This window comes from Manihot esculenta, chromosome 5 (assembly GCF_001659605.2).
Source record: "Manihot esculenta cultivar AM560-2 chromosome 5, M.esculenta_v8, whole genome shotgun sequence".
Taxonomy (NCBI): Eukaryota; Viridiplantae; Streptophyta; class Magnoliopsida; order Malpighiales; family Euphorbiaceae; genus Manihot; species Manihot esculenta.
Window position 1 is genome coordinate 26343369 of NC_035165.2, and position 69987 is coordinate 26413355.

The window sequence follows — 69987 nt, forward strand, 5'->3', positions numbered from 1 at the left end:
TTATCTGCGTCCAGCGATGCCCGGGGCAATCTCGCCGCGGTCCAAGAGGACTATAGGTCCCTCCAGTTCGATTTACACGCAGCCAAGGAGGCCCATAAGAAGGCAGAGGAGGAGACATCTGAGGTGCGAAAGCATGCCCAGTCTCTAGAAGCAGAATTGTCTCACATCCGGAAGGTTCTCCAAGAGTTTGACAAGAGGGCAGCTGCGACAGAGGTTCGTTGTGGAGAAGTTCTGAAGCAGCTGTCCTCCATCGTGGATGCTCTGCGCGAAAGGGACGAGGCCGTGAGCTAGAAGGAGGAAGTTCAGCACCAGTACGAGCAGCTGAAAGTAAAATTAGATGCTGTGCTGGCTCAAAAGAGTGAGGCTGTAGCTCGGTAGCTGAGTAAGCAGGCCGATAGCATTAAGGGCTTGACTTTGGCAGCAGAGGAATCTAAACTTCAGAAGCAGTAACTCTGCCAACAAGTCAAGACCCTAGAGACGAGATGCTCAGCCCTGTCTGAAGAGGCCAAATTAGCCGAGGATAAGGTCCAGCTGGAGGTTGAGAAGCATTTGAAGGAGTATAAGGAGTCCTCCGAGCTGAAGAAGGAGATCCAGCAGGCCAATGAAGCTTACCTCCAAGATTATAAGAATTCTTCTGAGCTAAAAGCCGAGATAGCTGAGGCCTGCGAGAGACGACTTAAGGAATATAAAGCTTCGAATGAGATGAAAGAGGCCATATGGTATAAAGGTCTCCGCATGTTCGTCTCTGGCTTCAACCGAGGTTTAAGGGAGGCCAGACATAATCCATCCTCCGATGGTGAGGATGTGATCTATGGGGAGGATGATATGCCTTTGCCCAAAGGGACTTCTCTTACTGCAGCTGGGTCTTCTGAGGCAGAGTCCGAGCTGAATACGGAGGGTGTGGGAGTCCTCGAACTTGAGGGGGGTGACGTCGAGCCTCAAAAGGAAGGTGTAGAACTAGGAGAGGGAGGTGTAGAACTAGGAGAGGGAGGTGCTGGACCTCCAGGGCTGGAGATTATTCCTTTTGTAGGTGCTGGGGAGTCTGAGCGAGAGGAGGCCAGACCTCCCGTGGGCAGCAATGTAGACAATGTAAACACATATAGTGTAGACAGTGTAAGGGATAATATAGACGCCAGTGTAGCTGAGGGTGATGCCGCTAAGCATGTGAGTCCTCTGAGGACTGTCTTTCCTCCACCAATCTTAGATGATTAGATTGTAAATTTCTCTATACTTTTTAATGAAATTTTACTTTTGTTCACTGTTCACACTTAAACTGTTCTGCCTATTTTTCAACTTCATAAAGCTACTTATACTGTTACAAGCAATCTGACTTGTCAAGAGTGAAATGTTTAAGCCATGTACTTGATAATTTTTCTAAGGAATCCGCTGTATTGTTTTTCCTTTTTACCTTTAAGACCATCAGAACCAAAACTCTATCAATTGTCTGAACTTTTGACTTATGCACCTATCCCTTTTACTAAGATATTCTTATTCATAAGCTTTTTCCGAGCTGAACTAGTCTTTAACCATGAGCTCGGTTCTTAGCTATATGTCCGATCTTATAAGAAGTCAAGTCACGTACCTTTTAATGGTGACGAGCAGGGCTGACTTTTTGCTTTTAGTACTGACCTGTCAGGGGATGAAGTTGAGGTCTCTTCTGCTCATACCATTGGGTTTCTCCCCGAGTTGCCCCTTTACCTCCTCAACATTTCACTACATGAGTGGTGAGGGGGTAAATCCCTAAACTTTGTTTGTAATCGCGTGGGCTTATTTTAGCCGTCTTTACCTTTCTTCTTGGTTATGAGCTCGGATGTTTGTTCATGGCAAACTAACTCGAGCTGTGAGCACTATTCTTTGCCTTCGTTTATCCTCCTATGTGTTCCTGTGTAACGACTCGGAAATCCGACCCGTTACCGGCGCTAGGATCCAGATCGGCTTAAGGCCGCCGGGACCCGTAGCAAGCCTACATACCTCCTGTAAACCTGTGGAATCCCATACATAACAACATATACATGATCTGTAAAAAATTTTTCTTTTTTTCTTATCCAAGCAATACCTGTGCATGCACAAAATCATACATAAACCCCACACTGGAGTCCTCATCAAATACTCCAATGGGGTATCATCATCATACATATCAGCTTGGATAATCATGGTCATTAACATCATTACTCATTAAACACTCTGTACATAATGGGGATTCACACACCTCTAGGTCAAGCACTACTATAATCCTCAATACATCATCAAATTATTCATTACATTACATGGTCATAAATACTCATTACATCATGTTCATGTCCACTACTATCTATTACAACATACATGACTTAACTTCACTCTAGCCGACTTCCTGATCTATCCTGTACCTGCAACTCTGGGGATAAAGGGAGTGGGGTGAGCTACTAGAGCCCAGTGAGCAGAATAATAAAACATCAATTTAAATCATGCTTTCATGTATGCGCCATAACACAAACATTTCACAACAAGGATGAACTTGTCACCATTTAGCCCCTATCTTTCTTACTTATACATGCCGGGGGCGTAGAGCCGTAGCAGGCACACCCGGACTTCCATAATCTGTCATAGTGCCAGGGGCGTAGAGCCGTAGCAGGCACACCTGGACTCACATAGGCTATCATGACATACAAGGGCTAATGGATCATTCAACATTCATCCACATCAACAACAAAGTATGCAATGCGACATATTCGTGAATTCTAATGCAAGCAACCTAATATATCTCATGGCATTCATGATGCGTGAATCATGCTAAAACATTTCATTAATTTGCTTTAAAACTTAAAGTTTATTCCACTCACCTCTGGCTAGCTCTGAAGAGACTCTGAAGCAGCTGGCTCACTGCTGGGGGTCTCGGTTCCTCGGGTCCGAACCTACACAGGTGGACTCAAATGAGGGACCAAACATACCTGAATATGACTCTAAAATACTCCCCAAAAACCCCCTAAAACATCCTGAAAACATCACATGAAAACATGCAAGAAATGGCTGAACAGGGCACTTTCGGCGGCAGGTTCGGCAGCCGAAAGTCCCTCTGCAGCCGAAAGTCATGCAGGTTCGGCGGCACTTTCGGCGGCCGAACCTCCCAGACAGAGACGAAACTTGAGTTTCGGGGGCAGGCTTCGGCAGCCGAAACTGCCTCCACAAGGGGGTTCGGCGGCCGAAAGTCACTTCGGCGGCCGAACCTGAGTTTCTGCCGAAGGGCAGAAACTTGGCTCCCTTGTGTCCACAGCCTCCAAAACGCCTCAAAACATGCATAAACTTGTTTCTACACATGCATACACATCATACATCACACCTAGGGGTCTCAAACTATAATATGCCCCAACTACAACACTTCAAACAACACATTTCCAACATACATTGTTCAAATCACAACATAAACCCATAAACCTAACAACAAGCCTAAACATGCATTCTACCCCATCAACTTGCATAAAACTTTCATAAAACATAAAAGAAGCATAGATCGAAGCTTACCTCTTGAAGATCGAGAGGAAGAACGACCCTAGCTCGGAAAATGGAGGGATTTAGCTCCAAGACTTCCAAGCTCCAAACTTGCTTAAAAACACTCAAAAACTTTTGTGGAACCTTAAAACTCAAAGAAAATGGTGGGGATTGAAGGAAAAACACAAGATTTGGGAGAGGGAGGTCGGAAGCTTGCTGTGGCTGAAAATGGGAGAAAACTCTCCCATTTCGGCTAAGTGCCCCTTTTATAGGTGGCTGGCCAGGCCACGTTCGGGGGCCGAAAGTGCCTCCGCATGATTGCAAGGTTCGGCGGCCGAACTTGGAGTTCGGCGGCCGAACCTGCATTTCCCTCACTCAAAATTTTCGGGCACCTAAAGTCCCTCCGAAAGCATGCATGTTCGGCGGCCGAACTTCGGAGTTCGGCGGCCGAACCTGGGTTTTCCTCCAAAGATTTTTCATGCAAAAACTCATTTAATTTCTTACTTAAAAACATGAAATACATGAAAACATTTCATAAAATCATAGTTTTACCCTTCTAGAGGTTTCCGACATCCGAGGTCCCACCGGACGGTAGGGATTCCGATACCGGAGTCTAGCCGGGTATTACATTCTCCCCCCCTTAAGAACATTCGTCCCCGAATGTTCCTCAACTAACATACAAAGCATGGCATCAATCATAACATACAACATAGCATACAATATATCATACATGCAACACATAGAACAACTAACACTCACCTCAAAACAGATGGGGGTATTGCTGGAGCATGGACTCCCGTGTCTCCCAGGTGCATTCTTCAATATTGTGGTGGTTCCAAAGGACTTCCACCATCGGGATTTCCTTGTTCCTCAGCTTTCTGATCTGAGTGTCTAAGATCCGCACTGGCTGTTCTACATAGGTGAGATCCTCATGGATCTCCATATCAGGCTCACTAAGAACCTTTCCAGGATCCGACACGAACTTCCGTAACAGAGAAACATGGAAAACCGGATGGATTCTCTCCATCGAAGCAGGCAAGTCTAGCTTGTATGACACATTACCGACCCTCTGAAGCACCTCGAAAGGACCGATGTACCGTGGAGCTAACTTACCCTTCTTCCCGAACCGAACCACTCCTTTCATAGGAGACACCTTGAGCAAAACCAAATCCCCCTCCTGAAACTCTAGCTGTCTTCTGCGGATATCTGCATAACTCTTCTGCCGACTAGCAGCAGTCTTGATCCTCTCTCTGATTATGGGTACCACCCTGCTGGTAAGCTCTACTAACTCCGGACCCGCAAGAGTCCTCTCTCCTACCTCCTCCCAGCAGATAGGTGATCTGCACCTCCTCCCATACAAAGCTTCATATGGAGCCATCCCTATGCTAGCATGATAGCTGTTATTGTAGGCAAACTCCACCAAAGGTAGATGCTGCCTCCAAGAACCGCCAAAATCTAGCACACACATTCTGAGCATATCCTCTATTGTCTGGATGGTCCTCTCTGACTGTCCGTCTGTCTGTGGGTGGAAGGCAGTACTGAAGTCTAATCTGGTACCCATAGCGTTCTGCAGACTCCGCCAAAACCTGGAGGTGAACTGGGGCCCTCTATCTGACACTATAGATACCGGGACCCCATGCAGTCTGACAATCTCATCTACGTACACCTGCGCCAACTTGTCCACAGAGTAACCACTCCTGACAGGGATGAAGTGAGCAGATTTGGTGAGTCTGTCCACAATCACCCATATGGAGTCCAATCTGTTGGACGTCGCCGGTAACCCCACTACGAAGTCCATAGCTATATTCTCTCATTTCCACTCTGGAATCGGTAGTGGATTCAACATTCCAGCCGGCTTCTGATGCTCTAGTTTCACCCTCTGACACACATCGCAGGCTGACACGAACAGTGCCACGTCCTTCTTCATAGCTGGCCACCAATACACTCTCTTCAGATCTTGATACATCTTGGTGGCTCCAGGGTGAACACTATACCTGGTATTATGGGCTTCCCCCATAATATCTCCCTTCAGACCAATGTCATCTGGCACACATAATCTGTTCCCGTAGCGGAGGATCCCCTTATCATCAAACTTGAACTCATTACTCTGGCCTGACTGAACCGTTCTAGCTATCCTGACCAACTCTGGGTCCTCATGCTGTTTCTGAGCTACCTGCTCCAGAAACACGGGTGTCACTCTCATCTGAGCCACTAAGGCACCTGTGCCAGACAACTCCAACTGTAATCCCTCACTCATAAGTCTGTGGAACTCCTTCACCACCGGCCTCCTCTCTGCTGAAATGTGGGATAGACTGCCGAGTGATTTCCGGCTTAGGGCGTCTGCCACAACATTCGCCTTACCCGGATGGTACTGAATCTTGCAATCATAGTCACTCAACAGCTCTACCCATCTCCTCTGCCTCAAGTTCAGTTCTCTCTGACTCAGGATGTACTGCAGGCTCTTATGATCTGTGAAGATCTCACACTTTACCCCATAAAGGTAATGCCTCCACATCTTGAGTGCAAAGATCACTGCTGCCATCTCTAGGTCATGTGTGGGGTAATTCAGCTCATGCTTCTTCAGCTGCCTAGAAGCATAAGCGATCACCCTCTCATTTTGCATTAGCACACAACCCAGTCCCACACGGGACGCATCACAATATACTGAGAAGTCATCATCACTTTTTGGCAGAGCTAACACCGGTGCTGAAGTCAACCTCCTCTTAAGCTCCTCAAAGCTTTCCTCACACTGATCGGTCCATATGAACTTCTGATTCTTCTTTGTCAATTTGGTCATAGGAGCAGCAATCTTTGAGAAGTCCTGAACGAACCTCCTGTAGTAACCTGCTAAACCCAGAAAACTCTTGATCTCGGTCACTGTGGTGGGTCTAGGCCAGTTAGCTACAGCCTCTACCTTCTTGGGGTCTACTTCAATACCCTGTTCTGACACAATGTGCCCCAAGAATGAAATGCTCCTAAGCCAAAACTCACACTTGGAGAACTTGGCATACAAGCCATGCTCTCTCAAGGTCTGCAAAACTGTCCTCAGGTGATGGGCATGCTCCTCTGCATTTCTGGAATACACTAAGATATCATCTATGAAGACAATAACGAAGTGATCCAGATACTGACTGAATACTCTGTTCATGAGGTCCATGAATGCTGCAGGGGCGTTGGTCAACCCAAACGGCATCACAAGGAACTCATAGTGCCCATACCTGGTCCTGAAAGCTGTCTTCGGTACATCTTCATTCCTTATCCTCAACTGATGGTACCCTGATCTCAGATCTATTTTGGAGAAACAACCTGCTCCTGCTAGCTGGTCGAATAGATCGTCGATCCTCGGCAAAGGGTACTTGTTCTTGGTAGTGACCTTGTTCAACTGTCTGTAGTCGATACAAAGTCTGAGGGATCCATCCTTCTTCCTCACAAACAAAACCGGAGCACCCCAAGGTGAAGTACTCGGTCGGATGAAACCCTTATCTACCAGCTCTTGCAACTGTTCCTTCAGTTCTTTCAATTCAGCTGGTGCCATCCTGTAGGGAGGGATAGAGATCGGTCTGGTACCAGGCATTAACTCAATCTCGAACTCTATCTCCCTAGCAGGTGGTAACCCTGGCAGCTCGTCTGGGAAAACATCTAAGAACTCACTCACCACAGGCACTGAGGCGGGCTCTCTGACATGACTATCTAACTCCCTCACATGAGCTAGAAACCCCTGACATCCCCTCCTAAGCAACCTACGAGCCTGAAGAGCTGAGATCAGAACTCTAGGTGTACCCCTCTTGTCTCCTCTGAAGACGACCTCTGACCCATCCTGATCTCTGAATCTGACTACCTTGTCTCTACAGTCCAAGGTAGCACCATGGGTCGATAACCAATCCATCCCTAGAATGACGTCAAAATCTGTCAAATCTAGAACCACGAGGTCGGCGGAAAGACATCTTCCCTCTATGAAAACTGGACTACATTGGCAGACTGCCTCTGCCACTGACGGGTCACACTTGGGTCCACTGACCCATAGGGGACACTCTAACCCAGAGACCATCAATCCTACCCTCTCCACGACTCTCGGAGCAATAAAAGAATGAGATGCACCCGGGTCCATTAAGGCATACACATCAGAACAACCAATGATGAGATTACCTGCCACCACAGTGTTGGATGTGTTGGCCTCCTGCTGAGTCATAGTGAAGATCCGTGCCGGAGCTGATGGACCTTCACCTCTGTATCCTGCTGATGAAGAGGCTGACCCTCTCCCTCTGCCTCTGCCACTGGCCTGTGTTGCGGCTGGAGCTACTGGCTGCACCACACTGCCGGAGGCTGTCTGCTGAGACGGTGCTGCAAAGGCTACTCTAGGACAATCTCGAGCCAAATGACCCGCCTGTCCGCATCTGAAACATGTGTTTGTCCCTGCCAGACATACTCCCTTGTGTGGTCTCCCACATCTCATACATGCTGTAACCTCTGCGCCAGAGCTTGAGCCACTGCCTAAACCCAGACCTGACTTGATCTTGTTCCAGAACTTATTCTTCTTAGATTTTCTGTGGCCTCTGTCCCACTTCTTACTGCCTGCAACTGCTGCACTCAGAGAAGAAGAGTCTAACCTTTCCCCACCTGGGGTCTTGGAACCAGAAGACTGTGCCACTGACTGTTTTACCTTCCCCTCAACGATAGCACTAGCCTCCATTCTCCTAGCCATATCCACTATGGCATGGAAACTCTCCCTCTCTGCTGACTGTATCAAAGAGGAATACCTGGAGTGCAGCCTCATAATATATCTCCTTGACTTCTTTTGATCTGTGTCCAAATTCTGCCCAGCATATGGCAACAACTCCAGGAACCTGTCTGTGTACTCCTCCACACTCATCTGTTCAGTCTGCCTCAACTGTTCGAATTCTATCATCTTCTGCTCTCTAGAGCTCTCAGGGAAAGCCCATCCTGCAAACTCATTTGCGAACTCCTCCCAGGACATACTGTCCGCTCTCGGGTCCACATAGTTCTTAAACCAACCACGTGCCTTCTTGCACTCCAGTGTGAACCCAGCCATCTGAATGGCTCTACTGTCATCAGCCCCTATCTCATCTGTAATAGTCTTGACCCTGCTCAGATACTCAAATGGGTCATCGCCTGCTCTGTACTGAGGAGCACCCAACTTCATGTAATCGGTCATCATGACCTTGCTCCCTCCAGATGAGGTAGGTTTGGGTACTTGTGTTTCCGGGACAGTAGGTACTGGTGGTGGTGGAGGTGCAACATCCCCTGGGGTAGGGTTTGCTGTACTGGTATAGGGAGGTGGAGGTGGGTACATGGGGTACTGAGAGTATGGTGGGTAGTAAAGTGGGTATGGCATATGTGGAGGGTAAGGGCTAAAACTGGGGTAATCCGATGTACCTCCCATCGAATACCCTGGATGGTGTGAATAGGGTGGGTAGTGATGTGGCTGGACATAACTCGAGGCCTGAGTGCCTCCTTCTGATTCTCCCATGCCCTCTTCCGGCATGCTCACACCGAGACTGCCATCCCTCCTCTGGTCTACTTCCATATCCTCAGACATTCCTCCCTGCACTGTTCCCCTTGCTGATCTGCTTCTACCCAGATCCAAAGACCTTCTAGGGTCTCTAGCTACTCTGTCTCTGTTGGACCTACTGGACATTGCCCTAGGCAATGCTGGAGGACGGGCATCAGCGCCCTCGTCCTGAGGTGGCACTCCAGTCAATCGTGCAGATCGACGAGTTCCTCTCATTCTATCTTCTGAAAAACAGCACATAGTATAAGCAATCATTAGCATCATATGGTTCATGTGGAAACACATGAACCCTCATCACATACATAGCATCACATCATAGCATTTATGCACATGCATATCATCATGGCATATCATATCATCATATAGACAGGACAATACATCCTATCCTAGTGGACATGATTTTCCTAGTGTGCTTTACCTTCTAGAACATCTATGAGCCCGACACACTAGGTCCGACCATATGAACCTAGGGCTTTGATACCACTCTGTAATGACCCGAAAATCCGACCCGTTACCGGCGCTAGGATCCAGATCGGCTTAAGGCCGCCGGGACCCGTAGCAAGCCTACATACCTCCTGTAAACCTGTGGAATCCCATACATAACAACATATACATGATCTGTAAAAAATTTTTCTTTTTTTCTTATCCAAGCAATACCTGTGCATGCACAAAATCATACATAAACCCCACACTGGAGTCCTCATCAAATACTCCAATGGGGTATCATCATCATACATATCAGCTTGGATAATCATGGTCATTAACATCATTACTCATTAAACACTCTGTACATAATGGGGATTCACACACATCTAGGTCAAGCACTACTATAATCCTCAATACATCATCAAATCATTCATTACATTACATGGTCATAAATACTCATTACATCATGTTCATGTCCACTACTATCTATTACAACATACATGACTTAACTTCACTCTAGCCGACTTCCTGATCTATCCTGTACCTGCAACTCTGGGGATAAAGGGAGTGGGGTGAGCTACTAGAGCCCAGTGAGCAGAATAATAAAACATCAATTTAAATCATGCTTTCATGTATGCGCCATAACACAAACATTTCACAACAAGGATGAACTTGTCACCATTTAGCCCCTATCTTTCTTACTTATACATGCCGGGGGCGTAGAGCCGTAGCAGGCACACCCGGACTTCCATAATCTGTCATAGTGCCAGGGGCGTAGAGCCGTAGCAGGCACACCTGGACTCACATAGGCTATCATGACATACAAGGGCTAATGGATCATTCAACATTCATCCACATCAACAACAAAGTATGCAATGCGACATATTCGTGAATTCTAATGCAAGCAACCTAATATATCTCATGGCATTCATGATGCGTGAATCATGCTAAAACATTTCATTAATTTGCTTTAAAACTTAAAGTTTATTCCACTCACCTCTGGCTAGCTCTGAAGAGACTCTGAAGCAGCTGGCTCACTGCTGGGGGTCTCGGTTCCTCGGGTCCGAACCTACACAGGTAGACTCAAATGAGGGACCAAACATACCTGAATATGACTCTAAAATACTCCCCAAAAACCCCCTAAAACATCCTGAAAACATCACATGAAAACATGCAAGAAATGGCTGAACAGGGCACTTTCGGCGGCAGGTTCGGCAGCCGAAAGTCCCTCTGCAGCCGAAAGTCATGCAGGTTCGGCGGCACTTTCGGCGGCCGAACCTCCCAGACAGAGACGAAACTTGAGTTTCGGGGGCAGGCTTCGGCAGCCGAAACTGCCTCCACAAGGGGGTTCGGCGGCCGAAAGTCACTTCGGCGGCCGAACCTGAGTTTCTGCCGAAGGGCAGAAACTTGGCTCCCTTGTGTCCACAGCCTCCAAAACGCCTCAAAAGATGCATAAACTTGTTTCTACACATGCATACACATCATACATCACACCTAGGGGTCTCAAACTATAATATACCCCAACTACAACACTTCAAACAACACATTTCCAACATACATTGTTCAAATCACAACATAAACCCATAAACCTAACAACAAGCCTAAACATGCATTCTACCCCATCAACTTGCATAAAACTTTCATAAAACATAAAAGAAGCATAGATCGAAGCTTACCTCTTGAAGATCGAGAGGAAGAACGACCCTAGCTCGGAAAATGGAGGGATTTAGCTCCAAGACTTCCAAGCTCCAAACTTGCTTAAAAACACTCAAAAACTTTTGTGGAACCTTAAAACTCAAAGAAAATGGTGGGGATTGAAGGAAAAACACAAGATTTGGGAGAGGGAGGTCGGAAGCTTGCTGTGGCTGAAAATGGGAGAAAACTCTCCCATTTCGGCTAAGTGCCCCTTTTATAGGTGGCTGGCCAGGCCACGTTCGGGGGCCGAAAGTGCCTCCGCATGCATGCAAGGTTCGGCGGCCGAACTTGGAGTTCGGCGGCCGAACCTGCATTTCCCTCACTCAAAATTTTCGGGCACCTAAAGTCCCTCCGAAAGCATGCATGTTCGGCGGCCGAACCTGGGTTTTCCTCCAAAGATTTTTCATGCAAAAACTCATTTAATTTCTTACTTAAAAACATGAAATACATGAAAACATTTCATAAAATCATAGTTTTACCCTTCTAGAGGTTTCCGACATCCGAGGTCCCACCGGACGGTAGGGATTCCGATACCGGAGTCTAGCCGGGTATTACATCCTGCATTTATGGGCCTTTTCATAGAGGGAGCTTGGTTCTCTGTTATTTCCTCTATACTTAGCTTCATTCTACCTGAGTGTTTCACGTTGCGAGTCTATCCGAGCTGGGAGCTCGGTTCTTTGCTCTTTGCTTAGGTTTTTATGCCTATAGTCTGTGACGCTGCTTATTTCGCGAGCTCAGGGGTTCGGAATTTTGCTTTTTTCGCTTTGGTGCCCCGAGCTCGTTTGTGAGGTCGGACTTAACCTTTCTTTTTCCGAGCTTCCTACCCTTGAGCATTTTGTGGGTTCTTTGCTGTTTAGACCTCTCTCTGGGCTAGTTGAGCTGGTTTAGGACTAGCGGTCACTTTTCGAGGTCGGTGCCTCTTATGATTGCCCCAATCTTTTGTGGGAGGTCAGAACTATGTCCTTTTACCTCCCTGGGATCTGTGAGGTCTTCTACTTCTCTGAGATCTCTGTATCTCAGTGAGGTCTTCTGGTGCCAGGAGATCTTGGGGATCCTGGTCTTCTACTTCCCTGAGATCTCTATATCTCAGTGAAGTCTTCTGCCTCTCTAAGATCTCTATATCTCAGTGAGGTCTTCTATCTCTCTGAGATCTCTATATCTCAGTGAGATCTTCTGGTGTCAGGAGATCTTGGGGATCCTGGTCTTCTACCTCCCTGAGATCTCTATATCTCAGTGAGGTCTTCTGCCTCTCTGAGATCTCTATATCTCAGTGAGGTCTTCTATCTCTCTGAGATCTCTATATCTCAGTGAGATCTTTTGGTGCCAGGAGATCTTGGGGATCCTGGTCTTCTACTTCCCTGAGATCTCTATATCTCAGTGAAGTCTTCTGCCTTTCTGAGATCTCTATATCTCAGTGAGGTCTTCTATCTCTCTGAGATCTCTATATCTCAGTGAGATCTTCTGGTGTCAGGAGATCTTGGGGATCCTGGTCTTCTACCTCTCTGAGATCTCTATATCTCAGTGAGGTCTTCTGCCTCTCTGAGATCTCTATATCTCAGTGAGGTCTTCTATCTTTCTGAGATCTCTATATCTCAGTGAGATCTTTTGGTGCCAGGAGATCTTGGGGATCCTGGTCTTCTACTTCCTTGAGATCTCTATATCTCAGTGAAGTCTTCTACCTGTCTGAGATCTCTATATCTCAGTGAGGTCTTCTATCTCTCTGAGATCTCTATATCTCAGTGAGATCTTCTGGTGCCAGGAGATCTTGGGGATCCTGGTCTCCTACCTCCCTGAGATCTCTATATCTCAGTGAGGTCTTCTGCCTCTCTGAGATCTCTATATCTCAGTGAGGTCTTCTATCTCTCTGAGATCTCTATATCTCAGTGAGATCTTCTGGTGCTAGGAGGTCTTGGTGATCCTGGCCTTCTACCTCTCTGAGATCTCTATATCTTCAGTGAGGTCTTCTACCTTTCTGAGATCTTTATATCTCAGAAAGGTCTTCGGAGCTTTGTTCTTTGTTTTCTACAGAGAATCATTCACAATAATAAAGATAATCTCATTTTGGAAGGAATGATGTTATTTTATTCATTCATGTTTTTCAGAGTACAATGCCTTTTTTTACAAATATTTCAGGGGAAATATCTCTTCAGGTGTTGGATATTCCAGGCGTGGGGCTCAGGATTTCCTTGCATATCTTCGAGTCGGTATACTCCTGGCTTAACCACTTTTGCTATCCTGAATGGGCCCTCCCAGGTCGGTGCCAACTTGCCCACTGCTGCTCTTTTTCCCATAGCTTCTAAGTTTCTTAGGGCCAGGTCCCCTACCTTTAGACTTCTTTCCCTGACCCTTTGGTTGTAATAATGGGTTGTCCGTTGTTGGTAAGCAGCAGTTCGGACTTGAGCTTCTTCCCTAACTTCTTCAAGAGCGTCCAAGTTGTTCCTTAACTTGTCGTCGTTGCTGTTCTCGTTAGCAAATTGGACTCGATGAGTGGGGATTTGCAGCTCGACTGGGACTACGGCCTCTGTGCCGTAAGCAAGTGCAAAGGGCATTTCTTTAGTGGATGTTTTGGGGGTAGTTCGGAGTGCCCACAGGATACTATTGAGCTCTTCTGCCCAGTTCGCCTTTGCCCCATCCAGCCGTTTCTTTAATCCCTGGAGGATAGCTCTGTTGGTAACCTCTGTTTGACCATTGGTCTGAGGATGGGCCATTGAAGAAAACTTGTGCCATATGCCCATGTTTGCCGTAAATGCTCTGAAGGTGCTGCAGTCAAATTGTCTGCCATTGTCAGATATGAGTACTCTTGGTATGCCAAACCTGCAGATGATGTTTCCCTATACGAAGTCTATCATCTTGCGAGCTGTGATCGTGGCTATTGCTTCCGCCTCTGGCCATTTGGAGAAGTATTCTACAGCCACTACTACGAATTTCCTCTGTTCTGTGGTCTTGGGGAAGGGTCCCAGGATGTCTATTCCCCATTGTGAGAATGGCCATGGACTGGATATGTTGGCTTGAGGAGTGGCTGGGACTTTGATGGCGTTAGCAAATCTTTGGCATACATCGCACCTTCAGACAAACTCTTCTGCCTCCTTTTTAACAGTGGGCCAGTAGTACCCTTGCCTGAATATTTTATTGGCTAAGGTCCCTGCTCCTTCGTGAGCTCCGCACATTCCCTTGTATATCTCTTCCATCACCTTTGTAGCCTCATCTGGGCTCACACACCGGAGCCACGGGCTGGATTTCCCTTTTTTGTATAAGGTCCCCCTTATTGCTTGATAGTTGGCAGCACGAGCTGTTATCTTTCTAGCTTCATCTTTATCCTCAGGGAGCTTTCCCTTCTCCAGATATTCTAGGTATGGGGTCATCCAAGTCGGGCTTTGTTCCACTTGCAATACCGTGTTTGTTTTATTAAAAGCAGGCGTGTGGACGTGCTGTATGTACACTTCATCGGGGAGCTGTTCTAATTCTTCTTTGGACAACCGACTAAGCAGGTCGGCTTCCTCATTTTCTTCTCGAGGTATTCTTTGAAATTTGATGGGAACTCCCCGATCTATGAGTTCAGCCTCTATAGCTTTTACTTTTGCCAGGTAGCTCTGCATGGTTGGGTCTCTGGCTTGATATGCCCCAGTTATCTGGTTGACCACCAGCTATGAGTCACTATTTACTTCGAGGTCAGTTGCCCCTACTTCCATTGCCACCAGCATCCCGTTTATTAAGGCTTCATACTCCGCTATGTTATTGGAGGCTTTGAATTCTAAGCGTAGGGCGTAGCAAACCTTAAATCCTCCAGGCCCCTTAAGCATTATTCCAGCACCGCTGCCTTCGGCGCTTGAAGCCCCGTCTACATATAACTTCCAGCTGAACTTTTGGAAAAGTTCTTCCTTTCTTTGCTTCCCCAACACTTCTGAAGATGATTCTCCTTGTTCCTCACTGAATGTGCACTCTGCTATGAAATCAGCAAGGGCCTGAGATTTTATGGCTGTTCGAGGTCGATACTCTAAGCAATAAGGACTAATCTCAATGGACCAAGCTAGCATCCGACCTGAGGTCTCCGGTCTATGCAAAATCTTCTTCAAGGGTTGATCGGTCATTACTACTCCCCGGTGGCTTTCCAGATAAACCCTGAACTTTCGGACTGCCAGTAGTAAAGCGTAGGCTATCTTCTCAATATTTAAATATCTGACCTCGGCGTCTTTAAGCACCTTGCTGACATAGAAAATAGGCTTCTGCTCTCCTTCTTCCACCCTTACCAATACGGCTCTGACTGCTTGTTCAGAGGCCGCCAGGTATATCAGAAGTTCCTCCCCTTCCCTGGGACTACTAAGCACGTGAGGTGAGCTGAGATAGCTTTTGAGTTCTTTGAAGGCTTCCCGACAGTCTTCTGTCCATTCGAAGTTTGGCACTTTCCTCAACTTCTTGAAGAATGGTAAATAATTTTCTGCCGACCTCGACATGAATCGATTAAGCGCCACTACTCTCCCGGTCAGTCTCTAGACGTCCCTTACACAGGTCGGTTCTGGCATATTCAATATGGCTTCTACCTTCTCTGGGTTGGGCTCGATGCCTTTCCCACTCACCATGTACCCCAGGAATTTTCCTCCTCTGATGAAGAAGGCACATTTCGCTGGGTTCAACTTCATTCTGTACTGGTCTAATACTCCGAATACCTCCCTCAAATCTGCTATGTGCTGCTGGAAAGTTAGGCTTTTGACTACCATATCGTCTACATAAACCTCTACGTTTCTGCCGATCTGGCTTTTGAAGATTTTGTTCATCAGTCTTTGGTATGTTGCCCCGGCATTTTTTAGTCCGAAGGGCATGGCTTTGTAGCAGTATGTCCCATCTTCTGTTATGAACGAGGTCTTTTCTTCATCTAACCTGTCCATTGGGATTTGATGATAGCCAGACATAGCATCCAAAGAAGACATGTAATCGAAACCGGCCGTAGAGTCAACCATTTTATTAATATCAGGGAGGGGATAACAATCTTTAGGACAGGCCTGATTTAGGTCAGTGAAATCTATGCACATCCTATATTTGCCATTGGCTTTTTTGACTAGTACAGGATTAGCTAACCACTGTGGGTACATGACTTCCCTAATAATGTAACAGCCCGGACGTGATCCCCGGCACTGTTACCGCTCACGGCCCAGGGCTATCCCTCGCCTGGCCTCTTGCCACCTCGGGCTTTCCACTGGCGTCGTGAGCAGCTCTTAACATCCATTCACCCTCACGGGTTCCTGGCAGGATTTGTCCCTCGGGGGAGCCATTACGGCCCGCCCTAGCCCGAGTGGATTTGGCCCAATTCCTTCCTTTGGAAATTAGGTCGCCTCCCCCACTACTCGAACCCTTGACCTCCCACTTTAAGGGAATAGTCTGGTGAGAGTGAGTACCAATTGTGCCATTAGAACAATTGGTACTCACTCTCACCAGACTATTCCCTTAAAGTGGGAGGTCAAGGGTTCGAGTAGTGGGGGAGGCGACCTAATTTCCAAAGGAAGGAATTGGGCCAAATCCACTCGGGCTAGGGCGGGCCGTAATGGCTCCCCCGAGGGACAAATCCTGCCAGGAACCCGTGAGGGTGAATGGATGTTAAGAGCTGCTCACGACGCCAGTGGAAAGCCCGAGGTGGCAAGAGGCCAGGCGAGGGATAGCCCTGGGCCGTGAGCGGTAACAGTGCCGGGGATCACGTCCGGGCTGTTACATAAAAAGGTGCCTTTTTATGTAACAGCCCGGCCCCTTTCGACCGGCCCTGTTACCGCTCACAGCCCGTGACCTTCCTCTGGGCCCAGCCACTGTGAGCAGCTCTTAACATCCCTTCACCCTCACGGGTTCCGGGCAGGATTTGTCCCCTTGGGTTCTCGTCAAACGCATCCTTCCCCAAGTGGATTTGGCCCAAATTTCCCTTAGGAAATTAGGTCGCCTCCCCCACTGCTCGAACCCTTGACCTCCCACTTTAAGGGAATAGTCTGGTGAGAGTGAGTACCAATTGTTCCATATCCGCAGAAGACAGCTAGAGTTTCAGGAGGGGGATTTGGTTTTGCTCAAGGTGTCTCCTATGAAAGGAGTGGTTCGGTTCGGGAAGAAAGGCCTTTGAAATCTTGCAAAAGATTGGGAATGTGTCGTACAAGCTGGATTTACCTGCTTCGATGGAAAGAATCCATCCGGTTTTCCATGTTTCAATGTTGAGGAAATTTGTGTCGGATCCTGGAAAGGTTCTTAGTGAGCCTGATATGGAGATCCATGAGGATCTCACCTATGTAGAACAGCCAGTGCGGATCCTAGACTCTCAGATCAGAAAGCTGAGGAACAAGGAAATCCCGATGATGAAAGTCCTTTGGAACCACCACAATATTGAAGAATGCACCTGGGAGACACGGGAGTCCATGCTCCAGCAATACCCCCATCTGTTTTGAGGTGAGTGTTAGTTGTTCTATGTGTTGCATGTATGATATATTGTATGCTATGTTGTATGTTATGATTGATGCCATGCTTTGTATGTTAGTTGAGGAACATTCGGGGACGAATGTTCTTAAGGGGGGGAGAATGTAATACCCGGCTAGACTCCGGTATCGGAATCCCTACCGTCCGGTGGGACCTCGGATGTCGGAAACCTCTAGAAGGATAAAACTATGATTTTATGAAATGTTTTCATGTATTTCATGTTTTTAAGTAAGAAATTAAATGAGTTTTTGCATGAAAAATCTTTGGAGGAAAACCCAGGTTCGGCCGCCGAACTTCGAAGTTCGGCCGCCGAACATGCATGCTTTCGGAGGGACTTTAGGCGCCCGAAAAATTTTGAGTGAGGGAAATGCAGGTTCGGCCGCCGAACTCCAAGTTCGGCCGCCGAACCTTGCATGCATGCGGAGGCACTTTCGGCCCCCGAACGTGGCCTGGCCAGCCACCTATAAAAGGGGCACTTAGCCGAAATGAGAGAGTTTTCTCCCATTTTCAGCCGCAGCAAGCTTCCGACCTCCCTCTCCCAAATCTTGTGTTTTTCCTTCAATCCCCACCATTTTCTTTGAGTTTTAAGGTTCCACAAAGGTTTTTGAGTGTTTTTAAGCAAGTTTGAAGCTTGGAAGTCTTGGAGCTAAATCCCTCCATTTTCCGAGCTAGGGTCGTTCTTCCTCTCGATCTTCAAGAGGTAAGCTTCGATCTATGCTTCTTTTATGTTTTATGAAAGTTTTATACAAGTTGATGGGGTAGAATGCATGTTTAGGCTTGTTGTTAGGTTTATGGGTTTATGTTGTGATTTGAACAATGTATGTTAGAAATGTGTTGTTTGAAGTGTTGTAGTTGGGGTATATTATAGTTTGAGACCCCTAGGTGTGATGTATGATGTGTATGCATGTGTAGAAACAAGTTTATGCATGTTTTGAGATGTTTTGGAGGCTGTGGACACAAGGGAGCCAAGTTTCTGCCCTTCGGCAGAAACTCAGGTTCGGCCGCCGAAGTGACTTTCGGCCGTCGAACCCCCTTGTGGAGGCAGTTTCGGCTGCCGAAGCCTGCCCCCGAAACTCAAGTTTCGTCTCTGTCTGGGAGGTTCGGCCGCCGAAAGTGCCGCCGAACCTACATGACTTTCGGCTGCAGAGGGACTTTCGGCTGCCGAACCTGCCGCCGAAAGTGCCCTGTTCAGCCATTTCTTGCATGTTTTCATGTGATGTTTTCAGGATGTTTTAGGGGGTTTTTGGGGAGTATTTTAGAGTCATATTCAGGTATGTTTGGTCCCTCATTTGAGTCCACCTGTGTAGGTTCAGACCCGAGGAACCGAGACCCCCAGCAGTGAGCCAGCTGCTTCAGAGTCTTTTCAGAGCTAGCCAGAGGTGAGTGGAATAAACTTTAAGTTTTAAAGCAAATTAATGAAATGTTTTAGCATGATTCACGCATCATGAATGCCATGAGATATATTAGGTTGTTTGCATTAGAATTCACGAATATGTCGCATTGCATACTTTGTTGTTGATGTGGATGAATGTTGAATGATCCATTAGCCCTTGTATGTCATGATAGCCTATGTGAGTCCAGGTGTGCCTGCTACGGCTCTACGCCCCTGGCACTATGACAGATTATGGAAGTCCGGGTGTGCCTGCTACGGCTCTACGCCCCCGGCATGTATAAGTAAGAAAGATAGGGGCTAAATGGTGACAAGTTCATCCTTGTTGTGAAATGTTTGTGTTATGGCGCATACATGAAAGCATGATTTAAATTGATGTTTTATTATTCTGCTCACTGGGCTCTAGTAGCTCACCCCACTCCCTTTATCCCCAGAGTTGCAGGTACAGGATAGATCGGGAAGTCGGCTAGAGTGAAGTTAAGTCATGTATGTTGTAATAGATAGTAGTGGACATGAATATGATGTAATGAGTAATTATGACCATGTAATGTAATGAATAATTTGATGATGTATTGAGGATTATAGTAGTGCTTGACCTAGAGGTGTGTGAATCCCCATTGTGTACAGAGTGTTTAATGAGTAATGGTGTTAATGACCATGATTATCCAAGCTGATATGTATGATGATGATACCCCATTGGAGTATTTGATGAGGACTCCAGTGTGGGGTTTATGTATGATTTTGTGCATGCACAGGTTTTGCTTGGATAAGAGAAAAGAAAAATTTTTACAGATCATGTATATGTTGTTATGTATGGGATTCCACAGGTTTACAGGAGGTATGTAGGCTTGCTACGGGTCCCGGCGGCCTTAAGCCGATCTGGATCCTAGCGCCGGTAACGGGTCGGATTTCCGGGTCGTTACAAATAAAGCCTGCCTCTTCTAGCTTCAGTACCTCCTCCTTGGTAGCCTGTTGCTTCTCCCTTCCTACTACCCTCTTCTTCTGCTTTACCGATCTAGCTTTAGGGAGGACATTCAACTTGTGCGTCATCACTTTTGGGTCAATCCCGGGCATGTCAGAAGGCTTCTAGGCGAAGCTTGATGCGTGACTTCGGATCAGGGCCATGACCTCAATTTTCTGCTCTTTGGTGAGGCCGGCGTTGAGACTGAAGTCTTTATCTGTTTCTACTTCTGATAAGGGAAAAATCTCCAGTTCCCCTACCGGTTCTGTCCTGGCCTCTGTTTTCTCGTCTCGGACCTCCAGGACTTCTGAATCCAGCCTCTCCTCTGTTGAGCTCGGCTCTGCTATCGTGGCTAGGTACACTGCCCTTGCTTCCTCCTGGCTTCCCCAAACTATTCCCACCCCTGCTTCTATTGGGAACTTCATCGCTAGGTATCTGATACTAGTGACAGTCTCAAAGTCAAACAGCGCAGGTGTAACGACCCGAAAATCGGACCGCTACCGGCGCTAGGATCCAGGTCGGCTTAAGGCCGCTGGGACCCGTAGCAAGCCTGACATGCACCCTGAAAACCTGTTTAATCCCATACATGATCAACAACATACATAAAAATTAAAAACTTTTCTTTCATTCATACACCAAACTCAACCTGTGCATGCACTGAACATAAACATAATCATAAACATCGACCCCTCTGTGGGATCTCATCAATGCCCCAATGGGCGATTACAACATATGTTGAGTTGGTTTACATAAACATCCTGAAAGATCTAGGATCATGCATTAAAAGGGATACCTTACACATAGGTCAAGCACAACCTCTAATCCTCAATATCATTTCATTACATAACTATTCATAACTTTACAATTTCATCATGTCCACATTCTATCTATTACATACAAATGACTTCAATACTCTTGCTGACCTCCTGGTCTACCCTGTACCTGCAAACCTGGGGAATTTGGGAGAGGGGTGAGCTACTAGAGCCCAGTGAGCAGAATAATAAAACATTTAAACATATGATAACATGAAATGCATCACATCACAACTAATCATATCAAGGATGAATTCGTCACCATTTAGCCCTCTACATATTCCAATCATGCCAGGGGCGTAGTGCAGGCCACACCTGGTCTTTCTCTTATACATAACATAACATACATAATCCATGGTGCCGGGGGCGTAGTGCAGGCCACGTCCGGTCTTTCTCTTACATAGTGTCAGGGGCGTAGTGCAGGCCACACCTGGACTTCCATATCATATCATCATGTCATAACATATGAGGGCTAATGGATCATTCAACATTCATCCACATCAACAACATATTATGCAATGCAATATATTCGTGATTTCTAATGCAAGCAACCTAAAATATCCCATGGCATCCGTGATGCATGAACATGCTCAAAACTGATTTATTTATTTAAAAGCATAAGAGTTATTCTACTCACCTCTGGCTAGCTCTGACACTGACTGAAGCAGCTGACTCACTGCTGAGGTCCTCGGTTCCTCGGGTCCGAACCTACACAGGTGGACCCAAATGAGGGACCAAACAACTAGAACATAACTCTTAAAACATCCCCCAAAAACCCTCTAAAACACCTCAAAACATCCATGCAAAAACATGCAAAGGAAGGCTGGACAGGGCAGGTTCGGCGGCACCTTCGGTGGCCGAAAGTCCCTCCAGAGCCGAAACCCAGGCAGGTTCGGCGGCACCTTCGGCGGCCGAAAGTCCTAGACAGAGACGAAAGTCTCTTTTCGGGGGCAACTTCGGCAGCCGAAAGGCCTGCCTCCCAGGCAGGTTCGGCGGCCGAAAGTCCTTCGGCTGCCGAACCTGGTTTCTGCCAGAGGACAGAAACTTGGTTCCCTTTGCACAACAACCTCTCCTTCTCATTCCAACATGCATATAACTCAATCAAATCATGCAAATAAACATACATTGGCTCCTAGGGGCTTCAAACTATCTTAAACCCCAACTACAACACACAACAACAACACATTGCTCAAAATCACCATATAAGCTCATAAATCTAACCATAAGCTAAACATGCATTCTACCTCATAGATCTTACATAAAACTTACTTAAAACATGCAATGAGCTTAAGATCGGCTCTTACCTCTTGAAGATCGAGAGAGAGACGACCTAAACTCGGAGATGGGAGAGATTTGAGTTCTTGGACCTCAAAGCTCCAAAACTTGCTCAAAACTTGAAAATCTTCAAAACAAGATGAAAACTTGTGAAAATCGTGAAAGATTTGAAGGAAAAGACTCAAGATTGGTGAGGAACGGCGAAGAACTCACCTTGGCCGACAATGGGGAGAAAAGCTCGCCCGTTTTCGGCTAAGGGACCCTTTTATAGTGGCTGGCCAGGCCACGTTCGGGGGCCGAACGTGCCTCCGCATGCAAGCCATGTTCGGCGGCCGAACTTGAGGTTCGACGGCCGAACCTGGACTTCCCTCACTTATGCCTTCGGGGGCCTAAGGCATACCCGAAATGCCTGCATGTTCGGCGGCCGAACCTGTGTTTTCCTCCAAGGTTGTTTTCATTCAAAAACTCATTTCCTTTTCACTTAAAACCATGAAAAACATTAAAACATTTTAAGAAAACATGTTTCTACCCTTCTAGAGGTCTCCGACATCCGAGATTCCACCGGACGGTAGGAATTTCGATACCGGAGTCTAGCCGGGTATTACAGCAGGTCTTCCCAGGATCGCGTTGTAGCTCAGAGGAAGTTTGACTACCAGGAACACCGCATAATGAGTGCGAGTCCTCGGTGCTTCTCCTACGGTAAGAGCCAGCTTCACCTTCCCTTCTACAGGTACTGGGACTCCTCCGACTCCTTTGACCGGTGCCTGATCCCGGACCAACTGTTCTTTAGGGATTCCCATCTGCTGGAAGACCCGGTAGGGTAGCAGGTTGACCTTACTCCCATCATCCACTAGGATTTTCTTCACCCGATAGTTGTGGATGACAGCTTCAATGACAAGGGCGTCGTCATGGGGCATTTGAACACCTTGACCATCCTCCGGAGAGAAAGTGATGGCCACTGGAGAGTGTTCGACGACCTGCATGACCTCGGCGCCACTGCTTTCTCCCTCTCGACTCCTCTTCTTTCCTCTACGACTCATCCGACCTCCTGTGCCCCCCACAATCATGTTAATGGTCCCACTAGACCCATCATTCACTGCACCCGCTCTCCTCGGCGCTTGGGTTGCCGAATTGGGCTGAGGTCTTTGTCCTTCCGGTTTCTTCACGAAGTTCTTCAGGTGCCCTCTTTTTATCAGCCTCTCGATTTCTGCAATCAACTGGAAGCAGTTATTGGTATCATGGCCATGAGTGCGATGGAACTGACAGTATTTGTCAGGATTTCGCTGGTCGGCTTCTGTTCTCAGGGGTCTGGGCCACTCTATGAATTCTTTGTCTTGGACGGCCATGAGTACTTCGGCTCTAGAAGCGTTAAGTGGGGTCGGCTTCTCTGGGACCCACGGAGGGAGTGGCCTTTGTTCTGCGACTCGAGGAGGGAGAGGTCTTTGGTCCCTTCGTTCCCAGGACTGTCTGTAAGGCTCAGGCCTTTTGCCATGTTTCCTCTCATGCTTCTCCGGCCTCCTTTCCTCCGGGGCTTTCTCCTTACCTACCGCTCCCTTGGCGAATCGGCTTGTCACTAAGGCATCATCCTGCCTTATATACTTTTCAGCCCTCTGCATCAGCTCGGCTAGTGAGGTCGGAGGCTTCCTGCTTAGTGAGCCGAAGAACTCAGCAGAGATCGTTCCCTTCTGCATGGCCTCCACCGCCCTTCCCTCATCGAGCTCGGGAATTTGCAGAGCCTCCGTATTGAAATGAGCGACGTACTCCCTGAGCGATTCATCTCTTCTCTGCTTGATTGTTTCCAAGTAGCTCGTCTTTCTATCCACAGGCACCCCGGCAATAAACCGGCTGATGAAGCGAGTGGCCAGATCTCTAAAACTGCTGATACTTCTAGCCTCAAGGTTATTAAACCACGCCCTCGCTGGCCCCGAGAGCGTCATTGGGAATGCCTTGCACATCAAGGCATCTGACAGAGTCTGCAGCTCCATGAAAGTCTTGTAGTTGAGGACATGCTCTCGTGGGTTTTCAGCTCCGTCATAAACCGTAATTGATGGCATCGTAAACTTCTTTGGAACAGTCTCCTGCTGTACCCGCTTCGAGAAAGGTGAAGAAGTGGGCAGGAAGGTTTGGCTCTGATCCTTCTTTCCCAGCTCGGCCAAGAGCTGCTCTCTCAACTTCTGTAGCTTTTGGTCTACATTCTCATCTTCCAGCCTGGGTTTCTTCTCTAGGTGGTATTCCTCCTCCTCTGCTTCACTTCTCGTCCACTTGGTTGTCCCGACGGAATAGTTGTCAGCCTCATCATTCTCTATCATCTCCCTCACCCTCCTTCCATGGACTCGGGCCTCCAGTTTTTCTTCTTCCCCGGCTCTTCTCCCTCTTTCTCCGGTACCACGGCTGTTGGTTTGAAGACGGTCAAGGGCAGGTTGGGGCTCGTTGGTTTGGGGTTCTTCTACCACTGGGAGTGTATTTATCGGGGTGTTGAGGCCCCTTTGTTGCATTATCTGCCTCAACCAGTGGGCGATGTTCTGTAGTTGGAGGGCCATGGTTTGAAGGTCCTGGTTGGATAAGGTAGCGGTGGGAGCATTCCCTGCCAAGCTTGGCGAGGGATTGAGAGGAATGGGTGTTTGGTTGTTTAGTGTTGTAGGGCTAGAAAAGGAGAACTGCTGCCCCTCTTGGGCAGAGCTCAGGTCATTTGGGATGGTAAGGTTGCTTTCATTGTGATTAGTCATCATGGATCTCAGTGGGTTTTGTTAAGAGTGGAACTCCGGTGATGAAAAGATCTCCTTCGTTTCCCACAGACGGCGCCAATTGATGATCTGAGATCCAGAAAATAGGATTTACAATGGGTTTTGTGAAACTGAAAAAGCCTAGACCTAGAGGAGAGTATTTCTCCTTTTATATGTTTCCTTTTGTCTGCTAGTGACGTACTAATAGAACGTATATCATTGGTCCACCTGTCCCTGCTACGTTGATATGGACGTACGAGGGAATCAGATCTCTGCTCCATGCGTAACGGCCTCTGATTCTTTCAGGACGCGTATGCGGGTGGATCCACACGAGGGACATGCGGATCTACTTCCTGGTTCCGGGTTGGGCCAGAGGATGAGGTACGGGCCGAGCCCAACGAGGATCGGCTGGTCCAGTCGGAAGGATCGGGCTGGCCTTGGAGAGGGGGAGCTAGACTTAGTGCGAGTCGTGAGGTTCGAGGGTTTCAGGATGATGGGCCTGCATTGTGGGCTGGACCCCAAACCGGGAAGGAAGAGCCCAGCGGTCATCAAATTTTAATCATTATACTTTTTAATGCCTTTCAATTAATTAAATTAAAATTATTTATATTAATAAAAAAATATCAATTTTATGAAAATATTATTTCTTTGGAATTTCACCTCTCGATGAATATTATTAGTAATATTTGTCGGCAAGTTTTATTAAATCAACATAATAAATATAAATTGTTAAATAACTTAATAAGTTTTAATTCGTGATAGGAAATCATTTTGAAATCATCATGTCTTAAATAATTTAAAAATGATCAATCGTCAAAGAAAAACAATACTATAAAAAAATAATAATAGTAAGAAAGTGAATTGTCAAATCTTGAGTAGACTAGAATCCATTAAGTAATGAATTAGAATTAAATTTAATTAATTTAAAATGAAAATTTAAATGAGCTATACAATACACTTTTTTTCATTGTAATCATTTTTTAAACTGAAAAATTCTAAGTTTAAAACTATAATTGAAATTAATTATTAAAAAAATTTAATAAAATATATTAAAATTGATTTTAAATTGAGTTCTATGTTATCCTTTAATAAAAATTTAATTAAAATAAAAATATTCTTGAAACAATTTGCTGGGCCAGCTATTTGACAACGAATGAAAGGATGTGATGGTAATGGTCCTCTAGGGTCAAGCACACCCAAAGTGGAAAAGCTAAGCCAATAAAGATAATATATTTATATTCATCTAACCAATAGTAACATTAATGATATAACTTAAAGTGGATGGTCCAAATGATTAACAAATTAGTATAAAATAAAATAATAGCAAAGTGGTATACACCTCTAAAGCTACATAATAATATTATTTTGGAGATGCCCATCTTCTCCATGGATTTTTTTTTTTTTCTAAGGCATGGGAGATATTAAATAGTAAGAGATTAGAGGATTGGGGATGGTGGTGGGGTTGCATATGCTTCACACATTTAAAAGCAATATTATGGGAGTGAGTGAGAAGAAGTATGGAGGAGAGGAACAAGCATTCACTTCCTCCCACAAACTTTCCTCATTCTTCAATAATACTGAACATTGGATAAAGTTTTCTCCAAGGACCACTTCCGAAAAAATAAATATTTAGTTGAATTTCAACTTTCTGATAGAGAGTAAGCTGTTGTTTCTGATTTCTGTCAGCTGGGTATGTTAATAAGGATCATGAGTTGGGCAAAGCAATGAGTTGCATTAATAGGGCTAATTTGGAGTGATGGACCAGCTTAGGACAAGGTCCGAGCCACCACTTAAAAACCAAACCCAAGATATTAGCGGGCTGGGCTGTCCCATCAAGAGAGGTGCTCAAAGATAAGGGCCCAGTTATGGCCTCTGGAAAAGGGACCCGGAGAGATCTAAATAGGCCCATTCTTTGAGCCCAAATTTATATCGTCTCAATCTAAAGTTCAATTCTCCTAAATAAAATAAATATTTTATATTTAGTGAATTTATTTTAAATTTGTCTATGAATATTGGAGAGCTGATTTAATTTAATTTATTTATTTTTTAAATGAAATAAATATAAATTTATTAATAATTTGTCATACATTCAAATTAAATAAACTCGAAAAAACTCATGAGCTTAAAATTTGGGTTGATTTTCGTGGACACCCCTAAACTCGGGGCTGAGAACATGTTGCTGAAGCTAATTAAAGCAGTGCACATGGAAAGTGGAGATGCTGCAATTTTTTAGTAATTGCATTAAGAACTGCCTTTTCTCAAGCTTTGCAAATTAGAATTTTCAATTATGGATGACATGTGACATCACATAAAATAAGATCACCTAATCCCAAGATATTTCCTTCGGCAAAAAAAAAAAAAAAAAAAAAAAAAAAAAAACCCAAGATATTTTCATGTCTAACACATTATTTTATTATTATTATGCATGCAACTCCGTACTGAGAACAACCCATGATCAGTTTTAGTTTATACTCCCACCATCTGAGGGGGATAGATTTATTTATATATTTAATATATTAGAAATTTTCTGTTTAAAATAATTAAAACACTAAATGAAATTTACTTTCTTTTAAAATGTGTTCTCATTTATATTCATTTATTAAAATTAAATAACTTTACTTCTTTATAAAATTAATAAATTTTACTTTTTTATTAAATATGAGCATATTAAGATTCTAATTATAAATTAATTTATCCGTCTTACTTACTTTTAAATGCTATTTCAAAAAATCTATTTTAGAAAGTTAAGGAAACATTAAATTTTTTTTCTTTAATTTTATCATTATCCCTATTATTTTCAATAGATTTATTTTTACAAAAGTAAAATTATTCTATTATTTTCTTATTTCTTATAAAAAAAACCGACACTAAAAAGAAAAATTCCCTATAATTTAAGATTTTTTTTAAAAAATAAGCCCATTTTTATATAACAGTGAGATTCCATTAATACACATTTTCCTTGATTATTAATAAGAGTTTTGTATTTTGCAGGGAAAGACCACTTTTGTCAGAGATCAAGGAAACAATAAAGAAGAGAAATTATAATATAATACAATACAAATCTGGTTTGGGTTTATATTATTTAAGGAATTGATTTGCCAGAGATCTTACAATCCACTAAAGATTTCTGATCCCCACCTTGGCAAAAGAAATAGATGTCAGGACACCTGTATAAACAATTATCAACCAGGCTCACATTAACCGAACCCGGCTTTAAACCGATTAGTGGACCCGGGATAGGACCGAACAAGTAGTTCCCACCCAATAACAGCCTCTCAAACGACGACGTATGAGCCCTGGGAACAGCGGCTTTCAGAGCGTACTGGGTAGGTATCATTCCTGTAAACTTGTTATGCTCTAAATTTAAAGCAGACAAATTTGGCATCATTCCCAGAAAAGCTGGCAATAGGCCTCCAAGATCATTATTGCTTAAATCGATAGCTATGAGTTTGCTTGTGAAACCCATTGTTCCTGGAACTTGCAGGAACGTGAAGTTGTTGTAAGAGAGTGTGAGTTGTTGAAGAGAACTGTGGTCAAAAAGAACTGATAACATTGGCCCAGATAATTTGTTGTGGCTGAGATCTAACACCTGTAAATACTCCAAATCCCCCACATTGTTGGGAAGATTTCCTTTCAATTGGTTGTTTCGCATAGAGAGCTCGACAAGAGACATTGGCAATGTCGAAGGAAGTTGCCCGGAAAATTTGTTATCGCTAGCATCGAGAATGTACAAGTCTTTTAGGGAATGCAGATCAGGCAACTCACCGGAGAAATTGTTTCCTTGGATTTCGAGTCTTTTTAAGTTTACAAGAGAGTTTAAGCTTGATGGTAAGGGTCCTTGGAGATGATTGTTATCAAGATAGAGCTCTTCCAGGTGGGAGAGAGACCCAAGCGAGACTGGTAACTTGCCGGAGAGAGAGTTTCTGGAGAGACTAAGCCGACGAAGACCAATGAGCTTGGCGAAAGAGTCGGGGACTGAGCCAGAGAACGAGTTATCAGAGATGTCAAGGGTTTGTAAGTAAGGGAGGTTCCAGGAGACGGAAGAAAGCAAACCAGAGTAACCAACAGGGTCAAGAGTGATCTCCGTGACTCGAAATGAACCTGAGACAATGAGGTCGCACCTGAGACCGCATGTGAATTGGTCGCTGAAGATGTGGTCGCATGGGTCTAATGAGAAGTCCCATGAGCTCAGGCAAGATCCAAGAGCTACAGACCTGGGGTCCAATCCATTCTTTAGATCCTTGAGCACTCGTACGTCTCCATGGTGAGTCCTTGAATCTACCACTCCAAGCAACAATTCCAGAAATGCAACAAAAAAAGGCAGAAAGAGCTTGGGAATGGAAATTGAATTACGTTTTGACATTTTTTAAGAAGTAACGGTAGAAGCAGCAGTTTGAGGAAGGACTGGATCTGCACTCATTGAAGTAGTGAAGGGAAGCAGCAGTCTTAATTTTTAAAATATGTTTAGATGATTCCTGGTAATAAAATATAAATTTCATTACCCTAACCAGAAGCAGCTTTTCTTGACACGTATGCAAGCAACTAAAAATCAATAGTGTTTTTCAAAACCCAGCATAGAAGTGAGATTCAGAGCTTCACAATAAACAATATAATGATGAAGAATCCTCAGTATTTCGTGTACAAAAGAATTCAACCGAAAAGCTTGGTAAGCTAAAACTAATTCAAAGAATACTGTATTCTTGACATAGCAGACATTATCATGCCATTAATATCTGTTATCTAATTGAATTCAGGAAGAGGCTATTTGCACGATGTTGGTGGCGAAAGTTCCTACATATGGAAAATGTTTTCTCAAATGAGAAAACGCAAGTTCTATTTCTACGGTAGTCATACACTCGTACGTACAACAGGTTGAACATAGTTTGCAACCCAGAAAGTGCAGGGAGAAAAAAGGCACCTTCTGATGAGATTCCAATTCAAGACAGCTTTGCAGCAGGTCAAAGTTGGTGCCCCTGGCTTTGACTGTTCTGGGTTACGCTGTCCAGATACCGTCTCACACAAGTTTGGTTTGTCTCAAATATGAATGGCATACCCCTTATCTGCACATAAACCAATTCCATTAGAGTTGCTCAGGAATGGATGTCTAGAGGAGTTTTACTATCCATCAAGAGTAAGACTATAACAAATAATAGCAATAAAATATATTAAAATTTTCCTCAGAATTTATCATCAGCATTCTAGCACAGGAAGAACTTGCCCCTATGGACTAACCTAGGAACCTATAAATATTTTTTATGATTGTCAATTTGATGGTTGTATTGTTAAAAACAGTGATTTGTTGAACAGTTGGCACATCAAAGATACTAGCTTACTAGTTCTTTTCACATGAACCCACTGAAAACTTCATTATCTAGTGGATGAACCCACTGAAAATTTCTTCTGCATGTCTAGTTGGAAACTTAAAAGTACCTGAAGGCAGAAAATGGCCATTTGGAAGAAGAGAGCCAAGGATGAGGTTCCAAGCATACTACAGAAATAACCTAAGACCCTTAGCTTTTAGGGAAAAAGAAAGGAGCTTGGTTGATTTTGTTCGCTCCAAGATTCTAAACAAAGTAACCATAAGAAAAGGACTGTTCTTGACATTGGAAAACCAATTCCCTAACACTAACAGGTTAAGGCAGGCTTGGGAGATTTAACAGAAAAAGGTTCAACACCAACAAGATTGAAAAGAGTACACTATAGATTCAACATGATGCACCATGCATGAAGAATACTATGCTTAAGACAGATCTACAGTAACAAACCTCAATCAAACAACTGGAAGTAAGGTTTAAACTCTGACCAGGGGCCATTTCCTTCTCATTCACCGAGATAGAACATTTGCCAAGATTTTTCAGATGGAAAGATCCACCTTTGTCCAAATTTATAACTGCCTAAACAAATAAAACAGAAAAAGAAAAAGTTAAAATAATAAGCTGATTACAAATGTTTTTATGATATGGATTACTCCTAATCGAATGCAGACATACTGCTGTTTTAACAATCAATGCAGGTACTTGGTCTACAGTGTCAAGTCCTTACAACATAGGTTGTAGGATAATATTATAGCAGTATAAGACATTCTGTAATCAGAAGCTTTATTTTTTCCTGAAAATAAATTTCTCAACTTCCATAGTAAGCATGACTTTTGATGAATTTACTAATTGCCTCAAATGAAGAAAGAATATAAAAAGCATGAAAGAAGAAAAAACAGTCAAGAGAAGTATGAAAATCTGTAGTGAATCATGAAAGCTTCCTATACAGAGAAAGGGGAAAAATCCTACATCATCATAATAGCAAATCACAAAAAAAGAAACACAGCCAAAAGCACATCTCACCTGCCGTCGAGATATTTTATTTGCAAGCCCTTCCCTCCCCAAGTCAATGTCAACAATAACATCATCTGTTGCTCTACCAAGTAACACCTACATGGTACCCAAGATGTAACTTCAGAATTTAAGAACAGAAAGGAAAGGGAAAATTTAAAAAATGAAAAAAAGGTTCTAGGCGTCAAGTGCGACTAAGGGTGAGTAGAATTTAGTTAAGAGTTTTGTTATAAGTTATAGAAAGTAAATATGTTAATATAGGAAGTAAATATTGATAGATGAGTCAGTTGCTTAATCTTAGGGATTGTATAATCATAGACTTGATTTTCCTTCCTGTTTAGTTACCGTCTCTCATGTATAAATAGATTGTAATCTCTATTGTGATATATAATAAATATTATCTTTCTACATGGTATCAGAGCCTTTCTCATAGAGATTTTTTTTCTCTTTTCTCTCTCGTAAAGTTTTAAAATTTTTTTGGAGATTTAAGGCTCCGTTCATTTGGGTTATCCATAAAGGGTAACATTTAGATCTCACTATCGCTGGAGTCACCACACCGACTCCTTGTCAGATTTGAGGTTTGTTTGCCGTTCGGGTGTTGGGTGGAGGTGTTTTATTTGGTACTGTTCATCAGCACTGTTCACGCAGTACTGTTCATCGGTACTGTTCACGTGGTACTGTTCATCGGTACTGTTCACGCCGGGTACTATTTTCTGATTCTGTGTTTCTTTTGTTGCTATCGTTTTTGGGTTGGTTGTCCTTATGGCTGAAGTTAAAACCACCACCGTAACTGATGTGATTCCTATGATGACTAAAATCACGGAACACAAATTGAATGGATCTTCCGATCAGGGAATTTTGATATCTGCAGATGAGTATGCACAATTCATCCAATACCAAGCATCTATAAAATCTTCTAATTCCTCCTCTATCACTGCAATTGCCGAGTCAGGTAACTCTACTGCATGTCTTGTGTCTTCATCCTCCAAATGGGTTATTGATTCTGGTGCTACCGATCATATGTCAGGTAATTCTACCTTTTTGTCCAATCTTGAGTCTCATACATCGCCTTCTTATGTTACTCTTGCTGATGGCACTAAATCGTCTGTCATGGATTCTGGTCATGTCAACTTAACCCCTTCTCTTTCTGTATCCTCAGTGTTATGTCTCCCTAAGTTCGCATTTAATTTGCTTTCCGTGAGTAAACTCACTCGTGCATTGAATTGTTGTGTCTTATTCTTTCCTGATCACTGTGTTTTTCAGGATCTTTCGACGAAGCAAATTATTGATAGAGGAAGTGAGTCAGAGAGTCTTTACGTCTTGGATCAGCAGCTACCTCGATCTCTGGTATGCTCCACGCGTTTAACACATTTTGATGTTCATTGTCGTTTAGGGCATCCTTCTCTCTCGGTTTTGAAGAAGTTATATCCACAGTTTCATTCTTTGTCTATTCTAGATTGTGAGTCTTGTCAATTTGCCAAACATCATCGTTTACCTACACTGTCTCGAGTCAATAAACGGGCTTCGTCTCCCTTTGAGTTAGTCCATTCAGATGTTTGGGGTCCTTGTCCTGTTGTGTCTAAGTCTGACTTTAAGTATTTTGTTACTTTTGTTGATGATTTCTCTCGTACTACTTGGTTATTTTTAATGAAGAGTCGTTCAGAATTATTTTCTATTTTTTGTGCATTTTATGCTGAAATCCAAACCCAATTCAATACTTCCATCCGTATATTGCAAAGTGATAATGCTAAAGAGTATCTCTCTGGGGAATTTCAATCTTATTTGTTACAAAAAGGGATTCTTCATCAGTTCTCTTGTGTTGCCACTCCTTCACAAAATGGAGTTGCTGAAAGAAAAAATCGACATCTTCTTGAAGTAGCCAAAGCCCTCTTATTCCAAATGAAGGTACCTAAATGTTTTTGGGCTGATGCTGTATCCACTGCTTTTTTTTGATCAATCGCATGCCTTCCTCCGTCCTTCATGGTGATATCCCTTATAACATTTTATTTCCCACTAAATCTTTGTTTCCAATTGAGCCACGTATCTTTGGTTGTACTTGTTTTGTTCGTGATGTTCATCCACAAGTTACTAAATTGGATCCCAAATCACTCAAATGTGTCTTCCTTGGCTACTCTCGACGTCAGAAAGGGTATCGTTGTTTTTCTCCTGATCTGAATCGGTATCTTGTGTCTGCGGATGTAACATTCTTTGAGTCCACTCCGTTTTTTCCGCCATCATCTGTTTATAATACCCAGGAGGAGGAAGATGACCTCTTGTTATACACTGTTCACTCTTCGTCTCCTCAGACTACTCCTACACCTTTCGCTCATGTGCCAGGTCGCCCTCCCATCTTTCATGTGTATTCCAGATGCTTAGAGGACTCTGACTCCGTTCCGCTACCCGCTTCTTCATCGACCGATCTTGCTCCTACTGATCCTTCATTGTCTGATTTGGATTTGCCCATTGCTCTTCGCAAAGGTAAACGTACTTGCACTTATCCTATTTCATCTTGTGTCTCTTATGATCAATTATCCTCCTCTTCTCGTTGTTTTGTCACTGCTTTAGATTCTATTTCAATTCCCAAAACTGTTATTGAGGCTTTGTCCCATCCTGGTTGGCGTGCTGCAATGGAAGAGGAAATGATGGCCCTTGACACTAATGGTACTTGGGAGTTGATGTCCTTGCCCCCAGGAAAGCGGACTATTGGGTGCAAATGGGTGTTTGCAGTGAAAGTAAATCCTGATGGATCTATTGCTCGCCTCAAGGCCCGTTTAGTGGCCAAAGGTTATGCACAAACTTATGGAGTTGACTATTCTGATACATTCTCCCCAGTTGCCAAGCTCGCATCTGCCCGATTGTTTATTTCCTTGGCGGCTACTCATGATTGGCCTTTGCATCAACTGGATATTAAAAATACTTTTCTTCATGGTGATCTTCAGGAGGAGGTTTATATTGAGCAACCACCTGGTTTTGTTGCTCAGTAGTCAGGTAAGGTTTGTAGACTTCGAAAATCGCTTTATGGCTTGAAACAGAGTCCTCGGGCATGGTTTGGCAGGTTTAGTAAGGTGGTCCAACAGTTTGGAATGAAGATGAGTAAGTGTGATCTCTCAGTGTTTTATAGAAATTCTGATAGTGGAGTAATTCTACTTGTAGTATATGTGGATGATATCGTTATCACAGGAAGTGACATTGCTGGCATCACATCCTTAAAAGAATTTCTTAAAACACAGTTTCATACAAAGGATTTGGGTTCCTTGAAATATTTCTTGGGAATCGAAGTTATGCAGTGTAAGAAAGGCATCTTCTTGTCTCAAAGAAAATATGTTCTTGATTTGTTGGCAGAAACAGGAAAATTGGGTGCTAAGCCTTGTAGTGCCCCAATGACCCCTAACCTTCAACTTACCACAGAAGACAGTGAGCCATTTGCAGATCCTGGAAGGTATAGAAGATTAGTTGGCAAGCTGAATTATTTGACGGTGACTCGTCCTGATATTGCATATTCAGTGAGTGTGGTAAGTCAGTTTATGTCTTCTCCTACTGTTGCCCAGTGGGATGCTCTGGGACAGATTCTTTGTTACCTTAAAAGGGCCCCAGGGCGAGGCCTATTCTATGGTAACCATGAGCACTCAAATATTGAATGCTTTTGTGATGCTGATTGGGCAGGCTCGAAAGTTGATAGGAGGTCAATTACTGGGTATTGTGTTTTTGTGGGAGGTAACTTGGTCTCATGGAAAAGTAAGAAGCAAAATGTGGTCTCCCATTCTAGTGCTGAATCTGAATATCGAGTTATGGCACAAGCCGTTTGTGAAATCTTGTGGGTACGTCAACTATTGGAAAAAGTTGGGTTCACAAATTCGGTGCCTGCTAAGTTGTGGTGTGATAATCAAGCAGCTATTCACATTGCCTCCAATCCAGTATTTCACGAGAGGACTAAACACATCGAGATTGATTGTCATTTTGTTCGTGAAAAGGTCCAACAAAAGATAATATCAATACGACATATCCGAACTGGAGAACAATTAGGAGATATTTTCACTAAAACTCTAAATGGGACTCGAGTTGATTATATATGTAACAAGTTGGGCATGATTAACATTTATGATCCAACTTGAGGGGGAGTGTTATAAGTTATAGAAAGTAAATATGTTAATATAGGAAGTAAATATTGATAGATGAGTCAGTTGCTTAATCTTAGGGATTGTATAATCATAGGCTTGATTTTCCTTCCTGTTTAGTTACCGTCTCTCATGTATAAATAGGTTGTAATCTCTATTGTGATATATAATAAATATTATCTTTCTACAAGTTTAAACCGACCAAACTGATTTAATCCAGAAATTCATTTTGGCTTTTCAGTAATCTGCCATGTTTTTAAGAAATTAGGTTTTTTCTTTGTTCAGTTTTATGAGAAAATCATTTGACATGAGATTATTACTTTTTTTTTTAAGATAGTCATTATTAGGTCTGAAATTAGAATTAAAAATAGAAAATATAACTGAAACTGAGTTTGAAATTAGTCTAAAATAAGAACCTAATTTGAAATTTAAATTGAACCAAATCAATTAAGTTTGGTTTGATTTACTGAGAATTTTGGATTTCTTAGTTCCTTTTGATTTGGTTTGTTCCTCTAAAAATTTCAATTTTATTCGGGTTTCTGATTTTTCAAACCAAGCCGAACTGACTAATATTAACTCCTAATACGACTGGTAGAAAATTTACGGTTATAGATAGACCTGGACAAGGACCGGTTCGGCTAGCTTCCGTTATCAAAATGGTTCCAGTCTGGCCCCAATTTAGAATTTTCAAAACATTACAACAATATTGATATTCTACACATTATGAGATAAACTAATAAGATATTAAGTTTATAAGACATCATTTATAAGTTTATAACGTAAAACAATTAAAGGGAACCAATATAAGTTTCTCTTTCCTAAAAAGGGGTGGGGGAGGGGGGATGAATTTTCAATTCATAGTGGTTCCAGTTTGGAACCACAAGTTCAAACCAGCAGTTTGGAGACAGAATCAATTAAGGTTCAAGAAAGGGGACCTGGGCCTGAGCCAGTTCATGAACTGGAACTGTTGATCCGGTCTGGTCCTAGTCCAATTCACGTTTCAAACCAGCCAGGTCTATAGCCAACACAGAAAGGTTAAGCAATTAGGCAAGTTTATTCCTTTTAGATACCTCAGGTTTCTTAATATAATGCTTTGAATGGCGGCCATATAAAACAGCAAATGCTCCTTGAGACACAATGGCTCTTTGCATACAAGAATGAGCACCCTGCTCCAGCCTCATAATTGCCCTCTTCATGTCCTCGTTCTGATATCTTGAGACTGCAGATAATCACTTAAATTTGTATACAAATGCCAATATACTAAGCTATTAAACATACTAAGCTATTATCTATTGAAACGCTCATGAGGACATGTTCACATCCATATAGCTAGCAATTAAATGAACATTATGCAGATATTCTATTACCTTCCTCACTGGAATATAAATCCTGGTCTTCTGGATCTAAATCCATATCAAGTATCTGACAATATAATAAGTGGAAAAATATCACAATGGAGCAGAAAAATAGCATATGCCAGAGAAACTGAAGAAATATATTAAAAGAAAAAAAACTCTACTATCGCAAGGACTAATAAATTCTACCATTGCTTCAATATCTGAAAAATAAGGCGCATCATCGTCACTTTCTATGGGAGGTTCTTCTGGATCTGATAATGGATGGTTTATCCCATCTTCTGAGGATATAATACCTGTAGACACCAATTTAGCATGTGACGAATGATGATTTTGAATCCTTGTTACAGCATATAGGTCCTGTTTGACATCACTAACATCTGTCTGGGTAGAACACTTATAGCCATCAGGAGCAACAGCTGGTATCTCCATTGAAGAATCAGCAGCATTATTGCTAAAATGCTTCAGCGGCACAACTTCTGGAGTTTCTTCCTTCAGTTTAGCAGGTACAAGAGTTTCAGTACCAGCATTTGCTGAATTAGTTTGCAAAGGACCATTATAAGCAATACTTACAGTCCTGTGAGAGGAGCTACCATTAGGCAACTCAATTTTAACTCCATGGTCACCAACTGGATGAAGAGAGCTGATTTCTGGCCATACCTGCAATCTTATCATATGAGAAGATGCATGAGATTGACCAGGATTTTCTAGATCTCTCTGCATGAATGCTGGACCTCCTTCACTAGTTTTTGAATTGCTTGAAAATTCCTCAACAATTGAAGAATTTGGTTTACTAATGTCATGAAAATTCCGACGTGCTATTGAGGAAAATGATTTTGAATGCAAGTTATTCATAAAGACAACATCATCATTGCATGGGATCTCTGGATCCTCAGTGTTTAATGTGCAGATAATAACTTCAACGGTCAGTTCAGGGAGTTGAGGCTTTGAACTTGATGCAGATGCATGAAATTGAACATCTGAATCTCCAACTGCATCAACACTGTGATGGGACCCCCTATCTTCATCTAATTGCCCATGACTTGTACCAGACTTATTTATAAGATAATCTGGAGCTACAGAAGATTCTAGTTCAGTTGTTTTCCCCATGTGATCTTGATTTGCATCATTTGGCGAACTTAGCAAAAGTGAACTTAGACCATCATAGTAAGACTTGTCGATTGCATCTTTTCCATCATCATCTGTGAATAGAAGTTCTTCCTCGTTTGAGAAATTTAAAAGAGAACTGGAAAGTTCAGCCAGATAACCTTCTGTATTGGCAACTACATTTTTCATTTCCTCACTTGGTATTTCCAGTTTCGAGCTGGAGTCTCTGTGGATATCATATTCTGACATGCATGTATTCTTAGTATCACCATCACCAGGAAGTGAAAATGGGTCTCCTGTGTGCATATTAACTGGAATACTTGGTGGTGAAACCCCCTCATCTGTCCTCCATATTGACATCTCAGGAAGTGGAGATGAGAACTCCAAGTTATGAAATGACACACTACACTCTGGAATTGGAGAACTAAAGACATAATCTTCACCAAACTTAGAGCATCCATGCACCTGGTCACTGTTCACTGCCAATTCTTCTGTTCCAAATTCCCCAATCACAGATCCATTTCTAGATTTGGACATATTTTCTTCATGAATTTGTGGAATCTCTTTATGTACTTTTTCTTGCACCACTGGATAATCCTCCTGGACTGTTTTCTGGAATTGTGCATGAAAGGCATGGGCAGCATCATTATCCCCAATTTGTGGAAAAGGATGATGCACGATATCCAAATTAGATTCCTGGAGTCCAAAATGATTTGGAACTGGATCTCCAAGTATACAATTGCCAGAGAAAGGTTCATCTTCATTACCCATGTAATTGTTATCAGCGGGTGCAATGAGAAAACTCAGATCCATGTTGTTAAATGGTTCATTGCAAATTCTTTTACGTAATGCATAGTAGCAACTACGAACAGTTTCAGCTTTCCTTTTCCCAGAAAGACATTTGTTTTCTTTTGTATTCCCGGCTCTACTGAATTTTGATGAAAGAGTTGATTCAGATTGCTCAAACGCAATCATGTGAAAAGCAGCCTCAGCAGAAACAATTGGATCATAAAGGAGAGAATGCCACCTTTCTTGTATTTCTTGAACAGTGAACCTTCGAGAAAACTGCACTGCACCTTTAGCCAATGCTTCCAAGGAAGCACCAGCCTGAAAACAGAAGAAACAAACAAATCAAAATCAAATATTTCAGTAATACATATAATCTCAACAGGCTACACAGAACAACGGCCAACAAGCTCTACTCATTGATAGTAATTTGACAATAATAGCAACCATCCCCCACCCTACCAAAAAGTTGAAATGAAAACAAAATAAGGGAAACCTGTTTTGCACCAATTGACAATATTCGCTTTGTCCCTGACTCTTGTTAGTTCATATTTTCATGGAGTCTTCATAGGTGTACTATTCGGAAAGCAGGTTAAAATCCATTTGTTACATTCCCAATTAGTCCAGTGAAAACAGAAATATAAAGACACCAAGAGAGAACTAGATCCAGGGAAAAATACTGTCACATAAAAAGAATTATTTGTCAATATGCAAGTCATCTCAAGCTTCCTAGTTTCAAGATTTGGCAATGAGATGTGCACTAATGCGTGATACAATCAAATGTCTCAAGTTTGCACAAAAAGAATAGCTGAATGGAACCTCATCATTCATTTTCCCCTTTTTTCCTAATGTAGTCTTATGAGTGATCCTTTGCATGGCTGGCAGCCAGTTTATGTAAGATTAACCTACTTCGTCTTTTATTTTTTTGTGAGAAAACATAATATAACATTAAGAGATTGAAAAAAGTATAAAAAAGTACTATGTGGTTTCACTCATTTTCACTTTGGGGTCTATAGTTTAATTTATATCAAAATAGTACCTGTGGTATCGTACCATTAGCAAATAGCAGCAATTTTCTTCAATTTTTGTTAAATTAGTACCTCAAAATATGATTTTCAGATTAACATTCCTGACGGCATCTAAAAATTACCACTATTTACTAACAATGCGATACCACCATTACTATTTTGACACAAATTGAACCATAGACCCTGAAATGAAAAATCGATAAAGTCACATGGTACTTTTTTGTAATTTTCCCTAAAAAAAACATGACAATAACATGCACTGTAATAGTATATAATTATCTCTTATAGAACTTTTGTAAGCATGTATTACTAGTTAATTTAAAGGAAACTGTTAAAATTCTTTGGACCACACACATTCCTGTAGCTAATACTTTATGCAACAAAAGTATCAATGCCCAATCCTAGAATTTGATTGGACTCCCTGAATCTAAATAGGATATTTAGGTCACTAAATGTTGAGTTCTCTGGTGAAGGATATTGTCACAGGTTGATGAACTGCCGAATCTTCAGCTGCAGCAGCCTTTCCCTTGTTTATGTTTCTTCCTCGCTTTGCTAAACCTATGACTGCTGTGGTGGAGCTCGTTGAAAGGAGCCCCTTTACCTCAAGGCTCGTTAAAGAGAGAGCCTCTAATCTCGATTTGTATTTTAGAATATATTTGTCTTATTAATAAAAATTCATCTCATTAAATAGAGATTACAAATAGAGTCCTACTGTAAATAGTCCAAAATAAATCAGAAGTCCTACTTAAAATAAAATAGCAAAATCCCTATTAGAATAAAATAGCACTATAACAAAAACATTTAAAGAGATAAAATAATGACAACATATTTTTAGTCTAATAAAACTCATCCTTATCTGAAACTAGTCTTTTTAGATCTACTAGCTGCTGTCGATGATAAGTCTTGCTGATAAAAGCGTCTATAACATCACTCCCTTCCTCGGAAAACAGTTTGTTCGCAAGCTGGTAGTCTGGATAAGCCTACTGAAAGCCATCCAAAGTCTCCCACGTGGCATCGGAAGCTGCTAAACCAGTCCATTGAACCAACACTTCCCAAATCCCTCAGTTGAGAAATGCCCAGATATTGTGTGTTGGTGCGGGAAGTGCGTGACCATCTGTCACAGGTGGTCATGCGGGCATTGTCGTTGGCAGAATGCCCTTTGAAAGGTTTTAGCAAGGAAACATGAAATACATCATGAATCTTGCTAGAGGAAGGGAAAGCCAATTGATAAACCACATTTTCTATTTTTTGCAGCACTTGAAATGGGCTATAAAACTTTCGGCAGTAATTTGTTTCCTTACTGTTTTGTAATAGTGAAACAACGACAAAGATACAAACGAAGCCAAACCCAATCATCCTTTTCAAAAGAAATATCTATGTGACGAATTCTCTTTTCCTTGTTGTCTAGAAGAAATCACTGCGAACGCGATGAAGCGTTTTCTGAACACCTTCGTGGGTGCCATCATGGACAGCACTTATTATCATAGCGATCAATGGTGAATCCGGAAGAAGGTAGATCCTATTATGATAAAGAAGCAACCCATTGCAAATTTTCCACACGGCATCCATTTGTCCATCTGAAATTTGTTGTTGCAACTGAAATAACTTTGTGGAATTTGCAACCTCCTGTCAAATGGCATCAAATATCTTAACAGTGGGAGGAGAAACTGCCATCAATTGTCCTCCCTCTTCATGTCAGCGAGAAAGTGCATTTGCCACTACATTATGCTTGTCCATCTTGTAGTCTACTCGAAAATTAAAGCCCATCAATTTGCTAAGCCAGTGTTGTTGAGGAGATGCAGCTAAACGTTGCTCCAAGAGATACTTGAGATTGTATTGTTCGAATGACAAAAGGCCTTCCCCAAAGATAAAGCCACCAATGTTGAATGGCTTTTGCCAGTCCAATCAATTCACATTCATAGGCAGCTAATTTGTGATGTTGAATGGCCAATTTTCTACTGAAAAAGGCAATAGGATACTCCTGTTGGTGCAAAACAGTGCCAATTCCAATTTTAGATGCATCACATTCCACTTCAAATTCCTTTTCAAAGTTTGGCAAGCAGAGGACTGGGGCTTGAATCAGGGCCTGTTTCAATTTTGCAAAAGAAGCTGCTGCCTCATTATTCCAATTGAAGTTATTTTTCTTGAAAAGTTGTGTGAGCAGTGCGGCGATGATACCATAATCTCGAATGATTTTCCTGTAATAGTCAATCAACCCGAGTAACCCACATAGAGTCGTGATAGAATATGGGAGAGGCCATTTTGTTATGGCTTGAATCTTGGTGGCATTTGCGGATACACCTGTAGCATTAATGATGTGGCCCAAATAGGAAACTTGTAGTTCTCCGAAGGAGCACTTTGATTGTTTTAAGAACAGGCAGTGGAAACGAAATAACTTAAATACTAACTGTATGTGATGCAAATGTTCCTCCCATGTTTTGCTGTAAATCAAAATGTCATTAAAGAAAACCAGAACAAATTTCCGAAGATAAGGTTGAAATACCTCATTCATTAATGCTTGAAATGTTGAGGAAGCATTGGTGAGGCCAAAGGGCATGACTAGAAACTCAAAGTGCCCATGATGAGTTTGAAATGGTGTTTTCTCCACGTCTTCTTTTTTCATCCGAACTTGATGATAGCCAGATCATAAATCTAACTTAGTAAAATAGTGGGCTCCGTGAAGTTCATCAAGTAATTCATCCACAACTGGAATTAGAAATTTATCATTCACTGTTTTCGCATTCAGCTCACAGTAGTTCTCACAAAATCGCCATGACCCATCCTGTTTTTTAACCAACAATATTGGTGAAGAAAAAGGAGAGTGGCTTGGACGGATAATTCCTTGGCACAACATCTCATCACACTGGTTTTTAATTTCATCTTTTTGAAGGTAAGGATAGCGGTATGGTCGGACCGCTGCCAGGGAAGAACTTGAAAGTAAACAGAAGCAATGGTCACATTTCCTAATAGGCGACAATCCCGTGAGTTCTTGAAAGAGGACCGGGAATTCCTCTAGTATTGCATCCAAGGGCTGTTGGTCAGTGGTGGATCTAATCAAGTGAACATGTGGTAGAGGATCAGAGTGGAGTCCCTCCAAGGTGATGCATTGGTTTCCAAACTGAAAACTCATGGTCAGTGTATTGAAATCCCACTCTATCTTGCCTAATGTGAGCAGCCATTCAACACCCAAAACAATACCAAAAACATCTAGTGATATAATGTAAAAGTCAATTGGAAAAAACACACCTGCGATGGATAGTTTTTTCTTACTCCTCCCCATGCTAGGAATTTTCTAGCCATTTGCTACTGTCACTTGCAGACCATTATGCTGATCAATTGCTATTTTCAAGCCCTACTTGGCTAAGAAAATTATGTGTGCTACCCGAGTCCACCAACACCTTCATTGGATAGCCCTGTATTTCAACTATCAGTTGCATGATTCTGGATTTAGGCATGTTTCTGGGATTTTGCAAGCCTGTGATTGCGTGCAATGAAATTGTCAGATTGTCCTCAGATCCTTCTTCTTCTTCAGGTGCCACATGAGTATTGTCCAGTTTTAACCAAAATAGTCTTTTGCATTGATGTGTGGGACTATACAATTCATCGCAATTGTAACACAATATTTTTGCCCTCCTATTTGCCATTTCGTTTCTGGATAATTTTTTTATAAAAGGAGTTGCACTACTACCACTTCTAGAAATAGCCGTGAAGCCCGCTGCCATCTCCGACAGTGCCTTGTTGGTGAAAGGAGCTTGCACAAGCTTTTGATTCAACTAGATAATTTTTTCAGTGGCCTACATTCCTACCCAGATGCTGTTTTCTTTCAAAGGATCGAGCAAGATTCATAACTGTGACCAAATTGGGAGGATTCTGTATTTCGACATCCAATCGTATACTTTCAGTTAACCCAACAATAAAACAATCAACTTGTTGGTCTGCTCGAAAAGTATTAGCTCGTGATAAAAGGCATTGGAATTGCTTTTGATATTCTTCTACTCTTTCTGTTTGTTTAAAGTTGACCAACTCTCCCGAGGGATTTCCTTGGAGGGATGGTCCAAATCTCAGGTTCCAATAACCCTTAAAAGTTATCCAAGACATCTCAGATTCCTCCTGATTCAATTTGTAGAACCAAAGTTAAGCTTCTCCTAACAGATGCAATGCTACCAACCCTACCTTGTCCTCCTCCAGTGTCCGTTGATTAGCAAAAAATTGTTTGCACCTGTGCAACCAGCTTAAAGGATGGTCAGAACCATCAAACACTGGAAAATCTAGCTTGGAATATCTTGGCACAATTCCAGCAAAAGGACGACCTTCCGTTGGCTCGGAATGGCTTTTTGAGTGATTTTTGTTACTGCTATCGATCTCTACCTCGAGTTCCTTGTCCCGATTTGGGTTCGAGTTCCCCACCAGCTCTTGTATTTGTCGCGACAAAGCCTGAATTTATACTTTCAGGCGGGATTGTGATAGTGCTACTCGAGCTTCATTCTGGGCATGAATTTCCTAGAGTAATGCTCGCAGATCATCCCTTGATTCTCCCATGACACTTTGGCTTTGATACCAAGTTGTTGAATTCTCTTGTCAAGGAACGGTCAACGAACTACCGAGTCTTTAGCTGCAGCAGCCTTTCCCTTATTTCTGTTTCTTCCTCAATTTGCTGAACCTATGATTATTGTGATGGAGCTCGTTGGAGGGAGCCCCGTTACCTCAAGACTCATTAAAGAAAGAGCCTCTAATCTCAATTTGTATTTTAGAATATGCTTGCCTTATTAATAAAAATTCATCTCTATAAATAGAGATTACAAATAGAGTCCTACTGCAAATAGTTCAAAGTAAATCACAAGTTCTATTTAAAATAAAATAGTAAAATAACACTTAAAAAGATAAGATAATGACAGCATATTCTTAGTCTAATAACTCATCCTTATCTGAAACTAGTATTTTCTAGAAAGGATAACTAAATATTTGAGCCGAGATCTACTTGCTGTTGTCGATGACAAGTCTTGCCGATAAAAGCGTCTATAACACTAAAGCTTCCTAAACAAACTGGAGACCAAAGGAATATAACAAGTATGGAATCCCTTCCTAGCCCGTCAAAATCCACTTGCTTTAAGGACTCTAAAAAATTACCGACTAGCCAGCTATTTAATTTTTACTGCATAATCATACAAAGTGCAGATGTACCTCGTGCAAGAAAAGCTGTTAAAAAAAGCATAGACTTCATCTATTAGACAACAATTCTTCCAAAATATGCTGATAGCTTGGGCCAATAGATTCTTAAATTTGCATGCAACAGTACAATCCCATGGACACATATTTTCTCAATATTGTCAATAACTCAATATAAAGGCATGTGCCTACAGCATATATCCATGTCCCTTGAAAGAGATGCATGCAATCTAATTTGTCCAGATTCTAACGCCAAAATAAGACTTCAGAAGTAGCTTTCATGTTTATTTTTGTGGTCCTTAACTAACTAACATGCTATATAATATTCCCAGATCATTGTTTCCCTGCATAATAAGAACTGCAGATATATTCATTGCAATCGCTCCAAAAGTGGGTGAATTTACAAAGTTGACACTTAATAAAGACAGCATCCCAAAATCACACATAAACCCAAATTCTCCATTTGTGAATTCAATTAATACCCAAGTATGACTGATAGAATATATTTATTGGTCAACTCCAGCTGTCCCAATCCCAGGCCTAAACCACCACAACATAATCTTGCATGTAGCTGCAAACTATCTACTCTGGGTCAAATTCCTTCAACTATGTGTCAATTGTCATATTGAACAACTGCACGCAACACCATATCTAGCATGGATCAAATTTCCTGATTTGAAATCCAAATGTAAAGAATCTTTTACCAGCAATCCCACATAACAAATGAAATGACAACATGCCGAAGTGTATATATTTAGGCATTTCTTGGAAATTTTAGGTCCATGGAAAGAGAAAATAATAAGGTTATAGGAAAGAAAAAAAATGTAAAGAAAGATTAATTAAATCCACTTTATGAGGTTAATGGATGGATGAAGTAGCAGTAAAACAGAAGTTTAATTGCATCCTTTAACCCCAAAGGTCATGTGAAGAAAAATTGGTTGTAGAAGATTAATGGATGTAAACGTTTAACCTCCATTAAGAGGTTCACCTTTAAACCCCTGGAACCCACTTTCGTGCATAGTGTAAGGGAAAAACTGTGGACATTTTGGACCAAACAATTGATGCTTCAGCACACGAAACCCATTATAAATTCATAACCAAGGTAACAACAGAAACAGATATAGCAAGCAGTATATCATAAAAAATCACCAGTAATATCATTATACTTTGCATGTCCAAAAACTCGAATGCAAACTAAATGCAGCAAAAATTAAAGAGAAACAAAAGAATTCTCCCCAATTTTACGATCACATAAAGAAGGAATCGGTTCAGTAATACGCCAAAGATTATTTCCACATTAATCTAAAAAAACAAAAACCTTTCCTTTTAATGCAAAACTCCAGTTCCTATCAGAAACAATCCCAATCTTCAAACAAGGGACTTGAAATTGAACACACAGTTAACAAATTGGTGAAAAGGGAAACATAAATAATACTTACAAAAATTACCTCTACAGCATTCTTTAACAAAAGATCATCCTCTGGCATCCAATGAGAGGCAGAAGCAAGAGCTCCCATGCCTAGAAACCTAATAAACTCAGTCTCGCTATTCCTTCTGTAGACTCTCAGAACTGTGACTGTTTTGCTTCTGAGACAAAGTGGAGTTTAAGAGGAAAATACTGAACAGAGAAAAACAATAGCGCTACAAGCACGGAGAAAGAGAAGCCCTTTTGAGTGAAACGTCGACAAAGGAAGATTTCGTGTCGTCTCAAGCGAGCAGGTGAGGTGAAGAGACCGGCGATTTCTTGGATTTTCCCTGAAATCGTCGTCGAGATAGGGCACCTAGGCACTTACTGAAGAGCAACAAAAACCCAAAAGGAATTTTCCCTGGCAGTGATTTTCTCAGGTGACGGGAAGTGGGAAACTTTGGTTGCTCAAGTGTCCCGGGGCGGTGCGCTCGGTTTGACTATTGACTGAATAGTCCATACCCGAAATAACTAACCTTTTCCCCTCACATTTCTCTGCTTCAATGTGGTTAATATTTCTAATTTTTTAATATGAAAAGGAAAATACTTTTTATTTTTTCTCATTTATTTTTTATAGATATAGTGGAATAATAGAAAATATAAGATAATAAAATAAAAATGATAATCAATATAAAATGACATTTATGTAATTTTATCAACAGTAATTTCTCTCTTTGATTTTTTTTTAAAATAAGCGATAAAAAATTTTTTTATTTAAAATGATAAATTACCATATATTATTTATTTTACGGTCTTGTTTACCTGTTTTGATAAACTACTTGTTAAGACTCACTATTTCAATTAATTTTTTATAATTAACTATTTTGATCATTAAATAAATATTTTAATTCAATTAAAATATTAAATATATTATTAAAATCGATGCAAAATAGATTTCTATTTTTTATTCTATCTAAGTTAAACGTGGAATAAACCAAATTAATTTAAAAATTTAGTTTAGTTTAATTTTTAATTTTAAATTTTTTTTTAATAAAAAATTAAAAAATTAAATTCAACCAAATAATATAAAAAATTAAACTATAATTAAAATTAAAATATTTTAATTAAATTTTAAAATATTAAAAATATATAAAAAATAAAAAAAATTATTATCGATAAAGTTGAATTAAATAGAATTAAATTAAATTAGTTTGATTTAAATTAATTTCTATCTAAAATCAATTTGGTTCAATTTTATCAAATATTAAAATCCTAAATTTTTTATTTGATTCGATTTTAAAAAACAAACCGAATGAGTCACATGTGTGATGTTTCCACTTGATATAGCCCGCGTCAAGCACTTAATTATTCTGGAAAATTTTTTTTTATAAATAGAAATTAAAAATTGAGAGGGTAAAATCAAAGATCTTTCATATTCAGATGCACTTATCATCGGATTAAGTCTATAAATGCATTTTTGAAAGCTTAAAAGCTCTCGTTTCTTAATTTTTTTTAAATCTTGTTTAGTTGGAATAATTTAACTAAATAATTTCAAATTTTCAAAACATGTCAAAATCTTATTTATTTAGTTGATAACTTTTTCTTTGACTTTTTGAAAAATTATATTATTTTTTCTTTTAATGTAGGAAAAATAAATTACCTTTCTTGTTCAGTTAAATTATTTGAGAAGTAAACTTCTTGAGAATTAACATTTTTTTAAACCAAATGAAGCCTTAGTTAATAATAAGGATGATAGATGCTAAAATTTTGCATATATATTATAATTTTTTTTTCTCAACTAACAATTAGTGTATGAGTCCACAATTTTCAATTGAATATTTATATAAAAAATATATAAGGTTAATGATAATTAAATTAAATATTTATGTTGACTTTTAAATGGAATTAATTAAATTAACTCATTAACAGAGTAATTATTATTTATGTATATTATTTTAAAAAAATTTTAATACATTTAAATAATATTTTTATAATATTATATAATTATCCTTAATTTTTAATGTTATTTTTATTTTGATAATCTTAAAATTATACATTAATTTATTATTATCTTACTGTATCATTATTATTATCATGCATTTTTTTGCCACATTTCTGATAAGATTTATACCTCTGATAAGATTTATACCAAATATTATTTTTATTTAGAATAATTGATATTGTTTCCTCAAAATAACATTCAGTATATGAAAAATAAATATAAAATTTTTATAAATAATTAAATAATTTACTAAATTTGTAATTAAATATTATATATCAAATAATTAAATATTTTATAAAATACTTACTTTAAATATCATATTAACTATTTTTTTAATTCAACTTTTAGTATTTCAATAAATCTTCTTAAATTTGATAAAAAAAAATGGTTCTTTCAATTTTATTATAATTATAACTATAAAAAATAAAATATTGTTAAAAATAATTCTATCCATAATATAATTATTATAAAAATTAATTATTTACTCTTCACCAAATTCATCTGCCTCACAAATATTTGAATAAAGTACTATTATGTTTATTGAAATAATTTGCAGTTATAATTTATTTATATATTAAAAAAATAATAATTTATAATAATGACATTTATTTTTTAAGATAATAATAAGTATTTGTATAATATATCACATAAATTAATATTAATATTACCTTCATAAGTAGCATGAGCATTTGATAATGTTACAATTAAAAAAATTTTATTTTTGACAAGATTTTCTAGGATGTAACATTCAGTAGTATATTTTCGTAAAATCAAGGATAAATTCTTTGATTTAAGATTAAATAAAATAAAATAATTTAATAAAAAAATAAATTTAATTAAATATAAAAAATATTCAAATAAACAGTACTAAATTATTTAATTATACTATGAAAATAAACAGTATTAATTTCTTTAATTATACTAATAGTGTAATTTTAATTTTCAATAAAAAAATAATGTGAATCATGAGAAGAAAATTAAATATAAAATATTAAAAAAATTATAATAAAATAATATTTGATTTCATATCAGCCAATATTAATTTTTTTAACCAGCCTTTTCCGCTTTTAAAATTTTGAATAGATTTAACTCTAAAAACCAATAATTTGATACTCTATTATTTTTATTCTACATGCAAGTTATTAATTAAAATTTATTCTTCTGCATCGTTGTATATTTTTTTATTTTTTTATTTTTTTAAATGTGGTATTAATATTTAAAAGAAGCTGAATAATTAAATATAAAATTTAAGGAGTGATGATCTGAAATTCAAAAAATAGGGTTTTACAGGAATTTTGTAAATTTAGAAAAACTTAGGTTTAGAGGAAGGCAATTCTCCTGTTATCTGTTTTCTTTTGTCTGCTAGTAACGTATAACAAACTGTCTATCATTGGACCACCTGTCCCTGCCATACTGATTCGGGCGTATGAGAATATCATATTCCTGCTACATGTGTAACGGCCTCTGATTCTCCATGGGCACGCATGCTGAGGGACCCACCAGACGGATGGATCGGTCTAGGTTCCGAGCCGGGCCGGAAGATAAGATTAAAACTGAGTCCAAAGAGAATCCGTTTGGTGAGCCGTACGGACTGGGCGAGCCTGATTGAGGAACTTAAATGAAATCCGGTCTCAAGACTGAGTGGGTCGGACTGGGTCCATGTAGGAGACTTGAGGGTCTCCAGATAATGGGTTATTGTCATGGGTCTGATCTCAGACCGAGATGAAAAAATCCAGCGGTCATCAATAAATATTATCGATTATGTTAAAAAAAGAAACAGTATCATATTTATTATCTGTTTACAAAATTGATATAAAAAATTATTTTAGTGTAATCTCTACTATCTTAATCCGTAGAAAAGTGTACCTCTTTTTTTTCCTTTTGATATATATAGACTTTATCTAATGACATTATGAGAAATAATTAAAATTAAATATTAGAAATATAATTTTTTTTATATTTATTTTTGATAAATATTTTCCTCTTCCTGCTCCATGATAGATTTGGTTTTCTTCTGGGTCCCTTCTTGCTGGGCTCCCTGGTGGATCTCTCCATGTTCTTTCTGGTGAAAGGACCTGTAAATAAGAAAAAATGGTCAGGGGCCTACCGGGTGTGCCCCGGCAGAGGCCCTCTGACGCTCAAGTCAGATTTTATGGCTCAGAGTAGTATATTTATGCAAGGGTTACAGAAAGAATAAAAATGGTGTCCAGGAAGGAAAAGGAAGAAGAAGAGAGCCCCCTCTGCGTGACCTCTACCGTGATATATATATCTGTCTCTCTGCCACAATGCTAGCTGTCTTCTGTTGCCTAGCTCCGTATGTACGGATGTGTCAGGCGCCTGCTCCATGCGTAACGGCCATTAATTCTCCTCTGATACGTATGATTCTGCTCTGATACGCATGCGGAAGGACCTACCAGCGGGGCATCTTGGTCATTTTCCCCTTTCCGGGCTGGGTTGAATGGTAGGGCTGAAGTTGAACCTGGTGAGGGGCTGATTACTGGGCCGAGAGGTTTGGGCCGGTTTGATTGAAGAGTCTAGGCAGAGTCCGGCCCTGTGACTGAGCAGGCTGGACCTGGCTCTCGAGGGGAATATTGAAGCCTTCGGATCATGGACTTTTTTATGGGTTTGACCTTTTATACCGGGGTGAAGAAATCCAGCGATCATCAATTTTAAAAAATAAATCTATATATACTAATGTCATACGAAAATTAATGAGAATTAAATATTAGAAATAGAAAATTTTTTATATTTATTTTAAAAATATAAATATAAAAAATTTGCAAACAAAAATTTTATTTTTATATTTATTTTTGACAATAAATATTTTTTAATATTTACTTTAAATAATAAATATTTCACAAATTTACATATAAGATAGTGGTTTAATATTGTTTAGACCTTGTAAAGTTTAAATTTAAAAAAATTTAATTCAAAAAATATTCTATAATAATTACACCGAAAATTATATATTATCTAATATTAGTTAACATGAATTCAAAATTATTTTTATGGGCCATTTTTAATTTTAATTAAAATAAAATTAGATATAAAAATAATTTGCTAAATTAAATAAAATTAGTATTCATAAATATTAAAATTACAATAATAAATTTTAGCTAAAATTAATTTATTATCATTATTTTAGGAGAGATTAATATTTAGAAAAAACAAATTGCGACTGATTAATTTTAATTAAAATATTAATCTTTTTATTTAGAATTATAATTAATCACACCTTGTATGGGCCGTTGATTTTCTGTTTTAAATAATTAGACACCAACGTTGAAAATTTTAAAATTATAAATAAATTTTTATAATTTTAAGAAATTTTAAATTAATATTTAGGAATTTTTAAATTAATATTTATTTTGACAATAAATATTTTTTGATATTTACTTTAAACAATAAATATTCTAAAAATTCAACGTATTTCAACATTATTTAGAAAACTTTTATTTAAATTTTAAATTTACAATAAATTTTAATTAAAAAGAAAAATATTCTATAATAATTACACAAAAAATTATACATTATCTAATATTAATTAACATGGATTAGAAATTCTTTTTATTTTTATATGGGCCATTTGTAATTTTAGCTAAAATAAAATTGAACATAAAAATAATTTCCTAGTTAATAAAATTATTATTCATAAATAATAAAATTACAATAATAAATTTTAATTAAAATATTTTGCTAAAATTAGTTTATTATCATTATTTTAGGAAAAATTAATAATTATAAAAATAAATTGCATTAATTAATTTTAGTTAGAATATTAGCTAAAGTATTAATCTTCATGTTGAGAATTATACTAAATCACAACTTGCGCTGTTAATTTTCTATTTTAAATAATTACAAATAAACATGGAAAATTTTAAAATTATAAATGAATTTTTATAATTTTCAGAAATTTTAAATCAATTTAAAAAATATTTATCACCATATTTAATTTTTATTTTTCTATATTAAATTAAATAAAATATTAAATAAATTTAACATTTATTTTTTATTCTTTTATATTAAATTAAAAATTAAATAAAAGTAATAAATAATATAAAAATAAAAGGGGATAATTCTAATATTTCCCTTTCCTACATTTATATATATTATAAATAAGAAAAGGAATCTACCATTTTCATTAACGGGCTTATCTCATTGATTTATAATTTATGAGTTAATTTTAAAATATTATTTGAATTTTTAATATGAGTGATATAATACTCATATTAATAAAAAAAAAATAGACCCTAAATCAAAAAGTAGGGTTATAGCCGAAAACCTATGGACCATTCTGAATTCTAATTTAGACAAAATCTCTACAAAACAAGAATTTCAAATAAAAGTCAACGTAGGGAATTTTTATTCTACCGAAATTCTGTAAAAGACTCAAACCTTATTAGAATGATACTTTGGATAAAACTATATATTTATAATTTTTCTTAAATATAAAAATGCTCGATATTTTTTATTTTGTAAATTTAAATTTAAAATTTTTAAAAATATATTTATTTAATTCTAAAATGGAAAGTTTGTGATTTTATTAATTTTTTATTTAAATTTGATGGTTTAATTTTATTATTATTTTAGTGTAAAATTAATTATAGATTTCAAAGTAAATTAAAGATTTTAAAAGTAAAAAATTAATGAAATTATATGGTATTTTTTATAAAAAAAATGTTATAAATTATCAACTATGACATATGCAATAATTAAGAACATTAATGAAAACATGTCCACCTAATTCCCAAATGTTTTAAAAGAACAATTAAATTGAATCCAAAAGACAAAATCTTATGGACGTCATGTGCTGAGAATATAAATATATATAAAGAAATCCATTCTTCATGTTGAGCTTTACTCGATAAAATGATTGATTATGTTTCAGTTTCAAAGTTATTTTTAATATATAAAATTAAAGATCAATTTGTATGATGAACTATAATTCTATGCCAATTCAGACTCTGCATCCCTTTCTCTTTCTTTTTAACTTTTTGTTATTATTATTATTGAAATGAAAGGTTTTGGAACTACTCATTTCGATTCAATTTTTTCTAATAATTTTTTATTTAAAAAAATAATTACTTTTAATTTAAAAATTTTAAAAATTATATAACTTTGGTTTACTATAAACTTAAAAAATATTAAGGTGAGTTCAGACTGATATTTTTCTTTAAGCTCTATATTGAGTAGTATTGTGCTATGACAACTGTTTTTTTTTTTTTTAATTTATATTTTAATAGAAAGAATATCACAGACATAATCCAAGGTAATAAATAAAAAGTTAGATTTCAATTGAATTAAATACGATAGAAAAAATAGAAAAATAAAATTTTTTATTAAAATAAATCACGTTTAAATAAAAAATAATAATAATATTGAAAATAAAATAAGTAGTAAAAATATGAGATCGTTCGTATTGATTGGATTGTCGCAAACGACAAATCGAGTGTTCAGAAAAGATTTTGAGTACTACCTTTTGTCTTTTCTATAATTTTTAGAGGGTCTTCAAAATTTTTATAAGATATTTTTTTTATATTAAAACTTAGTGTTTCAGTATAATAATAAATTACAACTATTATACATAATTTTAATAAATAAGTCACATACATCTTAGACCATTTTAATTAAATTTCTATTTAATTAATTTGATCAAAATCGTAATTTTTTTAAATTATAATTTTATTTCAATATTAATTTACATGCAATCAAGTTTTACTTGATTTAACTTATCATTTTATTTTTTTATATAATTATTTATATGTGTGATTTATTAAATTTTAAATATATTGATAACAAATATAATTAATTAATTAATTAATTAATTTAAATGTTAAGAATATTATCTAGTAATATGTGAAGACTATACAAATATTCAAAATGTTAAAAAAATAGTTTGACTTAACCTGCATGGATTGTCGGTGTAATTAATATATTTTATCATAAATGCCCCGATTTAACATTTAATGTATAGAATGTATTTAAATCATATTAGATTTCATCTATTAGTCATTGACTGATTGAATAAAATTTCAAATCTCATTTGCTAATTTCATTCTACATTGCGTAAAAATTTTATGATCAATGTCGAATGATAAATAGAACATTCTCTAATTTAACACAGGGTGATGAATACTACCTCGCTCATATAAACACATTCATACATTTTTTAATATATCTAATTAATTTTTATTTATTATTTATGAGCCAAATAATATATAAAATGAATTAAATCATAAAATCTCTATATAAGATTATTTATTAATTTTAATTCAAAATATCACTTACACAACTATCACTCTAATGATCCATTATTTTTCATATGAATTTATAAAATAATTTAATTCATTGCACGTATTTACAAAATAAATATTTAAATATTAATTATAAATATTTTAAATATCTCACCCTATAAAATTAATTACTTTCTGTAAAAAAAAATACATATTATTATACAATTATAATAAAAATATCGATAAAAAATAGTTAAAAATATTATTTAATAAAAATTTCATAAATATAATAATATTATAATTATTTTTATAAAATAATATTATTTAATTAAATTAACACTTTAAATAAATAACAACATTTTTAATAATATATTTAAATATTTAAAATATATAAAAAATAATATTTAACTACGACAATATGTACATATTGGCGGCGGTAGGTTATACTATTAACGCAAACACGAGTAACAATTTGAATGGGTTGATAGCGTTTTTAATATATTATTTCTTATTATTTATTTTCTTTTAATTTTCTATATTTTTTATTTTCAAATATTTTATTTTCTGTGTTTCGTTTTTTTTTTTTTTTTCTCATATTTCTTCTTTTGCTATCTAATGTTTCTTTATTCGTATCATTTTCCTCAATTTTCTTTGGTTTTATTGTCCTTTCTCATCCATTTTTTCTCTTATCTTCTTCAATTTTCTTTTCTTTTTTTTATTCTATATATCCTTCTCCATTCCTTTTCTAATACATTCTCTCTTTATTATTTTTTATATTTTCTCATTTTATTTATTTTTTTTCTTTCATTTTAATTATTTTTTTTATCTCATTTGTTATTTTATTTAAAAAATAAAATAATTATTTAAATAGAAAGATAATTTATGTTTTAGAGATAATTTTATTCAATTGAGTTCAGACTGATATTTTTCTTTAGGGTAAAGTGTAATTTAGTCCCTCTGGTTTAGTGAAATATAACCTTTCGTCCCTCTGTTTTAAAAAACCTTCAATTTAGTCCCTGTGATTTTTAAAAACTATGCAATTAGTCCCTCCCGTTAGATTTTCAGTTAAATCACCGTTAATTTTAGTTAAAAAGACTAAAATACCCATCCTCTTTCCTTCCTCTTCCTCTTCTTCTTCTTCTCTTCTCCTTCCCGATCTCCTTTCTTCTTCTTCTTCTTCTTCTCTTTTCCGATCTCCTTCTTCTTCTTCTTTTTCGATCGAAAATCTTGATTTTCCATCTTCAATCATCACACCTCTGTCTATATTAACCTTGAGGAGCTCACACATATTGCTCTGTTTCGATTTGCACTGTGCACATTCCTTGCATTCGCCTGTGAATATAGGCAGGACGTGATCGCCTGGTTCGAGTTCTGTCACACCCTCACCAACACTCTCCACAATCCTTAAACCCCCCCCCCCAGAAAAAAAAAGATAAAAATGTGAACATGTGCTCGGATCAGACACATGAAATACTCATGGCAGAGGTTTACATACCCTCCAGCCTCATGACCAAAAATTCTAGGAAACAAAGTGTTCTGTCCCTGCCAGCGTAGATAAAACAAGAATCATTGTGTGAGAGATCAAGAATGGATAATTTGTTCAGAGCAGAAATCTGGGGTGGAATCGTCCCAGTGAGTGCATTACAACTCAAATTCAAAGCAATATCAAGACCTTCAATATCAAAAAGTTCCACTGGGATCATGCCAGATAGTGCATTGCTACTAAGATCAAGAAGTTGAAGGCTCAAACAATGGCCAAGAGAGGAAGGGATTGCTCTAAACAGAGAGTTCTTGTTGAGGATGAGTCTGTTGAGTGAACTAAGTTTGCCAAAACCACTTGGAATTTCACCCACAAATTGATTTACAGAAAGATCCAATACCTCAAGCCTTGTCAAAGAAGATAAAGAGCTAGGCAGAGTGCCTCGAAGGGTATTGTTGCTTAAGTTCAGCATCTGCAGCTCATTGCAATTGCCAATTTCTGCTGGCAGCGTTCCACCAATATGGTTTTCAGACAAGTCGAGGAAACTGAGGTTTTTCAGGAGCCCGATTTCTTTTGGAATTTCTCCACTGATTCTGTTATTAACAAGCCGAAGACGAATAAGAGAGACACAGTTTCCCACCTCAGGAGGAATCGAACCGAAAATGTCGTTAGCAATTAAGAGAAGCTTTGTCAGGTTCTGAAGCTGAAACAGGCTTGGAGGTAAGCTACCAGTAAGTGAATTTTGTGACAAATCTAACGCTTTAAATCCCCAAACCTCTCTTTCTCTCTCTCTAAAATGATTCTTATCTTAAAACTCAACCCAGCACAGCTTCCTTTGCAAATAAGCAAGAACAAGAGAGAAACCAACAAAAACAAGAAAGATTAAAGATTTTCAACCACTCCACCATCTTCACCTCGGGGTTCTGTTCTTGCTTCATCTTTTTGGTCTTTGTTTATTTGAATAGATTCTTGGTAGAGTACTGGGTTGCAGAAGAAGAAGAGGAAGGAGAGAGATCGAAAAAGAGAAGAAGAAGAAGAAAAAGAAGAAGGAGATGGGGAAGGAGAAGAAGAAGAAGAAGAAGAGGAAGAGGAAGGAGAGAGAATGGGTATTTTAGTCTTTTTAATTAAAATTAACGGTGATTTAACTGAAAATCTAACGGGAGGGACTAATGTTATAGTTTTTAAAAATCACAGGGACTAAATTGAAGGTTTTTTAAAACAGAGGGACGAAAGGTTATATTTCACTAAACCAGAGGGACTAAATTACACTTTACCCTTTTCTTTAAGCTCTATATTGAGTAGTATTGTGCTATGACAACTGTTTTTTTTATTTTATTTTAATAGAAAGAATATCACAGACATAATCAGTAATAAATAAAAAGTTATATTTTAATTGAATTAAATACGGTGGAAAAAATAGAAAAATAAAATTTTTATTAAAATGTATCACGTTTAAATAAAAAAAAAATAATATTGAGAATAAAATAAGCAGTAAAAATATGAGATCGTTCGTATTGATTGAATTATCGCAAGCGATAAATCGAGTATCCAGTGTCTAATTATAAGGATTTGAAAATAGAAAAGATTTTGAGTACTACCGTTTGCCTTTTCTACAATTGTTAGAGGGTCTCCAAAATTTTTATAAGATATTTTTTTTATATTAAAATTTAGTGTTTCAGTATAATAATAAATTATAACTATTATACATAATTTTAATAAATAAGTCACATACATCTTAGACCATTTTAATTAAATTTCTATTTAATTAATTTAATTAAAATCGTAATTTTTTTAAATTATAATTTTATTTCAATATTAATTTACATGCCATCAAATTTTACTTGATTTAACTTATCATTTTATTTTCTCATATAATTATTTATGTGTGTAATTTATTAAATTCTAAACATATTGATAATAAATATAATTAATTAATTAATTAATTAATTTAAATGTCAAGAATATTATCTAGTAATATGTGAGGACTACATAAATATTTAAAATGTTAAAAAAATAATTTGACTTAACCTGTATGAATTTTCAATATAATTAATATATTTTATCATAAATGTCTCGATTTAACATTTAATGCATAGAATGTATTTAAATCATATTAGATTTCATCTATTAGTCATTGACTGATTGAATAAAATTTCAAATCTCATTTACTAATTTCATTCTACATTGCGTAAAAATTTCATGATCAATGTCGAATGATAAATAGAACATTCTCTAATTTAACATAGGGTGATGAATACTACCTCGCTCATATAAACACATTCATACATTTTTTAATATATCTAATTAATTTTCATTTATTATTTATGAGCCAAATAATATATAAAATGAATCAAATCATAAAAATCTCTATATAAGATTATTTATTGATTTCAATTCAAAATATCACTTACACAACTATCACTCTAATGATCCATTATTTTCCATATGAATTTATAAAATAATTTAATTCATTGCACTTATTTACAAAATAAACATTTAAATATTAATTATAAATATTTTAAATATCTCATCCTATAAAATTAATTACTTTCTATAAAAAAGGAAAAAAATAAATATTATTATACAATTATAATAAAAATATCAATAAAAAATAGTTAGAGACATTATTTAATAAAAATTTCATAAATATAATAATATTATAATTATTTTTATAAAATAATATTATTTAATTAAATTAATACTTTAAATAAATAACAATTGATGATCTGAGATCTAATAGAATAGGGTTTTACAAGGGTTTTGGTATTGAAAAATAATCTTAAAAAACTTATGCTACCTGGGGAGGGAGCTCCCCTTTTATCCATTTCGCTTTGCTTACTGGTGACGTGTAAAGGCCTCTCCGTGATTGGGACACGCGTCTCTGACATACAGATTCGGGTGTACGAGGGTATCAACCGCCTGCTCCATGCGTAACAGCCTCTGATTCTTCTCGTGCGTACGTTCGAGCGGATCTGCCAGGCTGTCTGAGTAGGGCTCTGGACACTGGGCTGGGCCGAGAGTTGGGCCGGACGCTGGGCCCAAGAGGAGAGAACCTGCTTCGCGTGGGCTGGACCGACCTGAGTGAAGAAGCTTGATCAAGCCCGGCCTTGAAGGATGAATGAGTTGGGCCTTTGGCTGTGGTCAAGGCCCAGGACCGGGGTAAAGAAATCCAGTGGTCATCAATTGCCCCTTCACCTTCTCGGTAGTTATTGCTTTCAACTGCCGAGGGGGGGAATATCAAGAATCATTATGACCGCGTCTGTTCGTGTTCAGATGCCTTCATAACATCCTTTAATCTTTCTGTCATTGCGCAGTTTTTGAATCTTATCTGCTTTTTCCCCTTTCTGGCTTTTCTCTATTCTTCGTGTCCTCTGTTACCTTTGCTTTCTTGTCGTCATTATCTGGACATGTCCTTTCTTTCCTTTCCCATGAACATCTGTCATTGCTAGCTTAGAGTCTCATATAACTCTATCTTGTGCTAGGGCCTCAGACTTCCGGGCATATATCAATGCCAGCTTTTCTTCATTCTTGAACCCTCTGTTGGAGTAAGGGATTCTTCCGTTTCTAGTTTTCTGTCTGCTTCCTTCTTCCGACGAGATTGTCCTGTATTGATCTGCGAAGGATCCATTTGACGCCTTCTTCAAATGGCTGGAGGTGAGCTTGAGTTTGTATTGCTTTGTTACTCCATAGATTTGCTTTAATCTTGCCTTTATCATCTTGATAGGAAATTGTTCTGACTTGTCTCTGTTTTGAAACTTTTTGCAGTACCTGAGATAAAAATGGGTCAGCTCAAAATTTTTGAAAATTTGAGGTTACCTCTAAGGAGTCTGAGCGTTGTTTTGGAGGTCCTTCTGGTAGGGAGGTCGACGGTTGAGACCATTCGGCAAGTCGCTGGAACTATTTCACCCAGGTCGTCTGGCCGGCCTCCTCCTTTGCTTGTTGTCCGGATTCCGAAGAGGTTCTGGGGTGTTGAGGGGTTTGCTCTAATTTTACCTTTCTTCGGGAGAGACAAGGAAATTTCCCCGATGCCCCTGTTATCTGCTTTTGATATAAATGGAAGTGGCGAAAATGCTCAACTTATTATTCCCTTTGGTGTGAAGTACCAGTATTATGCGAGGCTGAGATCTACTGCACTCAGTCAAGCTTCTGGCGATACCTTTGAATGTATGCTCAGCGATCTCCTTGGAGCCGTAACTAGAAAGCCCGTGTTTTCATGGTACATACGGACAAGCTCGGATATTATATCCTGTCCTTATGTATCGTGAATCACATCTGGGCAATCAGGGTGTCGACCTATTATAGGGGAACAGTGAGAAATACTTATGGGAATCAACTTGTTCAATTCCCCTATAATAGCGAGACAGATCTTGGCCTTTTCTGCCAAACTCACATTCTGAGCTGCGAGAGTTCCTCCGAGCTGAAGATTAGAGTAGTGAGGTAGGTGATGACGATGTAATCGTAGATGGTGAAGTATCCGGACATGTAAATCCTTTAAGGATAGTCTTCCATTCTGTAGGCCCGGACATGTAAATCCTTTAAGGATAGTCTTCCATTCTGTAGACCCGGACATGTAAATCCTTTAAGGATAGTCTTCCATTCTGTAATGTACTTTTCTTTTAATGAAATTCTTGTTTTTCGTTCATACTTGAGCTTGTTCTTTTCTTTGTCGTGGATGGAGTACTGATACTGCTTTCTTCATAGCCTTAGCCAACTAAATTTTGTTTTTTCCGAGCTGAACTGACCGTATTCGTGAGCTTTTGCTTTTGATCAATGATCTGAACTCCGGATCCACTTAGCCAACTGAGCTTTCGCGTTACTCTTTCCGAGCTGGACTTACAGACCTGTGAGCTATGTCTTTACTCGATGGGTTGAGCTTTGAATCTCTTTAGTCAGCTAAGCTCTTAAGTTACGTTTTCCGAACTGGACTGACCGACCTGTGAGCTCTATTTCGGTTTACTTTTTCCGAGCTAGAATGCCGACCTGTGAGCTCTACTGTTATTTCATAAGTTGAACTCTGAGCCCTTAGCTCTGTATGTTTCCGAGGTGCCCTTGTTGCCTCCGATCTCGCAGCATTTATTCAATAACAATCGAATCAAATCTTATAACTTTTTAAGTGAGAAGCAGGTCTGACTTTTATCATGCTCCCACCTGTTTATACTTTTGAGTCTTTTCATGGCTTGCCCCTCTATTTCCTTGGTATTTACCGTGGAAGTGGTGAAGTGGTGAATCTGGCAAGTTGAGTTACTGTGACTGACGAGTTGGGCTTGTATTATGTAGATGGCAAATGGGCTTATGTAGATGGGCTGTCATTGTGGACTTGGCCCTTGACGGATGTGGACAAGCCCAGCGATCATCCTTTTGCCCCTTTACCTTCTCGCTGGTTATTAGATAACCGTTGAGAGGGTAAACTTCGAGAGTAATTAATGACCGCGTCGCTCCAAGACAAAACTGTTCAGATCAACGTTTCATCTCATTATTGCCTTTCATTTCGAATTCCTTCTGTCTTCTGAAGAAACTAGCTCTTTTCTGCTCTCTGTCTCCCTGCAACTCCTTCTGCTTTTTTCACCTTATTGCATTTTCAGGTACGCTTCCTTGTTCTTCCATGGCCCTTTCAGAGCTTCCTGATGTTGTTGACATTGAGTCGCATATTACTCCTTCCAACATAACTAAGTACATTTCCCGGAGGCTCTTAGATACTCCTCTGTATCTGATTCGAGCGCCTCTTCCAAATGAAAGGATAGTCCTTCCTTACCCTCCCCCTTCGGGTTTGGTGGATCCCCAAGAGGGTCGTCGTATAGTGTTTTTCTTAAAGCAGAGAGAATTCGGTCTACCGTTTCCTTTTACCCCTTTCTTTATTGAGGTCTTTGAATATTTCGGGGTGACTCCTCGGATGTTATCCCCAAACTCCATTTTGTTCATGTCCTGTTTTGAGTCTATCTGCCTGGGTTGGGGTTTTACACCCACGGCCTGTCTGTTCGTTACTTTTTTCCGCCTGGTTAAGGCGGTTCAAAACTTCTATTACTTTTCCCCCCGTAGGGGGTTGTCTTTTCTCACAGGCTACAAGGATTCTATAAAGGGATGGGTAGAGAATTTCCTTGTGGCGGAGCTGAAATTAGAGTCCGCCAGAACGTGGGAGGTGGATCTAAGTTGGGGGGAGGTCTTTCCGGGGTGCAACGAGTTGCCCCAATTGAGTCTTATTGAGCAGGTGGGGCTGCTTAGACTGACTTCTGTTGAGAAGAAGTATGACGTCGAGAAGTGTATGTTCGTGTCCAATCTTAGGGATATCCGGGACACGGGTATAGTGCCTTGTCCAATTATTCTGTTTCTTCTTTGCCCGTAATATCAGAAGATATGCTGACTCTTTGTACTTTCGTGTTTTTTGTAGCTTCTGAGGTAAAGATGGATGACATCAAGTTTCCCAAGAACTTTGTCCTATCTCGGGACAATATGCATGCGATTTTTGACGCTTTTGGGGATGGGCGTTCAGTGACTGAGATTGCTGCGGAGATGGTTCAAGCTGCTTCCTCCAAGAAGGTTAGCCGACCTCCCGCCAAAGCTTCTTCTAGAGCTTCGAAGCCGAGCTCCCGCAGCACCAAGCCATCTAGCCGTGGTGGGTCGAGCTTAACTCTTAGGCCTGCTGAAGGGTCTAGGTCTGCCCCAGCCTCCTAGGAGGTCGTGAGGGAAGCCTCCCTAGCTATTGTGGAGCAGACCCAAGGTGCTGAACAAGTGGAGCAGGGTATTGCCCGTTCTCCTGGAGGGGTGTCAGGGGAAAAATCTAAGTCCCCTGTGACTAAAGACAAGGAGGCCTCTGGGACAGGGCTGGAGATCGTCCTTATAGAGGACCCAATTCCAAAGGTTTCTACCCAGGATGTCTCTGCCCCTGTGAGGACTGAACCTGAGGGTTCTGAGGGTATTCCATCAAAGACCGGGGACAAGCGCCCAGCCTCTCCTAGAACATCTGCCCCATCTCCTGCTCGGAAGAAGTCCAGGGCTGCCGCAGGAGCTTCTCCAGCCCTTCCTTCCATTGGGAAGGGGAAAAGTGTTGCTGCCGAGCCTCCGTTGTCTTCTTCTGACAATGCTCTGAACACATCGGACATTACCTCCGAGTCTCCGACCAGTGCTGTCGTCGAATTTCTCAAGGAGCGAATATTCGGCGGAATCACAGAGGCTTCAGATCCTCGTCTTCTTGCCCTGACTGGTCTCTTAGCCAGCTCTACCAAGGAGCAAGCATCCTTCCGATCTCGCTCTCGTGAGGAGCTCGGATCCACGATCAGGGAAATGCTTCTGATGGTAAATTACTTTTTTCACTTCTTTTCAGTTTGCTTTGTTTCCTTTTCTTGACAGTTATTCTGCCTTTTAGGTGACGAGCCTCTTTATGGAGGTGGATGCTCGTGATTGCTCCCTCCAGGAGTCCATAGACCGCCGGATTGAAGAGGCGCGTCTGGAGGAAAATCTGTCTGCAACCAGTGATGCGAGGGGTAATCTGGTAGCTGCTCGGGAGCAAATCCAGTCCCTCCAGGTGAAGTTGCACTCTGAGCTAGAGGCCCTTAAAAAGGCTGATAAGAAGGCGGCTGAGACAGGAAAGCATACCGAGTCTTTAGAAGTAGAGCTGTCTCAGACTCGTAAGGTTCTCAAAGTGTCTGATGAGAGGGCAGCTGCGATGGAGGTTCGTTGTGAAGAAGTTTTAAAGCAACTGTCCTCTATGACACAGGCTCTTCAAGAGAGAAATGAGGCTGTGAGCCAGAAAGCTGAGGTCCAGCGTCAATGTGATGCTTTAAAGGCCGATTTTGAAGGACTTGAGGCTCATCTCAATGAAGCGAAAGCTCAGAAGGAAAAGGCCCTAGCTCGGATGGAGGTCCTTGAGCAGGAGTTGAGTACGAGCTCTGATCGTATCAGAGACCTGGCTTCATCGGCTGAAGAGTTCAACCTTCGCTACCAGTAGCTCAACCATGAAGTCAGGACCTTGGAGCGTAAGTGTTCAGCCCTGCTTAAGGTAGTAAAGCATTTTGAAGACAAATCTCAGCTGGTGCGTGAGCAATGCATAGCGGAATACCAGGAGTCTGATGAGCTGAAAAGGAAGATCGAGCAGGCCTGTGAGGCTCACCTCCAGGACTACAAGGACTCTTCTGAGCTTAAGGAATTTGTAGCTGAGGCCTGTGAAGCACATCTTGATGAATTTAAGGCTTCTGGTGAGATGAAAGCGGCTATTCTTAAGAAAGCCTTCCGTATGTATGTGACCGGCTATAATCGCGGTTTAAGAGAAGCCAGACACGCTCCTGATACTCCTTTGGCCGAGCTTCGCAAGTACGAAGCGGACTCAGATGGCGAGCCAGTGTTGTATGGGGAGGATGATTTCCCTATGCCCCGAGGAGATTGCCGGAGGAACATATGCCGGCCAGCTGAGTCTTCTTCGGAAGAGTCCGAGCTAGAGGGGGAGGACGTGGAAGTCCTTGAGTCAGGGAAAGATGACACTAACTCTGAGAAGGAGGATCTCCACCTTGAGTCAGAGATAGCTCCTGTTGTAAACGTTGAGGGCTCTGATCCAAGGAATTCTGAGCTTCCTTCAGATGTGACTGCAAGTAGAAATAATGTAGGCGAGGGTGTTCTTACTGATGTAAGTCCTTTAAGGACTATTTATCCCCCCACTTCGTCAGAAGGATAATTTGTAATAGTTATTTGTAATGAAATATCAGTTTTCTTTTTCCTCAAAGTACTCTAATATCTTTTTTCTCATATTTGTACACTATGTATTCTTATTCATAAGCTTTGGATTGCTCTTGAGTTGCATGCTCAGCTCTTAGCTAATAGTCTGAGAGATCAAATCTCATACCTTTTAATGGCGACTAGCATGTCTGTTTTTTGCTTTTAGCCTTTCCTTCTTGGTTGTGAATTTGGATGTCTGTTCCCGATAAACTGATTTTGGAGTATGGTCCTTTTCTCCTTCATTTATCCTCTTACAGGTTTCTTTGTTTATGAGCCTTTTGAAAGAGGGAGCCCGGCCTTTTGTTTTGGCCTTCATACCTTGGGCTTTTGAGGATGCAAGTCTATCCGAGCTGGGAGCTCGACCTTGAGCTTAAAATAGGTCTATCCGAGCTGAGAGCTCGGCATTTTGCCCGATAGCCAATCTTTTAGCGTTAGCGTCTGTTTCGAAGTTGGCGCTTCTTGGCTATTGTGCCCCGAACCTCTTCAGGAGGTCGGAACCTGATTTTGCCTTGGTAGCTCTGGGCTCCTTTCTTTTTTGAGGTCGGAACTGTGTTTTTATGAGTTTGTCCCTGCATGGAAAATTTTCATTTCGGGAGGCTTTTAAGCCCTTTACCGACCATTTTTGTTTTCAGGAGATCTTACGAGATCCTGGCTGTTTTTGTTCCGGGGTGACCTCGGGGCCTCGCCGGCTGTTTTTTTGTTTTGTTTTCCCGGGAGTTCTGGGGGATCCCGGTCTTCTTTGTTTACCCGGGAGTTCTAGGGGATCCCGGTCTTCATGCTCCAGGAGGCATCTTTATGATCCTCACCGGCCGTTCCGGGGTGACCTCGGGGCCCCGCCGACTGTTTTTTGTACCTCTTTGAGGTTTTGCACAAGATTCAGGCTCATTTACTGTCGCTTCGTCATCTCAGCTGGTTTTGGACCTAACTGAGGTCTTGTTTTTTCAAGGGATCTTTCTGAGCCCTGTTCTTTCTTTTTCATGGAAGAATATTATTCATAAAGACAATCATATTGTGTAGACAACTTTATTTACTCATATTCGTCAAAATACAATGTTTTTTCTTTACAAATACTTCAAGGGAAATACCTCTTTAGGTGCTGGATGTTCCAAGCGTGGGGCTCGGGGTTTCCTTGCATATCTTCGATTCGGTATACCCCTGACTTGACCACTTTTATCACCTTGAAAGGACCTTCCCAGGTCGGTGCTAACTTGCCCGCGGCCACTCTTTTTCCTGTAGCTTCCAGGTTTCTTAAGGTCAGATCTCCCACTTTTAAGCTTCTTTCTCTGACCTTTTGGTTGTAATATCTCGCTGCTCGTTGTTGATAAGCGGCAGTTCGGACTTGGGCTTCTTCCCTGACTTCCTCAAGAGCATCCAGGTTGCTTCTTAACTTATCCTCATTAGTATTCTCACTAACGAATTGGACTCGATGAGTGGGGATCTGCAATTCAACTGGGACTACGGCTTCTGTGCCATAGGCAAGTGCAAACGGTGTTTCTTTAGTGGGCGCTCTGGGGGTGGTTCGGAGTGCCCATAGTATGCTATTGAGTTCTTTTGCCCAATTCTCCTTTGCGCCATCCAGCCGTTTCTTTAATCCTTGAAGGATAGCTCTGTTAGTGACTTCTGTTTGGCCATTAGTCTGAGGATGAGCCACGGAGGAGAACTTATGCCATATGCCCATGTTCGTCGTGAAGGATCTGAAAATGCTACAGTCAAATTGTCTGCCGTTGTCTGAGATAAGTACTCTAGGTATGCCAAATCTGCAGATGATATGTCCCCATACGAAATCTATCATCTTGCGAGCTGTGATTGTGGCTATTGCTTATGCTTCTGGCCATTTCGAGAAGTATTCCACGGCTACCACCACAAATTTCCTTTGCCCTGTAGTCTTGGGGAAAGGTCCCAGGATGTCGATTCCCCATTGTGAGAAAGGCCATGGACTGGATATGCTCGCTTGAGGAGTGGCAGGGGTTCTGATTGCGTTAGCAAATCTCTGACATACGTCGCATCTTCGGACAAACTCTTCTGCTTCTTTTTTAACAGTGGGCCAGTAGTACCATTGCCTGAATATTTTGTTGGCTAATGTCCCTGCTCCCTCGTGAGCCCCACATAGGCCTCTATGTATTTCCTCCATTACCTTTGCAGCTTCTTCCGGACTCACACACCGGAGCCATGGGCTGGACTTCCCTTTTCTGTATAAGGTTCCTCTTACTGCTTGGTAGTTGGCAGCACGAGCTGCTATCTTTCTGGCTTCATCTTTATCTTCGGGGAGCTCACCTTCCTCCAAGTATCTCAGGTATGGGGTCATCCAAGTTGGGCTCTGTTCTACCTGCAGTACCGTGTTTGTCTTTTTAAAAGCAGGTGTGCGGACATGCTGTATATATACTTCATCGGGAAGCTGTTCTAACTCTTCTTTGGTCAATCGACTAAGCAGGTCTGCTTCCTCATTTTCATCCCGAGGTATTCTTTGAAATCTGACGATAACTCCCCGACCCGTGAGCTCGGCTTCTATAGTTTTTACTTTATCAAGATAGTTTTGTATGATGGGGTCCCTAGCCTGATATACTCCCGTCACCTGGTTGATCACCAACTGAGAGTCGCTATTCACCTCGAGGTCGGTTACCCCTACCTCCGAAGCTACCAACATTCCATTTACCAGGGCTTCATATTCGGCCATATTGTTAGAAGCCGTAAATTCTAGACGCAAGGCATAACATACTTTAAAACCTTCTGGCCCTTTAAGCATTATCCCAGCGCCACTACCCTCAGCACCTGATGCTCCGTCTACATACAGCTTCCAGCTAAATTCTTGGGGGGGCTCTCTTTCTTCCCCCTTTCTTGATATCTCTGAGGATGATCCTCCTTTTTCCTCATTGAATGCGCACTCCGCTATGAAGTCAGCCAGAGCTTGGGATTTTATGGCTGTTCGAGGTCGGTACTCTAGACAGTAAGGGCTAATTTCTACAGACCATGCCAACATCCGCCCTGAAGTTTCCGGCCTATGTAGAATCTTCTTTAAGGGTTGGTCTGTCATCACGACTCCTTGGTGGCCTTCTAGATAAACTCTGAATTTCCGGACTGCTAGTAATAAGGCGTAAGCCAATTTTTCAATGTTCGAATATCTGACCTCAGTGTCTCTGAGTACCTTGCTAACATAGAAAACAGGTTTCTGCTCTTCTTCTTCCACCCTTACTAGCACTGCGCTGACTGCTTGTTCTGAGGCCGCCAGATATATCAGAAGTTCTTCTCCTTTTATGGGACTGCTGAGCACGTGAGGCGAGCTAAGATACTTCTTAAGCTCTATGAAGGCCTTTTGGCAATCTTCTGTCCATTCGAAATTCGGTACTTTTCTCAACTTTTTGAAGAATGGCAAGCACTTTTTTGCCGACCTCGACATGAATCGGTTAAGCGCTACTACTCTCCCGGTTAGTCTCTGAACATCTCTTACACAGGTCGGTTCCGGCATATTTAGTATGGCTTCCACTTTCTCCGGGTTAGGCTCAATGCCTTTACCACTCACCATGTACCCCAAAAATTTTCCTCCCCTAATGAAGAAGGCACATTTTGCTGGATTCAACTTCATTCTGTATTGATCTAACACCCCGAATATCTCCCTCAAATCTGCTATGTGTTGTTGGAAAGTGGAACTTTTGACCACCATATCGTCCACATACACTTCCAGGTTTCTACCGATCTGGTGTTTGAAAATTTTATTCATCAACCTCTGATATGTTGCCCCGGCATTTCTCAATCCAAAGGGCATAGCCCTATAACAATAAGTTCCATCTTCAGTTATAAATGAGGTCTTTTCCTCATCCGACCTTTCCATTGGGATTTGATGATAACCCGACATAGCATCCAAAGAAGACATATAATCAAAACCGGCCGTTGAGTCGACCATTTTATTAATATCAGGCAGGGGGTAACAATCTTTAGGGCATGCCTTATTTAGGTCGGTAAAATCTATACACATCCTGTATTTGCCATTGGCTTTTTTGACTAACACAGGATTTGCCAACCACTGTGGGTATATGACTTCCCTAATAAAACCTGCCTCTTCTAGCTTCTGCACTTCTTCCCGGGTGGCCTGCTGCTTCTCTTTTCCCACTACTCTCTTCTTTTGCTTTACTGGTCTGGCCTCGGGGAGGACATTCAATCGGTGTGTCATCACTTTGGGGTCAATTCCCGGCATGTCTGAAGGCTTCCATGCGAAGGTCGGCGCGTGACTTCGGATCAGGGCCATGACTTCACCTTTTTGTTCTCTGGTGAGGCTGGCATTAAAACTGAAGACCTTGTTTGCATCTGCTCCTGATAAGGGGAAAGTTTCCAACTCTCCAACTGGCTCTGTCCGGGCTTCTTTTGTTTCATCTCTGACCTCCAGAACTTCCGAGTCGAGTGCTTCTCCAGTTGAGCTCGGCTCTGTTACTGTGGCCAAGTATACCGCCCTTGCTTCTTCCTGGCTGCCCCGGACCATTCCCACTCCTTCTTTCGTTGGGAACTTGAGTGCCAAATACCTGATACTAGTGACAGCTTCAAAGTCGAACAACACCGGTCTCCCCAAAATCGCATTGTAGCTCAGTGGGAGTTTGACCACCAAAAACACCTCATGATGGGTGCGAGCTCTGGGTGCTTCTCCCAAGGTAAGAGCCAGCTTCACCTTTCCTTCTACAAGTACCGGTGCTCCTCCGATCCCCTTGATTGGTGACTGGTCCCGAACCAGCTGTTCCTCTGGGATTCCCATCTGCTGAAACACTCGGTATGGCAGCAAGTTGACTTTACTCCCATCATCCACTAAGACCTTCTTTACCCGATAATTATGAATGACGGCTTCAACGACAAGCGCGTCATCATGGGGCATCTGAATACCCTGAGCATCTTCTGAGGAGAAAGTGATGATCATGGGAGAGTGGTCAACGATTTGCATGACTTCACTATTGCTGGTCTCTCCTTCCCGGTTTCTCTTCTTCCCTCGACGGCTCATCCGTCCTCCCATTCCTCCAACAATCATGTGGATGGTCCCACTGGACCCGTCATTTACTGGTCCAGCTCCTATTCTCCTAGGCGTCTGAGTTGTCGGACCAGGGTGAGGCCTCTGTCCCTCTGGTTTCTTCACAAAATTTTTGAGGTGCCCCCTTTTTATCAGCCTCTCAATCTCCGCGATTAACTGAAAACAGTTATTCGTATCGTGCCCATGGCTCCGGTGGTACTGACAATACTTGTCAGGATTTCTTTGATCTGCTTTCGACTTCATGGGTTTGGGCCACTGGAGGAACTCCTTATCCTGGACTGCCATGAGCACTTCGGCTCTGGAAGCGTTGAGGGGGGTTGGTTTCTCGGGAACCCAAGGAGGGAGCACTCTTGGTTCAAGAGCCCGAGGAGGTGGAGGAGGCCTTTGATCCCTTCTCTCCCAGGTCTGTTTGTACGGCTCAGGCCTCTTTCCATGTTTCTTCTCGTGTCTCTCCGGCCTCCTCTCCTCCGGGGCTTTCTCATTTCCTGCCATCCCTTTGGCAAATCTACTCGTCACTAAGGCGTCATCCTGCCTTATATACTTCTCCGCCCTCTT

At 40.1% G+C, this 69987-nt stretch overlaps 2 protein-coding genes across 14 annotated transcripts; both read right to left on the reverse strand.

The window, feature by feature from the left end:
• Positions 1-27635: 27635 nt before the first annotated feature.
• Positions 27636-29176, reverse strand: LOC110615741 (LRR receptor-like serine/threonine-protein kinase SIK1). The gene has a single exon (XM_021757805.2). The coding sequence runs from the start codon at positions 29082-29084 to the stop codon at positions 27804-27806; it is 1281 nt and encodes a 426-aa protein (XP_021613497.1). The 5' UTR covers positions 29085-29176; the 3' UTR covers positions 27636-27803.
• A 139-nt stretch (positions 29177-29315) lies between these two features.
• Positions 29316-46549, reverse strand: LOC110615739. Of its 13 annotated transcripts, none has more exons than XM_021757800.2 (8): positions 46053-46549; positions 37091-38731; positions 36707-37009; positions 36530-36584; positions 36233-36381; positions 31060-31146; positions 30487-30615; positions 29316-29781 (listed from the first exon to the last, which is right to left on the reverse strand). In XM_021757800.2, the coding sequence occupies exons 1-8, from the start codon at positions 46119-46121 to the stop codon at positions 29680-29682; spliced, it is 2535 nt and encodes an 844-aa protein (XP_021613492.1). In that variant the 5' UTR covers positions 46122-46549; the 3' UTR covers positions 29316-29679. The 13 variants fall into 13 exon arrangements, 5 of the variants coding, with proteins under 5 accessions (XP_021613492.1, XP_021613491.1, XP_043812677.1 ...); XM_021757799.2 differs by having other exon boundaries at positions 46044-46549; XM_043956742.1 differs by lacking the exon at positions 46053-46549 and adding an exon at positions 41942-46032 and having other exon boundaries at positions 30525-30615.
• Between the last annotated feature and the right edge of the window lie 23438 nt (positions 46550-69987).

What these genes read in the sequence shown, in the direction of transcription:
- LOC110615741 (XM_021757805.2), bottom strand. Translation starts at nt 29,084, where the DNA reads ATGTCAAAACGTAATTCAATTTCCATTCCCAAGCTCTTTCTGCCTTTT.
- LOC110615739 (XM_043956741.1), bottom strand. Translation starts at nt 42,061, where the DNA reads ATGAAAAAAGAAGACGTGGAGAAAACACCATTTCAAACTCATCATGGG. An exon ending in GTAGCTCCTCTCACAGGACT is followed by an intron (nt 37,010 to 37,090) that starts GTAAGTATTGCT and finishes GCTAAACTGAAG; the next exon opens with GAAGAAACTCCAGAAGTTGT. An exon ending in TTTATATTCCAGTGAGGAAG is followed by an intron (nt 36,382 to 36,529) that starts GTAATAGAATAT and finishes GATTATCTGCAG; the next exon opens with TCTCAAGATATCAGAACGAG.